The sequence below is a fragment of the Triticum urartu genome, chromosome 5A (assembly GCF_056163025.1).
Source record: "Triticum urartu cultivar PI428250 chromosome 5A, HENAU_Tu73, whole genome shotgun sequence".
Taxonomy (NCBI): Eukaryota; Viridiplantae; Streptophyta; class Magnoliopsida; order Poales; family Poaceae; genus Triticum; species Triticum urartu.
This window is the reverse complement of record NC_141877.1, coordinates 642,248,072-642,319,867: the sequence shown is the minus strand read 5'-3', so window position 1 is coordinate 642,319,867 and position 71,796 is coordinate 642,248,072. Positions and strand designations below refer to the sequence as shown.

At 45.7% G+C, this 71,796-nt stretch overlaps 4 protein-coding genes across 5 annotated transcripts; 3 read left to right on the top strand and 1 right to left on the bottom strand.

Annotated features, from left to right (window-relative positions):
• Positions 1-20,014: 20,014 nt before the first annotated feature.
• On the top strand, positions 20,015-27,325 carry LOC147973675 (ubiquitin domain-containing protein DSK2b-like). Of its 2 annotated transcripts, none has more exons than XM_087522199.1 (8): positions 20,015-20,395; positions 24,576-25,286; positions 25,380-25,582; positions 25,681-25,794; positions 25,871-25,929; positions 26,165-26,193; positions 26,690-26,776; positions 26,885-27,325. In XM_087522199.1, exons 1-8 carry the CDS (start codon positions 20,164-20,166, stop codon positions 27,031-27,033), a joined length of 1,584 nt encoding a protein of 527 aa, XP_087378325.1. In that variant the 5' UTR covers positions 20,015-20,163; the 3' UTR covers positions 27,034-27,325. The 2 variants fall into 2 exon arrangements, with proteins under 2 accessions (XP_087378325.1, XP_087378326.1); XM_087522200.1 differs by lacking the exon at positions 20,015-20,395 and adding an exon at positions 22,085-22,967.
• Positions 27,326-27,844: 519 nt separating this feature from the next.
• On the top strand, positions 27,845-31,984 carry LOC147973674 (catalase-1). Its single transcript, XM_087522201.1, has 6 exons — positions 27,845-28,075; positions 28,170-28,266; positions 29,962-31,106; positions 31,180-31,247; positions 31,403-31,496; positions 31,636-31,984. Exons 1-6 carry the CDS (start codon positions 28,061-28,063, stop codon positions 31,693-31,695), a joined length of 1,479 nt encoding a protein of 492 aa, XP_087378327.1. The 5' UTR covers positions 27,845-28,060; the 3' UTR covers positions 31,696-31,984.
• Positions 31,985-33,921: 1,937 nt separating this feature from the next.
• On the top strand, positions 33,922-39,278 carry LOC147973673 (uncharacterized). Its single transcript, XM_087524751.1, has 2 exons — positions 33,922-34,201; positions 38,935-39,278. The coding sequence occupies exons 1-2, from the start codon at positions 33,922-33,924 to the stop codon at positions 39,276-39,278; spliced, it is 624 nt and encodes a 207-aa protein (XP_087380877.1).
• Positions 39,279-61,277: 21,999 nt separating this feature from the next.
• LOC125542491 (AP2/ERF and B3 domain-containing protein Os01g0141000-like) lies at positions 61,278-62,720 on the bottom strand. Its single transcript, XM_087525070.1, has one exon. The coding sequence runs from the start codon at positions 62,638-62,640 to the stop codon at positions 61,534-61,536; it is 1,107 nt and encodes a 368-aa protein (XP_087381196.1). The 5' UTR covers positions 62,641-62,720; the 3' UTR covers positions 61,278-61,533.
• Between the last annotated feature and the right edge of the window lie 9,076 nt (positions 62,721-71,796).

Genomic DNA, 71,796 nt, shown 5'->3' with positions numbered 1-71,796 from the left:
GGCGGAAACCTAACCCTAAATTTTCAATTCACGACTAAACTACGGAGTGTTTTCGATGGATAGAATGATCTCGATCGTGGCAAGATACATGGCAAAGCAATGTGTTGGGGAATCGGAGTAAGAACAACACAAAGATCAAGTTCATACCCTAGTTCGGCGATGAACTTGCTACAGCGGCAACGACGGAGACAATCCCGTTGACGGCGGTGGAGACCAGCGACAGGAGGCGGCTGGCGACGAGGAGGATGATCCGGAGACCCAGAGAGGCAGAGCAGGCTAAGCGCGGGCGAGGAGGTTCGAAAAGTTTTCCAAAATTTGACCCGTGGATATATATAGCCTGACCCTGTCGGTGTGACCGAGTGGAACAACTCGGTGTGACCAAAAAGTTCAAATCGGTTGCACCGAGATTGAAAACCTAGATCGACTTAGTGATCTCGGTATGACCGAAATGGATGAATCGGTCAGACCGAAACACACAAAGAAGTTTTGGAAGTTTAAGTCTATGACGAATCGGGGACTCCGAGTGCTCCTCACACAGAGTGGTTCGAATCTGACTTGATCAAACTTTGTGATGCAACATGAATAGAGTTTGAGACGAGAAAAGCATAGATAGCTAGAGAAGGTTGATACGTCTCCAACGTATCTATAATTTTTGATTGCTCCATGCTATATTATCTACTGTTTTGGACATTATTGGGCTTTATTGTCCACTTTTATATTATTTTTGGGACTAACCTATTAACCGGAGGCCCAGCCCAGAATTGTTGTTTTTTGCCTGTTTTAGGGTTTCGAAGAAAAGGAATATCAAACGGAGTCCAAACGGAATGAAACCTTCGGGAACGTGATTTTCTCAATGAACAAGACCCGGGAGACTTGGACCCTACATCAAGAAATAAAATAGGAGGCCATAAGGTAAGGGGCGCGCCCACCCCCACCAGGCGTGCCCTCCACCCTCGTGGGCCCCCTATTGCTCCACCGACGTACTCCTTCCTCCTATATATATATCCATGTACCCCCAAACGATCAAAACAGGAGCCAAAACCCTAATTCCACCATTGTAACTTTCTGTATCCACGAGATCCCATCTTGGGGCCTGTTCCGGAGCTCCGCCGGAGGGGGCATCGATCATGGAGGGCTTCTACATCAACACCATAGCCTCTCCGATGAAGTGTGAGTAGTTTACCTCAGACCTACGGGTCCATAGTTAGTAGCTAGATGGCTTCTTCTCTCTTTTTGGATCTCAATACAATGTTCTCCCCCTCCCTTGTGGAGATCTATTCGATGTAATCTTCTTTTTGCGGTGTGTTTGTTGAGACCGATGAATTGTGGGTTTATGATCAAGTCTATCTATGAATAATATTTGAATCTTCTCTGAATTCTTTTATGTATGATTGGTTATCTTTGCAAGTCTCCTTGAATTATCAGTTTGGTTTGGCCTACTAGATTGATCTTTCTTGCAATAGGAGAAGTGCTTAGCTTTGGGTTCAATCTTGCGGTGTCCTTTCCCGGTGACAGTAAGGGCAGCAAGGCACGTATTGTATTGTTGCCATCAAGGATAACAAGATGGGGTTTTCTTCATATTGCATGAGTCTATCCCTCTACATCATGTCATCTTGCTTAAGTCGTTACTCTGTTTTTAACTTAATACTCTAGATGCATGTTGGATAGCGGTCGATGAGTGGAGTAATAGTAGTAGATGCAGGAAGGAGTCGGTCTACTTGTCTCGGACGTGATGCCTATATACATGATCATACCTAGATATTCTCATAACTATGCTCAATTCTGCCAATTGCTCAACAGTAATTTGTTCACCCACCGTAGAATACTTATGCTCTCGAGAGAAGCCACTAGTGAAACCTATGGCCCCGGGTCTATCTTTATCATATTGATCTCCTACTACTTAGTTATTTCCTTTGCTATTTACTTTGCCTTTATTTTACTTTGCATCTTTTATCATAAAAATACCAAAAATATTATCTTATCATATCTATCAGATCTCACTCTCGTAAGTGGCTCTATAGGGATTGACAACCCCTATTTGCGTTGGTTGCGAGGATTTATTTGTTTTGTGCAGGTGTGAGGGACTTGCACGTAGCCTCCTACTGGATTGATACCTTGGTTCTCAAAAATTGAGGGAAATACTTGCGCTACTTTGCTGCATCATCCCTTCCTCTTTGGGGAAAACCAACACAGTGCTCAAGAGGTAGCAAAGGTTCTTAGGCATTCTTGTCCATCCACTTGGCCAAAAGAAAAGGAAACCAATCAATCAAAACAACAAGTGGATGTCCTCGAATGAGTGAATTATGCAACCAACATGCTCAATAAAATGACAAATGAAATATGTGGCAAAGCATGCACAAACAATTCTAGCATCTATCAAGCAATTGGCGATGACTAGGTCATCTATATATGAGTATATTGACTTAGGAGTCAAATGAGAACATTTGATCATAGGTCATACTCATCGTTTGAGCACAAGTGGGGTTACCACTTTTACATAAAGCTTTGTTGTGTTCACACCATTAGAGTTGCTTAAACTCAATTGTTAGAGCAAAGCTCCCCCTAGATGTGAGATCCCCCCTAAGAGGGATGAACTAACCTTTGGGTTTTGTTGATGATGACTTCATGTAGGTGTTGAAGATGTGGATGCTCTAAGTTGATGTAGATCATTCGGAGCTGTCCTTTGGAGTGAGTTGCACTTTCAATACCTACACGGGTTAGTCCCACAAGGAACAAACAAGGATATCCATAGACATAGAGTGATGCACACACAATATGATGTCCATGAAAGCCTTAGGTTACCTTGTCCCTTGTCTTACCAACAAGAGGGTTTGTGACTCCTTGAACTAGTGCAAGATGTGGAAGTTGGTTGCACTTGTTCTTGCCAAAATGATAAGAGTGAAGTATGTTGGCGGAGTCACCCTCAAGAACTCTCTAGTTCTTCTTCTTCGGGATCCACACCATCTTGATGGGAATCCTCGGAGTTGTAGTTGTACTTGATTAAGTGGAACTTGAAGTAGTCTTGGGAACCCACTTGACCAAGGCCTTAGGAGCTTCTTCAAATGCATCAATTTCCTCTTGAAGCTTGTCCTTGCCTTTTTCCTTATGGTCTTGTGGTGGAAGATCATCTTGAGCTTGTGTCCCTTTGAAAGAAGTGGGATCGTACTTCCCTTGTTGAGGAACAAACTTCGTCTTGGGGTATTGATCTTCTTCCCACTCAACTCCATTGGCATTGAACTTTCGTTCAAAACCAATACCTTGGTTCTTCCGGTGCCTTCCTTGCTTGCGTACAATTTCCTCGAATTGCTTACTCCCGGCAAGGCTCTTGTAAACACCTTTCTCTATAATTCCCTTCAATAAGCTATTTTCTTTCTCAAGTGTAACTTGGCTAAGAGAATCATTAGTGGAATCAAGAGAACTACTAGAAGCAACAACATTGGATTTAGCATGATTATTGTTACTACTAGAGGAAGAATCCTTCTTGTTCTTGTTACTAGACTTGACTTGAGGCATGTAAGTGGATAAGAGTAAATGCTTGGCAATGTAAGAAGAACTTTTCTTGCGAAGATCATCATTGATTGCCTTTAAGAACTCATGCTCTTGCTCAAGATTGAGCTTCTCAAAACGTAATTTCTCATGAGTCCTTAAAATTTCTCGATGATCTCCTAAGATAGTTTCATGAGCTAACTTAAGAGTGTTTAGTTCTTTAGTTAGAGACTCAATCTTCTCCTTATCATTGTCATTCATTTCATCTTGATTAGCATGATTAATTGACGTTTCATCATAGTATTCATCACTAGAGTTGTCAACACGTAAATCATCATCACCTAACAAGTCATCTTCATCACTATTGAAATCAACATACTCGGGGTGTGATACCTTTGGGACTTTAGCCATGAAGCATCTTCCAATTCCTTCATTTGGTGAATCAAATATGTCGTAGGAGTTGGTTGACACAAGTGCTAGACCGGCAACACCTTCATCTTGAGTATATTCGGAGTCAGAGTGATAGCTTCTCTCGGAGTGACTTTCGGAGTCGGAGCCGAATACCCATTCACCAACATGAGCTTGATGTCTTCGTTTTGTGTAGCTCCTTGATGAATTGTCCTTCCTTTCCGAATCCTTCCTTCTCCAAGAGGGTCTTCGTTCATAACGATCATCCCTACTCCTTCTCTCCCTCGATGGTGATTCTTCTTTTCTACTTCTTCTTTTGGGAGAATCTTCTCTTCTCTTGTAGGGTGTCGTACACTCATTGGAATAGTGTTCGGGTCTTCCACTATTGTAGCAGTTTCACTCTCGACTAGAAGATCTTTTGTCATTGTAGGACCTTGACTTGGAACTTCTCTCTTTGCTTCTATTCTTGTAGAACTTGTTGAAGTTCTTCACCATTAGGCTCAATTCTTCATTGAAGGTTTGTTTCTCACTTGATGATGTGGGAGCTTCACATGAGGCTTTGTAAGCACCACTTGACTTGTTATGGAGCTCCTCCTTATCCTTGAGTGACATCTCATGAGCAACAATTCTTCCAATGACTTCCGTTGGCTTGAGATCTTTGTAATTTGGCATCATTTGGATCAACGTGGATACGGTATCATATTTTCCATCCAAGGCTCTTAGGATCTTCTTGATGATGAATTTGTCGGTCATCTCTTCACTTCCTAAGCCGATAAGAGCAAGCCTAGAGTACATTTCAGCGACAACTTCACCATCCTTCATTTTGAACTTGTCAAGTTGACTTTGAAGCACATCCAACTTGGATTGCTTGACGGAGTCGGTACCTTCGTGCATATCAATCAAAGTATCCCAAATTTCCTTTGCATTCTCAAGACGGCTGATTTTGTTGAATTCTTCGGGGCACAATCCGTTAAAGAGGATATCACAAGCTTGAGCATTGTATTGCAACATCTTCAACTCTTCCGCGCTAGCTTCACGGTTCGATTCTCTCCCATCAAAGAATTCACCTTGCAAGTCAACACACATAATAGCCCAAACGGCGGGGTTATGTCCAAGAATATGCATTTTCATCTTATGCTTCCAACTAGCAAAATTAGTACCATCAAAGTAAGGACCTCTACGATGGTAATTTCCCTCACTAGACGCCATACTCTCCTAGGTTGTGAAACCAAGGCTATGACTTCCAAAAGCTATGAAAATCAAGGCAAATGGAGACCAAAGCTCTGATACCACTTGTAGGATCGAAAGTATGTCTAGAGGGGGTGATTAGACTACTTGACCAAATAAAAATCTATCCTTTTCCCAATTTTAGTTCTTGGCAGATTTTAGCAACTTTGGACAAGTCAAGCAATCTTAACACAATTCAAGCAAGCATGCATAGAGTATATGAGCAGCGGAAAGTAAAGCATGTAACTTGCAAGAATGTAAAGGGAAGGGTTTGGAGGATTCAAACACAATTGGAGACACAGATGTTTTGTCATGGTTCCGATAGGTGGTGCTATCGTACATCCACGTTGATGGAGACTTCAACCCACGAAGGGTAACGGTTGCGCGAGTCCACGGAGGGCTCCACCCACGAAGGGTCCACGAAGAAGCAACCTTGTCTATCCCACCATGGCCATCGCCCACGAAGGACTTGCCTCACTAACGGTAGATCTTCACGAAGTAGGCGATCTCCTTGCCCTTACAAACTCCTTGGTTCAACTCCACAATCTTGTTGGAGGCTCCCAAGTGACACCTAGCCAATCTAGGAGACACCACTCTCCAAGAAGTAACAAATGGCGTGTTGATGATGAACTCCTTGCTCTTGTGCTTCAAATGATAGTCTCCCCAACACTCAACTCTCTCTCACAGGATATGGATTTGGTGGAAAGAAGATTTGAGTGGAAAGCAACTTGGGGAAGGCTAGAGATCAAGATTCATATGGTAGGAATGGAATATCTTGGTCTCAACACAAGTGTAGGTGGTTCTCTTTTAGAAAATATAGGTTGGAAGTGTAGGTTTGTTATGATGGCTCTCTCTACGAATGAAGAGGAGGTGGAGGGGTATTTATAGCATCCACACAAAATCTAACCGTTACACATAACTTCCCAAACTCGGTGAGACCGAATGATTAAACTCGGTCGGACCGATTCAGCAAAGCTAGTGACCGTTAGGGTTTTCAGTGGGACCGACATGCAACTCGGTAGGACCGATATGATTAGGGTTAGGGCATAATGTAATCTCGGTGAGACCGATTACACAAACTCGGTGAGACCGATTTTGGTAATAAGCTAGCCAGAGAGTTGGTCAAGTAAACTCGATGGGACCGATCGCTCATTTCGGTGAGACCGAAACGTTACGAAGGGAAAACAGAGAGTTTATATTGCAATCTCGGTGGGACCGATCTCTCATCTCGGTGAGACCGAAATGTTATGAAGGGAAATAGAGAGATTACAACCCCATCTCGGTGAGACCGAGATCCCTATCGGTGAGACCGATTTGCCTAGGGTTTGTGGCAGTGGCTAAGACATTTGAAACTCGGTGGCGCCGGATAAGAAGAATCGGTGGGGCCGAATTTGACTTTTGGTTTAGGTCATATGTGGATGTGAGAAAGTAGTTGAGGGTTTTGGAGCATATCACTAAGCATTTTGAGCAAGAACCTCATTAAGCAACACATCATCCCTCCTTGATAGTATTGGTTTTTCCTATAGACTCAATGTGATCTTGGATCACTAAAATAGAAAATGTAGAGTCTTGAGCTTTGAGCTTGAGCCAATCCTTTGTCCTTAGCAATTTGAGGGGTCCACTTTTCTCATCCATGCCATGCCAATCATTGAGCTTTCCTGAGATATTAATCTTGAAATAGCATTATCTCAATGAGCTATATGTTGTTAGGAATTACCAAAACCACCTAGGGATAGTTGCACTTTCAGAAACCTATGGCCCCGGGTCTACTTTACATCATATTAATTTCCCGTCAACTAGCTATTTCTGTCGCTGTTTATTTTGCAATCTTTATTTTCCAATCTATACAATAAAAATACCAAAAATATTTATCTTATTATCTTTATCAGATCTCACTTTTGCAAGTGGCTGTGAAGGGAGTGAAAACCCCTTTATCGCGTTGGTTGCAAGGTTCTTATTTGTTTGTGCAGGTACTAGGCGACTTGCGTGTAGTCTCATACTGGATTGATACCTTGGTTCTCAAAAACTGAGTGAAATACTTACGCTACTTTGTTGCATCACCCTTTCCTCTTCAAGGGAAAACCAACACATGCTCAAGAGGTAGCAACGTATCACGCCGCTACAAGATCCAGCAGCAGATCCGGGCGAGGGAAGCCACGCACGCCGCCCGCATCACTGTCAGGCTGCCTCTGAACTCGCCGGAGCCGGAGGAGGAGGAGCCGGGGGAAGAGGAGGAGGAGGAGATGGCTTCGATGGAGGTGGAGGAGGCAGACCAGCAGGTGCCGGCTTCAACATGGAGCAAGCGGAGGCGGAATTTGTCGTCGCCCAGTCTGACGAGATGGCCGAGCAGTAGGCCATCCTGGAGTCCATCCAGGATGAGGCCTATGTGGAGGCCAATCGGGCGTTCCTACGACGGGAGCAAACAGAGTCTGACGCGCTCTTCACCAAGCTCGACGCGAAGATAGAGGCGGAGGAGGCCGGAGCGGAGCAGCCGGAGGAGTCGGAGCTGCAGCTGCCGCCCATGCTGCCGGAGCCGGGCACGGAGATCGTCGTGATCTCCGATGAGGAGTAGCTAAGATCGACGTAGTATGTAGGTTTCTTTCCTTTTGCATGTCTTTGTATGGATATAAGAATCGAGTATGAGATGTGCAGATGCAACAAATGAAATTTGAGGTGTGCCCGGTTGATGTCGCTTGAAGCTACGTCGGTATTTCCCCAAAGAGGAAGGGATGATGCAGCACAACGGCGGTAGGTATTTCCCTCAGATATGAAACCAAGGTTATCGAACCAGTAGGAGAACCAAGCAACACAACATAAGCAGTCCCTGCACACAGATAACAAATCCTCGCAACCCAACGTGTTAAAGGGGTTGTCAATCCCTTTCGGGTAACGGTGCCAAAAATTGGTGCGTGGCGCGAGAAAGTTGTAATAGATTAAATAAATATATCGCAAAAAAAAGTGCAGCAAAGTATTTTTGGGTTTTTTGATTAATAGATCTGAAAATAAATGCAAGAGAAAAGTAGATCGCAAAGGCAAATAAACGAGAAAGAAGACTCGGGGGCCGTAGGTTTCACTAGTGGCTTCTCTCGAGAAAAATAGCAAACAGTGGGTAAACAAATTACTGTTGGGCAATTGATAAACCTCAAATAATTGTGACGATATCCAGGCAATGATCATTACATAGGCATCACGTCCAAGATTAGTAGACCGACTCCTGCCTGCATCTACTACTATTACTCCACACATCGACCGCTATCCAGCATGCATCTAGTGTATTAGGTTCATGGAGAAACGGAGTAATGCAATAAGAACGATGACATGATGTAGACAAGATCTATCTATGTAGAGATAGATCCCATCGTTTTATCCTTAGTAGCAACGATACACACATGTTTTTTTCCCTTTCTGTCACTGGGATCAAGCACCGTAAGATCGAACCCACTACAAAGCACATCTTCCCATTGCAAGATAAATAGATCAAGTTGGGCAAATAAAACCCAAATATCGGAGAAGAAATACGAGGCTATAAGTAATCATGCATGTAAGAGATCAAAGAAACTCAAATAACTTTCGTGGATATATAAAGATAGATCTGATCATAAACTCAAAGTTCATCGATCCCAACAAACACACCGCAAAAGAGTTGCATCATATGGATCTCCAAGAGACCATTGTATTGAGAATCAAGAGACAGAGAGAGAGAGAGAGAGAGAGAGAGAGATGAAGCCATCTAGCTACTAACTACGGAGCCGAAGGTCTACAAAGAACTACTCACGCATCATCAGAGAGGCACCAATGGAGGTGGTGAACCCCATCCGAGATGGTGTCTAGATTGGATTTGGTGGTTCTGGACTCTGCGGCAGTTAGATGAATATTTCGTCGACTCGCCTAGGTTTCTGGGATTTTTGGGGTATTTATAGAGCAAAGAGGCGGTTCGGGGGGCACCCGAGGTGGACACAACCCACCAGGGTGCGCCTAGGCCTCCTGGCGTGCCCTGGTGGGCTGTCCCCTCCTCAGGACTCCCCACAGGTGCAACCAGGGCCCAACATGTGAAGGAAATATGCCCTAGAGGCAATAATAAAGTATTTATTTCCTTATTTCATGATAAATGTTTATTATTCATACTAGAATTGTATTAACTGGAAACATAATACATGTGTGAATACATAGACAAACAGAGTGTCACTAGTATGCCTCTACTTGACTAGCTCGTTGATCAAAGATGGTTATGTTTCCTAACCATAGACAAAGAGTTGTTATTTGATTAACGGGATCACATTATTAAGAGAATGATGTGATTGACATGACCCATTCCATTAGCTTAGCACCCGATCGTTTAGTATGTTGCTATTGCTTTCTTCATGACTTATACATGTTCCTATGACTATGAGTTATGCAACTCCCGTTTGCCGGAGGAACACTTTGTGTGCTACCAAACATCACAACGTAACTAGGTGATTATAAAGGAGCTCTACAGGTGTCTCCAAAGGTAAATGTTGGGTTGGCATATTTCGAGATTAGGATTTGTCACTCCGATTGTCGGAGAGGTATCTCTGGGCCCTCTCGGTAATGCACATCACATAAGCTTTGCAAGCATTGCAACTAATAAGTTAGTTGCGAGATGATGTATTACGAAACGAGTAAAGAGACTTGCCGGTAACGAGAATGAACTAGGTATTGAGATACCGACGATCGAATCTCGGGCAAGTAACATACCGATGACAAAGGGAACAACATATGTTGTTATGCGGTCTGACCGATAAAGATCTTCATAGAATATGTGGTAGCCAATATGAGCATCCAGGTTCCGCTATTGGTTATTGACCGGAGACGTGTCTCGGTCATGTCTACATTGTTCTCGAACTCGTAGGGTCCGCACACTGTAGGTTTCGATGACAGTTATATTATGAGTTTATGAGTTTTGATGTTAGTTCGGAGTCCCGGATGTGATCACGGACATGACGAGGAGTCTCGAAATGGTCGAGACATAAAGATTGATATATTGGACGGCTATATTCGGACACCGGAAGTGTTCCGGGTGATTTTAGAGAAAATCGGAGTGCCGGAGGGTTACCGGAAACCCCCGGGAGAAGTAATGGGCCTTACGGGCCCTAGTGGAGAGAGAGAGGGGCGGCCAGGGTGGGCCGCGCGCCCCCTCCCCCTCTGGTCCGAATTGGACTAGGAGAGGGGGGGCGGCGCCCCCCTTTCCTTCTCCCTCTCCCCCTTCCTTTTCCCCTCCTAGTAGGAGTAGGAAAGAGGGGAGTCCTACTCCTACTAGGAGGAGGACTCCTCCTCCTTAGCGCGCCCTAGGGCCGGCCAGCCTCCTCCCCTTGCTCCTTTATATACGGGGGCAGGGGGCACCCCTAGACACACAAGTTGATCCACGTGATCGTTTTCTTAGCCGTGTGCGGTGCCCCCTTCCACCATACTCCTTGATAATATTGTAGCGGTGCTTAGGCGAAGCCCTGCGACGGTAGAACATCAAGATCATCACCACGCCGTCATGCTGACGGAACTCTTCCCTGACACTTTGCTGGATCGGAGTCCGGTGATCATCATCGAGTTGAACGTGTGCTAAAAATCGGAGGTGCCGTAGTTTCGGTGCTTGATCGGGCGGGCCATGAAGACGTACGACTACATCAACCGCGTTGTCATAATGCTTCCGCTGTCGGTGTACGAGGGTACGTAGATCACACTCTCCCCTCTCGTTGCTATGCATCACCATGATTTTGCGTGTGCGTAGGAATTTTTTTGAAATTACTGCGTTCCCCAACAGTGGTATCAGAGCTAGGTTTTATGCGTTGATGTTGTGCACGAGTAGAACACAAGTGAGTTGTGGGCGATATAAGTCATACTGCTTACCAGCATGTCATACTTTGGTTCATCGGTATTGTTGGATGAAGCGACCCGGACCGACATTACGCGTACACTTACGCGAGACTGGTTCTACCGACGTGCTTTGCACACAGGTGGCTGGCGGGTGTCAGTTTCTCCAACTTTAATTGAATCGAGTGTGGCTACGCCCGGTCCTTGCGAAGGTTAAAACAGCACCAACTTGACAAACTATCGTTGTGGTTTTGATGCGTAGGTAAGAACAGTTCTTGCTAAGCCCGTAGCAGCCACGTAAAACTTGCAACAACAAAGTAAAGGACGTCTAACTTGTTTTTGCAGGGCATGTTGTGATGTGATATGGTCAAGACGTGATGAGATATAAGTTGTTGTATGAGATAATCATGTTTTGTTGAAGTTATCGGCAACTGGCAAAAGCCTTATGGTTGTCTCTCTATTGCATAAGATGCAAGCGCCAAATAATTGCTTTACTTTATCGCTATGCAATAGCAATAGTTGCAAGAGCAGTAGTTGGCGAGACGACCATGTGACGACACATTGATATAGATCAAGATGATGGAGATCATGGTGTCATGCCGGTGACGATGGAAATCATGACGATACTTTGGAGATAGAGATCAAAGGCACAAGATGATGATGGCCATATCATGTCACATATTTTGATTGCATGTGATGTTTATCTTTTATACATCTTATTTTGCTTAGTTCGACGGTAGCATTTTAAGATGATCTCTCGCTAATTATCAAGAAGTGTTCTCCCTGAGTATGCACCGTTGCGAAAGTTCTTCTGCTGAGACACCACGTGATGATCGTGTGTGATAGGCTCTACGTTCAAATATAATGGGTGCAAAACAGTTGCACACACGGAATACTCAGGTTAAACTTAACGAGCCTAGCATATAACAGATATGGCCTCGGGACACGGAGACCGAAAGGTCGAGCGTGAATCATATAGTAGATATGATCAACATAGTGATGTTCACCAATGAAGCTACTCCATCTCACGTGATGATCGGACATGGTTTAGTTGATTTGGATCACGTGATCACTTAGAGGATTAGAGGGATGTCTATCTAAGTGGGAGTTCTTAAGTAATATGATTAATTGAACTTTAATTTATCATGAACTTAGTCCTGGTAGTATTAGCATATCTATGTTGTAGATCAATAGCTCGCGTTGTTGCTTTCATATGTTTATTTTGATATGTTCCTAGAGAAAATTGTGTTGAAAGATGTTAGTAGCAATGATGTGGATTGGATCCGTGATCTGAGGTTTATCCTCATTGCTGCACAGAAGAGTTATGTCCTTGATGCACCACTAGGTGACAGACCTATTGCAGGATCAGATGTAGACGTTATGAATGTTTGGCTAGCTCAATATGATGACTACTTGATAGTTTAGTGCACCATGCTTAACGGCTTAGAATCGGGACTTCAAAGACATTTTGAACGTCATGGACCATATGAGATGTTCCAGGAGTTGAAGTTAATATTTCAAGCAAATACCCGAGTTGAGATATATGAAGTCTCCAACAAGTTCTATAGCTAAAAGATGGAGGAGAATAGCTCAAGCAATGAGCATGTGCTCAGATTGTCTGGGTACTACAATCGCTTAAATCAAGTGGGAGTTAATCTTCCAGATAAAATAGTGATTGACAGAATTCTCTAGTCACCATCACCAAGTTAGTAGAACTTCGTGATGAACTATGATATGCAAGGGATAAACGGAAACGATCCCCAAGCTCTTCGTAATGCTGAAATCGACGAAGGTAGAAATCAAGAAAAATATCAAGTGTTGATAGTAGACAAGACCACTAGTTTCAAGAAAAGGGCAAAGGGAAGAAGGGGAACTTCAAGAAGAACGGCAAGCAAGTTGCTGCTCAAGTGAAGAAGCCCAAGTCTGGTCCTAAGCCTGAGACTAAGTGCTTCTACTGCAAAGGGACTGGTCACTGGAAGCGGAACTACCCCAAGTGATTGGCGGATAAGAAGGATGGCAAAGTGAACATAAGTATATTTGATATACATGTTATTGATGTGTACTTTACTAGTGTTTATAGCAACCCCTCAGTATTTGATACTAGTTCAGTTGCTAAGATTAGTAACTCGAAACGGGAGTTGCAGAATAAACAGAGACTAGTTAAGGGTGAAGTGACGATGTGTGTTGGAAGTGGTTCCAAGATTGATATGATCATCATCGCACACTACCTATACTTTCGGGGTTAGTGTTGAACCTAAATACGTGTTATTTGGTGTTTGTGTTGAGCATGAATATGATTTGATCATGTTTATTGTAATACAGTTATTCATTTAAGTAAGAGAATAAATTGTTATTCTGTTTACATGAATAAAACCTTATATGGTTACACACCCAATGAAAATAGTTCATTGGATCTCGATCGTAGTGATACGCATATTTATAATATTGAAGCCAAAAGATGCAATGTTAATAATGATAGTGCAACTTATTTGTGGCACTGCCGTTTAAGTCATATTGGTGTAAAGCGCATGAAGAAACTCCATGCTGATGGGATTTTGGAATCACTTGATTATGAATCACTTGATGCTTGCGAACTATGTCTCTTGGGCAAGATGACTAAGACTCCATTCTCCGGAACAATGGAGCGAGCAACAAACTTATTGGAAATAATACATACTGATGTATGCGGTCCGATGAGTATTAAGGCTCGCGGCAAGTATCGTTATTTTCTAATCTTCACAGATGATTTGAGCAGATATGAGTATATCTACTTGATGAAACACAAGTCTGAAATATTTGAAAAGTTCAAAGAATTTCAGAGTGAAGTGGAGAATCATCGTAACAAAAATAAAAGTTTCTACGATATGATCGCAGAAGTAAAATATTTGAGTTACGAGTTTGGTCTTCAATTAAAACTATGTGGAATAGTTTCACAAATTCATGCCATCTGGAACACCACAGCATAATGGTGTGTTCGAACGTCATAACCATACTTTATTGGATATAGTGCAATCTATGATGTTTCTTACTGATTTACCACTATAGTTTTGGGGTTATGCATTAGAGACAGCTGCATTCACGTTAAATAGGGCACCATCTAAATCTGTTGAGACGACACAATCTGAACTGTGGTTTGGCAAGAAACCAAAGTTGTCGTTTCTTAAAGTTTGGGGTTGTGATGCTTATATGAAAAAGTTTCATCCTGATAAGCTCAAATCCAAATCGGAGAAATATGTCTTCATAGGATACCCAAAGGAGACTGTTGGGTACACCTTCTATTAGGGGTGGGCATAAAAACCGATGAACCGAAGACCGAAACGAAGTCGATACCGAAAAAACCGAATTTTTGGTTTTTCTTGCTGCTACAGGAAATTTCGGTTTCTAGTTGTATTAACCGAATTAAATTCGGCAGGTTCGGTTTTATACCGAATCACCGAAACATAAACCGAAGTAACCTCAAAGAACAGAACGAAGCCTGCCTTCTTGGTGCCCACGTAGCTAACAACAAAAAGAAACGACGTAGCCAGGCTATGGCCGCTCGCGAGTCCCGCAATCACGTGTGGCCGCACTCGCTTGGGCTGACCACACGTACGTGGTACTATGAAGGCCCAATTTTCTTGTGCATAGCATCTCCCAGCCCATGTAACTTCGCTAAAAAAAGCAGTGTGTGGTGTGTGTGCGAGCGTCCGGCCAGCAAGACTTTAGTCCCACATCGCCTGGCTGCTGAGAAAACGTGGAGACTTGCGGCTATATTAGAGGGTACTCTGACCACAGTCTATAAAGGCAAGGTACGGTCGGTATTAACCGAATACAGTACCGAATCAGTCGGTTAACCGAATTTTCGGTTTTCTGATTTATGTTGGCATTTTTGGTTTCTAGTTTTGCAAACCGAATTTGAATAAAAACTGAATGGTAGAAACCGAAAATTCGGTTTATACCGAATGCCCACCCCTACCTTCTATCACAGATCCAAAAGGCAAGTTATTCGTTGCTGAGAATGGATCCTTTCTAGAGAAGGAGTTTCTCTCGAAAGAAGTGAGTGGGAGGAAAGTAGAACTTGATGAGGTAACTGTACCTGCTCCCTTATTGGAAAGTAGTTCATCACAGAAATCTGTTCCTGTGACTACTAGACCGATTAGTGAGGAAGCTAATAATGATGATAATGTAACTTCAGATCAAGTTACTACCGAACCTCGTAGGTAAACCGGAGTGAGATCCGCACCAGAGTGGTACGGTAATCCAGTTCTGGAGGTCATGTTACTTGACCATGACGAGCCTACGAACTATGAGGAAGCGATGATGAGCCCAGATTCCGTGAAATGGCTTGAGGCCATGAAATCTGAGATGAGATCCATGTATGAGAACAAAGTATGGACTTTGATTGACTTGCCCAATGATCAGCGAGCCATTGAGATTAAATGGATCTTCAAGAGGAAGACGGACGCTGATAGTAGTGTTACTATCTACAAAGCTAGAATTGTCGCAAAAAGGTTTTCGAAAAGTTCAAGGTGTTGACTACGATGAGAGTTTCTCACTCGTATCTATGCTTAAGTCTGTCCGAATCATGTTAGCAATTGCCGCATTTTATGAAATCCAGCAAATGAATAAACAAAACTGCATTCCTTAATGGATTTATTAAAGAAGAGTTGTATATGATACAACCAGAAGGTTTTGTCAATCCTAAAGGTGCTAACAAAATGTGCAAGCTCTAGCGATCCATCTATGGACTGGTGCAAGCATCTCGGAGTTGGAATATGTGCTTTGATGAGATGATCAAAGCATATAGTTTTATACAGACTTGCGGTGAAGCCTGTATTTACAAGAAAGTGAGTGGGAGCTCTGTAGCATTTCTGATATTATATGTGGATGACATATTGCTAATCAGAAATGATATAGAATTTCTGGATGGCATAAAAGGATACTTGAATAAGAGTTTTTCAATGAAAGACCTCGCTGAAGCTGCTTACATATTGGGCATTAAGATCTATAGAGATAGATCAAGACGCTTAATTGGACTTTCACAAAGCACATACCTTGACAAAGTTTTGAAGAAGTTCAAAATGGATCAAGCAAAGAAAGGATTCTTGCCTGTGTTACAAGGTGTGAAGTTGAGCAAGACTCAAAGCCCGACCACGGCAAAAGATAGAAAGAGAATGAAAGTCATTCCCTATGCCTCAGCCATAGGTTCTATAAAGTATGACATGCTGTGTACCAGATCTATTGTATACCCTACACTATTTTTGGCAAGGGAGTACAATAGTGATCTAGGAGTAGATCACTGGACATCGGTCAAAATTATCCTTAGTGGAATAAGGATATGTTTCTCGATTATGGAGGTGACAAAAGGTTCATTGTAAAGGGTTACGTCGATGCAAGTTTTGACACTGATCTAGATGACTCTAAGTCTCAATCTGGATACATATTGAAAGTGGGAGCAATTAGCTAGAGTAGCTCCATGCAGAGCATTGTTGACATAGAAATTTGCAAAATACTTAGGGATCTGAATGTGACAGACCCGTTGACTAAAATTATCTCACAAGCAAAACATGATCACACCTTAGTACTCTTTGGGTGTTAATCACATAGCGATGTGAACTAGATTACTGACTCTAGTAAACCCTTTGGGTGTTGGTCACATGTCGATGTCAACTATGGGTGTTAATCACATGATGATGTGAACTATCGATGTTAATCACATGGTGATGTGATCTAGATTATTGACTCTAGTGCAAGTGGGAGACTGAAGGAAATATGCCCTAGAGGCAATAATAAAGTTATTATTTATTTCCTTATTTCATGATAAATGTTTATTATTCATGCTAGAATTGTATTAACCGAAAACATAATACATGTGTGAATATATAGACAAACAGAGTGTCACTAGTATGCCTCTACTTGACTAGCTCGTTGATCAAAGATGGTTATGTTTCCTAACCATAGACAAAGAGTTGTTATTTGATTAACGGGATCACATTATTAAGAGAATGATGTGATTGACATGACCCATTCCATTAGCTTAGCACCCGATCGTTTAGTATGTTTCTATTGCTTTCTTCATGACTTATACATGTTCCTATGACTATGAGATTATGCAACTCCCGTTTGCCGGAGGAACACTTTGTGTGCTACCAAACGTCACAATGTAACTGGGTGATTATAAAGGAGCTCTACAGGTGTCTCCAAAGGTAAATGTTGGGTTGGCATATTTCAAGATTAGGACTTGTCACTCCGATTGTCGGAGAGGTATCTCTGGGCCCTCTCGGTAATGCACATCACATAAGCCTTGCAAGCATTGCAACTAATAAGTTAGTTGCGAGATGATGTATTACGAAACGAGTAAAGAGACTTGCCGGTAACGAGATTGAACTAGGTATTGAGATACCGACGATCGAATCTCGGGTAAGTAACATACCGATGACAAAGGGAACAACGTATGTTGTTATGCGGTCTGACCGATAAAGATCTTCGTAGAATATGTGGGAGACAATATGAGCATCCAGGTTCCGCTATTGGTTATTGACCGGAGACGTGTCTCGGTCATTTCTACATTGTTCTCGAACCCGTAGGGTCCGCACACTCTAGGTTTCGATGATAGTTATATTATGAGTTTATGAGTTTTGATGTACCGAAGTTAGTTCGGAGTCCCGGATGTGATCACGGACATGACGAGGAGTCTCGAAATGGTCGAGACATAAAGATTGATATATTGGACGGCTATATTCGGACACCGGAAGTGTTCCGGGTGATTTCGGAGAAAACCGGAGTGCCGGAGGGTTACCGGAAACCCCCCGGGAGAAGTAATGGGCCTTATGGGCCCTAGTGGAGAGAGAGAGGGGCGGCCAGGGTGGGCCGCGTGCCCCTCCCCCTCTGGTCCGAATTGGACTAGGAGAGGGGGGGCGGTGCCCCCCTTTCCTTCTCCCTTTCCCCCTTCCTAGTAGGAGTAGGAAAGAGGGGAGTCCTACTCCTACTAGGAGGAGGACTCCTCCTCCTTGGCGCGCCCTAGGGCCGGCCGGCCTCCTCCCCTTGCTCCTTTATATACGGGGGCAGGGGGCACCCCTAGACACACAAGTTGATCCACGTGATCGTTTTCTTAGCCGTGTGCGGTGCCCCCTTCCACCATACTCCTCGATAATATTGTAGCGGTGCTTAGGCGAAGCCCTGCGACGGTAGAACATCAAGATCGTCACCACGCCGTCGTGCTGACGGAACTCTTCCCCGACACTTTGCTGGATCGGAGTCCAGGGATCGTCATCGAGCTGAACGTGTGCTAAAACTCGGAGGTGCCGTAGTTTCGGTGCTTGATCGGTCGGGCCGTGAAGACGTACGACTACATCAACCGCGTTGTCATAACGCTTCTGCTGTCGGTCTACGAGGGTACGTAGATCACACTCTCCCCTCTCGTTGCTATGCATCACCATGATCTTGCGTGTGCGTAGGATTTTTTTTGAAATTACTACGTTCCCCAACAACATGTTCCTTCTGGTCCATAAAAAATCTCCGTAAAGTTTCGTGGCATTTGGACTCCGTCTGATATTGATTTTCTGCGATGTAAAAACACGGAAAAAACAGGAAGTGACACTTGGCACTATGTCAATAGGTTAGTACCAAAAATGATATAAAATGATTATAAAACATCCAAGATTGATAATATAACAGCATGGAACAATCAAAAATTATAGATATGTTGGAGACGTATCACCGATCACTGCTGCGGGCGCGTCCGCGGGCGTTTGAGGGGCCGGATTTGCCATATGTGGCTTTAGATGCTCTTATCTTTGATGGCCTTTGAGTGATGTAGGTGCGGAGGACCTCAACCCCCTCGCCCGCTGGCGGGAGGGATCTTGTTCTCATTCTTGTTAGGTTCAACATCCTGGTTAGGGCTGTGTGGTGGCGGTGATTGATGGAGCTAAATTCAGCAGATCTCAAGTTAGGGGTCCCAAATTGGTGATCTCGGCTGGATGGTAACAAAACGAACAAGAGACACAATGTTTATCTAAGTTCGGACCCTCTCAAAGAGGTAAAACCCTATGTTCTGCTTCTGTTTTTATTGATTGTGATGGGTTACAAAGTACATGGTGATCTATGTAGATATTGTATGAATGTATCTAACTTTGCCCTATGGACTAAACCTATCGGCTTATACAAGGACTGGAGTATCTAGGGTTACATGTAGGTTGGTTACATCTACTGATAAGCTTGCTGATGATTTGAACATGCCTTGAAATGTGCGCCAGGTCTTCAGAGGATTCCAACTTGAGCATGCCGGGACCATGGTAAACATGGCCCATTCTTTGGTTGTGTTGGGTCCTCGGCCCGGCCCATGACTTGGCAGGCCGACGTGGTTTGCACCCCCTAGTGCAGAACACCGTCAGCGATGTCGAATAATGTCTCCCACGTTATATCCCCATCCCGATGGTGCATCTAGTTTCGTCGGTGGGTGTGTGGAGGTGTGTCTTCGTCGGATTTCGCGAGATTTGGTCGGCGCTGGTTTCGACGGATCGGTCTGGATCCGATTTTTGTTCATTTTCGTTTGGGTGTTTATATTTTTGATCCTTCCAATATATGACTTTCTTCATCAACGATGGCTGCTGCTCTGGTGCGCTGGTACTTTGGGGCCTTAGCACGACAATTTTTCCGACTGTCATTACGATAAGGTTTGCGTGGCTCCGATAAGAGAGGGGTGATGACGGCGACACACCTTCTGCTCGCAGTCATCTAGGAGGTCCACGGACCTGCTTGTTCTTTTTATTACCTTCCGCTCGCTGTGGGAGCAGAAGCACCGTGTCATCAAACGAGAAAAACGAGGGGGCAGCACGTATCGGACACACAATGCGTACTACCGGACAGGAACGGACTACGTCTTCCGGCGACGGGGGCCTTGACACTAGAACCTTCTCCCCTCTCCTATCCGCACCGACCCTGACAGCCCGCTCCACGCGGCCGGGCCCACCTACCCCGCATCACGCAAGGCGATCCCAGCCGTCCGTCCCCGCCTCAAGGCCCCTCTCCGCCGCCCGATCCTCAGCCCACAGCCGTTCTTCCTCCTCCGGCGAAGCGAACGCTCGTACAAAAGCGAGAGAAAAGAGGGGAACGGGCGGACGGACGGACGAACTCGCGCACACAGCACGGCACAAGCCACAAACCCCTCCCCCTCTCTCACACTCCACACACCGGATCGGGGCGGAGGCCGGCCGGATCGACCCTCGGGCCAGCGGCATGGGCGGGGCGGGCGGCGAGCCCGCGGGAGCGGCCGCGGCCGCGGCCGCGCAGGCGACGCTGCACATCCGCGGCACCAGCGGGAACAAGTTCGCGGTCCGGGCCGACCTGGGCGCCACCGTCGGGGAGTTCAAGGCGGTCGTCGCCGAGAGCTGCGACGTGCCCGCGCCGCAGCAGCGGCTGATCTACAAGGGCCGGATCTTGAAGGACGACCAAACCCTAGCCAGCTACGGTGCGTGCGTGCGCTCCCTCCCCCCCTCCCTGAGAAGCTTGGGCTTCGGCGCGACTTCCTGTAGTCTATTCCGCGTGGTGATGATGTGGTTAGTCAGGTCTGATGCTTGCGCTGCGTTGGTCTGCTTATGGTGGTGCCTCTATGTTGGATGCAATGCCCGCCTCACTTGCTTTGCTAGGAGGTGGGCGAGATGCAGCTTAGCACTTTCGAGAATGTATGCGATGGGTGTCTTATAATTTTCTGTGGTCCTTGCCTCCTTGGTTGATGGATTGGTGCAGAGGCATAGCCCAATAAGTAGCCTTAGGCGTTGAATGATAGCACACCTTAGTGAACATTATGCTATATAAGTGAAATGAACGCTGCTCTGATGCCTCCACATGAATGTAGTTCCAGACACCATGGCGCCATGCAAGTGCCAGTGTCACGTCTGCACTTTGCGTTGGTAAGCAAAAAAATCCTAGGCGCTGGCATACAGACAGTAAGCATGCACGAATCAACTCATCTTGCTGGATTGCAGCATGACAGCACCTTAGCAGCCACTGATTTAGCCACTAGGAAGGCTATTGTTAATGCTTTCGGGTTCCCGCCCATAACTGTATTTAGATTGGTTTCAAGTGCTTGTTATTAGGGTTACGTGTTATCAACCATTGTCATCCACGTGTAACGTGTTTTCATTCAGCCGGCACGATGCTATTATTCCTATTATGGCATTAAAGTCTTGTCGTGTTTCGACAACAATAGAAACCATCTTTTATTGCATTATCCACGTGGTACTCTTCATCAAACAGGAAATTCTGTTTGAAACTACTGCAAAGTTTTAGTGCATCCTCGCCTATTTTAATATGTACCTACAAATTACCATATCAGATCTACTGTTCTGTAGATATCGTTTTGTACATGTATTTAAGTAGTTTTGATCTTCATGAAAAAGGTTTTTTCTCTAACCATTGCTTCATTGCTTCATGTTCATGTTTGGTGCTTGGCAAAGTTGAATAAGCTAGCACTTTTGCTGCAAGTCACAACATCAACATGACATGTTTAGCTTGTTCCTTTGGACAAGTATGAGTAAACTTGCCATACATTGCTATCCTAACATACTTGAACTGGCCATACAAAGAATATGTATAATTTGGAAAATTCCTTGCAATTGTCATTAACTCCATTCAATAAAAAGGAACTAAACGTGGACAAATTTCTCATGCCAGACTGGTACCTCCAGTAAAAAAAATCCAACTATCTTTATTTGACAATTTATTGGAAAGAATTTTTTTGTTTTCATGCCTTTGAGCTATGTGTCACAAGTCATGACAGAACAATATGGAGCCACATCATATCTGCGTGTTTTAGTGTGTGAAATATAAGTACAGAAGATCCTGTCCAGTTAAGTCAGCACTTCCAGAACACGCTAACTTTGGATATAGAAATGCCCTTTGTGATTGTGTAGGACCGACTGCTTTATATAGAGTTGCTGTCAGTAGTCTGTTGCTTGATTCTAGGAACTTCAGTAGGTACACACAGATTTGAAGCACAAACGAAGTGATCATTCTAATAACTTACCTGTCCATGTGCTTCAGGATTATGGATGGTGATGCATGGAAGTACACCTTGTTAATTTTACAAATTCACTCTCATTCTGGTGCATTTTCCCCCTTCCCTTTTGAAGGTGCGGAGACCGATCACACCATCCATATGGTGCGGGGTGCTGCACCACCAGCAACATCGGCTCAAGTGTGTCGACCGAGACTCAGCTAAATCTCAGTTGACTGATATTTAGCAAGCCCGAGCGATAAAAGCAATTCCAACTCTCCACACTTATTTTTGAAGTTCTTTTTTCTGGAGCGGTTGATGGAATTTCATCTTCTTCCATGAGTCGATGCAAAAGCTTAGCACCCTAACAACTAGGGAGCAGAGCAGTACTGTGTCAAATGACAAAAACGAGGGAGCAGCACGTATCGGACACACAATGCATACTACCGGACAGGACGGACTACGTGTTCCGGCGACGGGGCCTTGACACTAGAACCTTCTCCACTCCCATTCACACCAACCCTGACAGCCTGTTCCACGCGGCGGGGTCTACCTACCCCACATCACGCAAAGCGTTCCCAACCGTCCATCCCATGCCACACGCCCTCGCTGCAGTTAGATCTCCCCCACAACCACTCTTGCTCATCTGGCGAAGCGAACGCTCGTACAAAAGCGAGAGAAAAGAGGAGAATGGACGAACTCGCGCACACAACAGACAACACGACACAAACCCCTCCCCTCTCCCACTCCACAGGCTGGATCTGGGTGGAAGCCGGCCAGATCGACCCTTGGGCTAGGGGCATGGGCGGCGGCGAGGGCGAGGTGGGCAGCGAGCCTGCGGGAGCGGCCTCAGATGTGGCCGCGCTGGTACCGCTGTACATCCGGGACACCAGGGGGAACGATTTCTCGGTGTGGGCTGACCTGGGCGACACCGTCGGGGAGTTCAAGGTGGACTTCGCCAGGACCTGCAACGTGCCGGCGCCGCGGCAGCGGCTGATTTACAAGGGCCGGATCTTGAAGGACGACCGAACCCTAGCCAGCTACGGTGCGTGCGTTTGCTCCCTTACCCCCATCCTGAGAAGCTTGTTCTTCGCTGTGATTTCCTAATCTGGCGTCACTGATGGTGTGATTGGTTAGTTCCTATGCGTGCGCTATGCTGGTCTGCCTTGGGTGGCGCCTGTGTCTTAGATGCTGCCTGCCATATTTGTTTTGCTAGCAGGAGGGTGAGATGCAGCTTAGCCCCTTTGACGATGTGTACAAGTAGTGCCCTACTTTTTTTTTTGGTTGACGGAATGATGGTGAAGAGGCATAGCCGCATGAACAGATGCTATAGAAGTGAAATGAACACAGTTATGATGCCTCTACGCAAATGTAGTTTCGGACAATACGATGTCATGCAAGTGCCAGCGGCACGTATGCACCTTGCGTTTGTAAGCAAAATTCTAGGTGGTGATACATCGGTAGGGTGGTATACAGCCAGTAAGCATGCACGAATCGACACATCTTGCTGGATTGCAGCATGACAGCATCTTAGCAATCACTGATTAGCCACTAGGAATGCTATTATTAATGCTTTCAGGTTGCCACCCATAACTGTATTTAGATTGATTTTCAAGTGCTTGTTATTAGGGTTACATGTTATCAACCATTGTCATCCACATGTAACGTGTTTTCATTCAGCTGGTACAATGCTATTATTCCTATTATGGCATTAAGTCTTATCGTGTTTCGACAACAATAGGAACCATCTTTGATTGCATTATCCATCTGGCACTCTTCATCAAACAGAGAAATTCTATGGGAAACTACTTCAAAGTTTTAGTGCATCCTCGCCTTTTAATCTGTACCTGCAAATTACCATGTCAGATCTACAGTTCTGTAGATTTCTTTTTGTACATGTAGTTAAGTAGTTTTGATCTTCATGAAAAAGGTACTCCGTATTTTTTAACCATTCCTTCATTGATTCATGTTCATGTTTGGTACTTGGCAAAGTTGAATAAGCTAGCATTTTTTATGTAAGTCACAACATCAACATGATATGTTTAGCTTGTTCCTTTAGATAAGTATGAGTAAACTTGACATACATTGCTATCCTAACATACTTCAACTGGCCATACAAATAAGATGTATAATTTGGAAAATTCCTTGCAATTGTCATTAACTCCATGTAATAAAAAGGAACGAGACATGGACAAATTTCCCATGCTAGACTGGTACCTCCAGTAAAAAATTCAACTATCTGTATGCGACAATTTATGGAAAAGAATTTTGTGTTCCGTTCATGCCTTGAGCTATGTGAGACACATTATATCTGCTTGTTTTAGTGTGTGAATGTAAGTACTGGAGATCCTGTCCAGTTAAGTCTAACACTTTCAGAGCATGCTAACTTTGGATATAGAAATGCCCTTTGTGGTTGTGTAGGACTGATTGCTTATATAGAGTTCAGTCAGTAGTCTGTTGGTTGATTCTAGGAACTTCAGTAGGTACACACAGTTTTTGAAGCGCAAATGAACTGTTAATTCTTATAACTTACCTGTCCATGTGCTTCAGGATTAGTGGACCTACCCTTGATTGGTTAATGCATGGAAGTACAACTTACTAATTTTATGAATCACTCTCATTCTGGTGCCTTTTTTCTCCTTCGCTTTTGAAGGTGTGGAGGCCGATCACACCATCCATATGGTGCGTGGTGCTGCACCACCACCAACATCGGCTGCCCCGTCTGCAGCCAACCTTGGGACTTCAACTACGACTCCTGCAAATACCCCGCCAGCTGGTCTTGGAGGCTTGTTTCAAGGTCTTGGTAGTACAGGAACTGCTGGCAGTGGAGCTTTTGGTTTATCTGGCTCTGGCCTTCCAGGATTAGAGCAGATGCAACAACAGTTAACTGAGAATCCCAACTTAATGAGAGAAGTATTGAATACACCAGCCATGCAAAACATAATGAATAGCCCTGATCTGATACGCGATTTAATTATGAACAATCCTCAAATGCGTGAGCTCGTCGACCGTAATCCGGATCTGGCACATGTCCTGAATGATCCAAGCATTCTCCGCCAAACTGTTGAAGCAGCTAGGAATCCTGAACTTATGAGAGAGATGATGCGGAACACAGATAGAGCCATGAGCAACATTGAATCTTCTCCAGAAGGGTTTAATATGCTGCGCCGCATGTATGAAACTGTTCAAGAGCCATTTATGAATGCAACCACAATGGCTGGGGAGGGCGACACAAATGCAAACCCATTTGCAGCTCTTCTAGGAAACCAGGGGTCTAACCAAGCCAGAGATCCAACTGGAGATGCACCAACTACTGCTCCTGCTCCAAATACTAATCCACTCCCAAATCCCTGGGGTGCAAATGGTAGGTTTGGCCGTTTGGGTACTCCCATATTTTTGGTGTTCATATGTGCATTTGTTCTTGTCCTGTTTTGCTATCTAAGACTTAAATCTACAGCTGGGGCTGCACAAGGAGCAGCAAGGCCTTCTGCTGCTGCAAGGAGTGCCACAAGCGGTGGCCTAGGAGGGTTGGGTTCTGCAGATTTGGGAAGTATGCTGGGTGGTGGCTCTGATGCTTCCTTATTGAACCAGGTTTTACAAAACCCTGCCATGATGCAAATGATGCAAAACATTATGTCTAATCCTCAGACCATGAATCAGGTACACAGCTTCAACTATTTCTGTTTTTGAATAGTGCATAATGTTTTGGCCTGAGTGCTTAATGTTTTGGCCCACTCCTAATGTTTTCTTGCATGTAGTTGCTCAACATGAACCCGAATGTACGTAACATGATGGAATCAAATACCCAAATGAGAGAAATGTTTCAGAATCCAGAATTTCTTCGCCAGTTGACATCTCCTGAAACATTGCAGGTGAAATTTATACTGCTATATGTATGTGCACAGCATGTGATTATATGATAAACTAAATTGCTTTCCTTTTATGTAGCAATTAGCTTCATTCCAGCAGGCATTGACGTCACAGCTTGGCCAACAAGCTGCTGGCCAGTAAGTATCTTCAGCTCAACTTGACCTCCTTAGTTCATGATGTTTTTTATTCCCCTCTATCTAATGCGCTTCTTGTTGCGTCTTGTTGAACCTAAAATGAAGAGAGTAGGCATTTATAGTTGAATCTGTTTTCATGTTTATGACAAAAAAAAGGCTTTGTTGTTGTTGTTGATGCTAATATGGTAAGCCTTGCTCTATGCACTCTTTGTTGAATCTGTTTTCTTGCTTGATTCAGGGAGCGGACCCAAGCGGGCACTACTCCAGGTAATTTGCTCATTACCTAGTTACCATTTGAATGGCTTATCTTACCTAGCATTGATATATGCATAATTCATTAATGAGCATCCTGCCTGAATCTATATATCTGTATTTTTTATGGTTGTGTTCCTTTACATTCTTTTGATAAGTTAAACATCACTTTTTTATATTGCTCTCCATGAGTTCTGTTTTTGTCTAGCACACTGAGATTTCCCCCCTTTTGGGTCTGTACCGTGGTTGTATAATAAATTAACACCCTTTGGGCGATCAACAAACTCTACTTGGAAACAGTTTTGCGTTCCTGATTTGTTACATATTCATTCCGTGCTTTCTTTTTTATATCCTTGATGAGATGCCTCATCCAACTCTTTCATGCAAAGTCAATGATTTTTTTAATCTTATACTCTACTTGCAAACTCGTGTTAAGTGAAAACATGCTTAAACTTTTAGCTGTAATTACACAAACATCTAGCTATTTTTCTAATAATGTATTGGATGCTAGGCAACGTTAACCTCAACAGCTTGATGAGCATGTTCAGTGGGCTTGGAGCTGGCGGTGGCCTGGGTGGTGTCCCAAATATCCCGACTGGTTAGTATGTGTTTCATTGTTTAATAATATTGAAAGAAACGCCGTCTGATAGTGCGATTGTGTATTGTCCATGAACCTTGCTCATCGGTTTAGTTTCTGAATTGACAGTGCCACCGGAAGAGCGCTACGCGACACAGCTAGCTCAGCTCCAAGAAATGGGTTTCTTCGACCCACAGGAGAACATCCGGGCGCTGTTGGCTACCAATGGGAATGTCCATGCGGCGGTGGAGCGCCTTCTTGGGAACTTTGGGCAATAGTAGTAGTTGGCATTGTGAGGTTTGATTGGTTGTATACCCTAGCCGGTCTCGGTGAGATTGAAAGGCAGCATCTCTAGATTCTATGTGGTTTTAAGATGGATGAATAAACCAGTGTATCTACTGGCTACCCTTTGCATGCATGCATGCATACATGAGTCCCGTGTCGTGTCGTGGTGGTTAAACTGTGGTATATTGCTGTTGGTAGTAGTACCTTGGGTCGTCGGTGTACATACATATTGAATCGTGGTGGTCTTAAAAGTACAATCATGTGTCCGCTGTCTTTCTGCCCTGATCTTACCGCCCATGTATTTTTGCTGTCTATATAATTCATAGAAGACGCGGCGCCAGATTTGCTTGATTCCTATGCAGGCACCTTTGGTGAATGCTTACAGAGCAGTTTTGAAAAAGGTTTTGTAAGATGGTGTGTGAAGCACCCAAGAGAGAAGCACACAGAAGCGAGCGGCACAAGCTCTGACGTCTCGAGTAATTTTCGCGCAATGCCCAACGTGTAACTTGGCGGTTCACTTGACGCATGAGGTGAAAAATCTTCATCAGTAGCAGTAGGAGAAAAGAGGTGAGGTGAAAAATCTCTTCTTTTTTTTTCTGGCTACTAGTTCCTTCCGGGCAAGGCAGGCGGCTCTTCCGGCGTGCGTGCGTGCCATGGCCATGTGAAGGGCATCTGCCAAATTCGCATCCCCCGCCCCGTTCACACCCAGTTCACGTTTATCCGACGGCCGCGCCGGAAACTGCCCGTTTTATTCTGGCCGGGGAGCGCCCGGCGGGGCGCGCGTGGATGAGGCGCGCGCGGCCCGTATCCGCCCACCCGACCCCCGGAGCAGGCACAAGCACACGTACGCCCACGATCAAAACAACCCAGAAGCGTCCGGCACGGGGACAAATCTTTCTCGCCCTCTCGTTCCCGCTATAAAGCATCCGCGCCGCGCGGCGGGGCTCGCCTAGTCGTCATTCCGAGCGCGCACCGCCGGCCGTCCGTCGAGTCGATCGATCGTTGCTTCCTCCGTTCGCCATGGACCCCTACAAGGTGCGTGCTCTGCTCTCCGCTGCCCAGGTAGCTCGTGCTGGTTCTTGGCTTGCGGTTTTGATGGGGAGTCGTGTGCGCTGCGTGTGTGGTGCAGTACCGGCCGTCGAGCTCCTTCAACGCCCCGATGTGGAGCACCAACTCCGGCGCGCCCGTCTGGAACAACGACAACTCCCTCACCGTCGGATCCCGAGGTACCCTACCCTATACCATCCGCTCTCCTTCCCTTCCCTTCGTGTCCCACTGCTTGCCGAACCACGGACGTGTGGTGTGGCCGCTCTCTCTCCATCGGAGTCATAGTAGCACTACAGCAGAGCAAAGTGGTGCGCCGTAGCTTTAATTTGTTACTAATAAAATCGTCCGGAGTTTCTTTTTTCATCAGAGGAGCCTCCAGGCCCCCGTTTTCAATTAAGGAAACAGAGTATTTTTCTAGCACAAAGATGTGGCAATAACAGCCATACACTCCCCAAGACATACATCCGGCCTACATCAGATCAGAGGTGCTAAACTAGAAGTAACACAAACTTAACTAGGGGTAGGGGAGATACAAACCCTGTCACACCCAGCAACTACTCCCTCCGTTTGGAATTACTTGTCTCGGGAATGGATGCATCTAGAACTAAAATACATCTAGATACATCCATTTCTGCGACAAGTAATTTCAAACCGAGGGAGTACACGCTAAGCATCAAGCACTGCCTAGATTAACTAGGTGACTCAACTCAGATAAGAGACTTGTTATATACTAGCAAGTATTACACACAACATGTAAAGAGAAAACACTGAAACCATTCAGCAAAGCCCAAAATCACTTCACTGGTACGCATGCATCCTTTTGACCGTAGGCCCCCAGCCATGCCCTCCCTTGAAGATTTCACTCGTCTTCTACACATTATGAGCAGCAATTCTCTGCAACCCTCTTTTCTATAGAACAATCCATGAACACGAATCCAGCAGACAACATAAAGAAAATATAACAATCGTGAGATCATTAGAAAATATAACTTTGAAAGCAAGATTTGTTCATTGTTTTCCAAATTGATCCATAAAAATCCAGCAACGCCTATAGAGATCATAGCCCTATCCTTGCCAGTATAGCTAGGTAACCAATTCTGGCATAAATCGAGAAAAGATTTTGGAATTTCCCAAAGCAGCCCCAGTAACATTCCATAAGAACCTAGTTAGTGAGCAAGAAAAGAATAAGTGATCAATGCTCTCTTCATTGTCACAAAATTCACATCAGTCTTGCTAAGTCTCAGTCGACTGAGACTTTGTCATGCCTCAGTCGATAGTATCTTCCTTTGATATGTCTCAGTTTTTTCTTCTTCTTACATACTACTATATCACTTGACTTAGACTTGGTTAAGTCGTCAACTGAGACCTAGCCACACCCAATTCACATTTCCTACTTTCTACCATAAGAATTCCATTAAGTCGTCGAGGATTAACACCAGCTTGTAGAAGTGAAACCTGGTACTAGCTTTAATTTCAGACAGCACAAAGAAAGTTGATTACCTTGCAATCCTAAGTGATTAGTGGCTCGCTGGGGATTCAAATTGTCAGGGCAAAGCTAGATACGAAGTCCGAGATTACAAAAAATGTTCAGACATACTATAGTGAAGTTCGCAGTAAGCAAATAAGTGTTTTGGGTTCTTACACCCCCCAAAAAAGAAGTGATTTAGGATTGGGAACAACTGAATCATTCATGGTGAAAGAAAGACACAAAGAACTTGATTATTCTTTAAGTGTTAATAATCATAGAGGAGATTAAGAACAATTCAGGACAAACATACCATGCATATCAAATTATCAATCGAGTGTTTGATGCTGACGACGCCTGCAAATTGATTTACTGACGATGCTTGTATGTACTGTGACTGTGAATTCAGGCCCAATCCTGCTGGAGGACTACCACCTGGTGGAGAAGATCGCCGACTTCGACCGCGAGCGCATCCCGGAGCGGGTGGTGCACGCCCGGGGCGCCAGCGCCAAGGGCTTCTTCGAGGTGACCCACGACGTGTCCCACCTCACCTGCGCCGACTTCCTCCGTGCCCCCGGCGTGCAGACCCCCGTCATCGTGCGCTTCTCCACCGTGATCCACGAGCGCGGCTCCCCCGAGACGCTCCGCGACCCGCGCGGCTTCGCCATCAAGTTCTACACCCGGGAGGGCAACTGGGACCTGGTCGGCAACAACTTCCCCGTCTTCTTCATCCGCGACGGCATGAAGTTCCCGGACATGGTGCACGCGCTCAAGCCCAACCCCAAGACCCACATCCAGGAGAACTGGCGCATCCTCGACTTCTTCTCCCACCACCCGGAGTCGCTCCACATGTTCACCTTCCTCTTCGACGACGTGGGCGTGCCCGCCGACTACCGCCACATGGACGGCTCCGGCGTCAACACCTACACGCTCGTCAACCGCGCCGGCAAGGCGCACTACGTCAAGTTCCACTGGAAGCCCACCTGCGGCGTCAAGTCCCTCCTCGAGGACGAGGCGGTCACCGTGGGCGGCACCAACCACAGCCACGCCACCAAGGACCTGACCGACTCCATCGCCGCCGGCAACTACCCGGAGTGGACCTTCTACATCCAGACCATCGACCCGGACCACGAGGAGCGGTTCGACTTCGACCCGCTGGACGTGACCAAGACGTGGCCCGAGGACGTGGTGCCGCTGCAGCCAGTGGGGCGGCTGGTGCTCAACCGCAACATCGACAACTTCTTCGCGGAGAACGAGCAGCTGGCCTTCTGCCCCGGGATCATCGTCCCCGGGGTGTACTACTCGGACGACAAGCTGCTGCAGACGAGGATCTTCTCCTACTCGGACACGCAGCGCCACCGGCTGGGGCCCAACTACCTGCTGCTGCCGGCCAACGCGCCCAAGTGCTCCCACCACAACAACCACTACGACGGGCTCATGAACTTCATGCACCGCGACGAGGAGGTCGACTACTTCCCCTCCAGGTTCGACCCCGCCAAGCACGCGCCCCGCTACCCCATCCCCTCCCGCACCCTCAACGGCCGCCGCGAGAAGGTACTCCTGCTACCTCCTCATCTCTTCTTCTCACAAGTCAGCAAGTTCAAAACTTAAAATGCATGAATTGTAGATGGTGATCGAGAAGGAGAACAACTTCAAGCAGCCCGGGGAGAGGTACCGCTCCATGGACCCGGCAAGGTGCGTAGTACCAAGCTATTGTATCAATTACTCTCTCCGTAAACTAATATAAGAGCGTTTAGATCACTATTAATTTATAGAGGGAGTAACATAGCCAGCAATTGTTCTAACTGAATGGTGTGTGTGTGTGTGTGTGTGTGTGTGTGTGTGTGCAGGCAAGAGCGATTCATCAACAGATGGATCGATGCGCTGTCCGACCCCCGCCTCACCCACGAGATCAAGGCCATCTGGCTCTCCTACTGGTCTCAGGTAATCAAACACGACAACATTCTTACAGATGTGCACCACACATGCAATGTCCTCTGAAGAAGTTTGTGTAATTTTTTCCATGTTCTGTGAAAAATACTACTATCAAGATGCTGAATTTGCTTCTTGTGTGGTCGTGCAGGCTGACAAGTCTCTCGGCCAGAAGCTCGCGAGCCGTCTCAGCTCGAAGCCGAGCATGTAAGATCAGTCCATGGAGTGCGCAAATCAGAAATCTGCTTCGGCCGTCGAGGTTCATCCCTCTTATCGGCGAGGAATTACATACCAAATGCTGCATCTAGTTACTTCATTTTACTGAGCCTATTTTGAAAAGAGGACATACATATGATTCCAGCACACGTTATGCGCATTCTCGCCCGTCATTCATGTAATAATTTGTACAAGAGCCTGTTTCTCCTCATACTTCATGATTATTGTAAAGTGAATGCATCTTGATTAATGAACCGAATTAAGAATAAGTTGAAGAGTAAGTATATCAATAATCTCTTGAGTTTATCCATTGCAATGGCTTCTTTTCTTGGAACAACACCCAAACTTTTGCAAGTGGTTATCTCTGAGTTTGACTTAGAAATACTTATTTCTCGCTCAACAAACCCGATAGCTCTCCAATCAAAATCTTCTACTTCCTCTGTTTACTTGCATGAATCCCATGGTCTTCATCGACCGGTTCTCAGTGGCGAGTTAGAAGGTTATTTCTTAGTTGTTGAAGAATAGAAAAAACCCATTTATGATTAAGAAATGTATATAAGTCTGGTGCTGAAATAAATCGCACGTGACAAGGCACCCAGACTATACCACTTTAGCAGACTACCATTTCTTAGGTAAATTAAATTTTCCTTTCCATGCTAGCAACACACACTTTTTTGTTACAATGTTCTACAGAATTCTCAGAAAACAAACAATAAATATAAATAATAAAGTTGCATGTTGTCTAAGTTCATTCATCAAACCTCGTATTAGGCCGGGGGATAACCTCCTTTTCGGAAAAAAAAAATCAAACCTCGTGTTGGTTATATTGGAGTCAGAGTAAATTATGTTTTTCAGCTCGCCGTATGTTCCTGCAAGGACTAAGCATTGCTCTTCCTCAACTTCGAGGATGATAGGTATCACAACAAGTAATACATGATAGTAATACTCCAAAAGAAATATTAATGACAGCGATAATGGAACATGACAAAACCTGAAGGACGACACATCTACCTTCTCAATATGCAGGTCTAGCAGCACCTCACTAGTACACATTTATCTTTATTATTAATCAATCGCCAAGCAATCATTATTCACGAAGGCAGTGACTCCAATATTTGGATAAATGAGCTCTTAAGAGTAAAATGTATTTTTATGTTAATTTAGTTGGTTGCAGCTGTTCTTAGCAAAGGAATGTTCAGTCTGCATGCCCGCCTAGTGTCTACTTCATACTTCAGAGAGTACCCGACTCAGTTCCAGAGAGTACCCGATTCAGTTCCAGTTCCAAGCCTTGTACCCTTTTCTTTCCATCCAAAAATCTACTGCTTATACAGTTTACAAATATCTTAAATGTACTCTTAAGAGCTCATTTATGTGGCTACTCTTCTCGATGTGTCGCTACCAGGATTCGGCAACTCTCCTCAAATTAAGTGTAGCTACCAGGATCCGAGCAAGTCTGTTCATATCTCAATGGTAGTCTTTTGTATATATAAAAATCATCATGGCTCACTTAATTATGCCTTTTTCAGGTATATCCCCACAAAAAGAAACCTATGCAAATGAATGCTATGAAGAAGTTTTAGAACACACTATAAATGATTGTGTGTTCATTTTTTCTTACTACCGACTACAACCACCGGTTCTCAAGATTCGAACGCCTACAAGTGTGTTGTCAAATCATCTTATATGTACAGATTGTAAGGAACCCAAGTGCCTCTGTAGTCTCCACCTGCAAGTCATCTTGTGTTTGAACTTCCTAGATGATTTATGCATGCACCTACATATAAATTGAAAGTTGTTATCTAACTAGTTTATTATATGTGTGTTGCAGACCAATTATCTAAATTATTCGTACTACTGTGAGGTACACAAGCACCTGCATACGCATATGCGCCTGCCTATGGCCTTGTATTTTGAAGTGCAGAGGTGAAAACCACTGGCTAGCCCTAGTGCATAGGAAATGGCTCTCCACCATTTCCTACGATGTTCTGTATGAACTTTGGTGACCATGGGTATGCGTATTTTACACCAGGTCACCAGATGTCTGTTGGCAGGCAACCACCGTGCCCTCCTATCTGTGCAAACCGTAAACCCCGGTCCATTTGCATATATACTGAGTCAAAAATGTCAATGCTTTATAAGTTTGACCAAACATATATAAAAAAATATGAAGAATTTTGCTAAAGCATTCGACTCCGTCAATTGGGAGTGCCTTCGTCGGGTTATGAAGGTGCGCGGCTTCCCTGAGAGGTGGTGCGCGTGGATGGATGCTATCCTTCGCTCCTCCCGCTCCACCATGCTGCTTAACGGCGTGCCTGGGGCGTGGTTCCCGGTCAGGTGTGGCCTTCGCCAAGGGGACCCGATATCGCCCCACCTCTTCCTCCTGGCGGCGGACGTCCTGCAACGGATGGTGCGGCGAGACCCTCTGCTCAGGCATCCGGTGGTGGACGGCGACCCACCGATTGTGCTCCAATACGCCGACGACACCCTCATCATCATCGCACGTCGGTGAAAGCGGCAGCGTGTCTTCGGCACATCCTGGACGACTTTGCCGCGGCCACTGGGCTGGGCATCAACTACGGCAAAAGCACTCTGGTGCCGATCCATCACTACTAGGGAAAACCTTATACACAGAACTTTAACAGTAGCGCGTGTTAAAAAAGCACGCTGGTGCTAATTAGCAGTAGCACGCTGATGTAAACGGTGCCACAGATACAGTTGTAGCAGTAGCGCGCCTGATGATAAAAGCGCTACTACTAAAATTCTCACGGCTTAGCCGATAGGCTACACATAGTAGTAGCGATCTATGTCGAACCGCGCTACCGCTACTTACTTTGTAGTAGCGCGTTTACGCTGAAAGGCGCTACTGCTAAAGGAAATAAAATTAAATAAAAATCAAATAGAAAAGTAAATGAAACTGGAAGAAATAGAAAAAGGTGAAAGAAAAAAAATGTAAAGAAAAATAAATGAAAAGGGGAAAAAGAGAAAGGAATAGCAGTAGCGCGTATAGAGGAACACGCTGTAGCTAGCTTAGCAGCAGCGCTCTTCCCAAAACGCGCTACTGCTATTTCTGACTTAACTGCACGGTTCGTTCTTCCCAACGGCCACTTCCCCCAAATCCAACTCCTCCGCTGTCGCTGCCGCCGTCGCCCGTCGGCCACCGCACGCTCTCCCGTCACTCTCCGCACACCCTCGACGCCACCCCCGACCCCGGATTCAACGCCGCCCCCGACCCCGACCTCGACGCCGCCCCCTACCCCGACCTCGACGCCGCCCTCCGCCGCGCACCCGAGCCCCGACCCCGACCTCGACGCCGCCTGCCCCTCCCTCGTCGCAGGCACCCGAGGTGAGCACGCCTGCTCCTCCCCCTCCCCTACCTCTGCCTAGAGTTCTTCAAATTTTAGTTGCATCAAATTAGTTAGGGTTATGGGTGGAAACGAATCGGATGCGGATGTCATCGGATACGAATGTGGCTCGGATGTTTTCTTAGATGATGAATAAACACTATTGTAATGCATAATAAAACGAGTAAAATTTGACCACTTATTCACTTTAAATTGGATAATTGGAATATCCGCTACCACTTTCCACCCCTAGGTTCATCAAATTAGATGGTAATTAGGGCAGTAGTTCCTATGTACTAATTAGTTAGTAAGAACTAGGTACTAGTTTATTTTTATTTATATTTTTAGTAAGAACTAGAGAAAATTCCTTATTTGACACTGTCTTAAAATCTGGTTCCTTATTTGACACTGAAAAAGTTTTTCTTCCCTATTTGACACTAATCTTAAATTTTATTCCCTATACGACACTTCCGTCCATTTTGAGCCTAAATGACATCTGAAAAGACGATTTTGCCCTTCATGTGGTATGTGTGTGTGCGCGCGCGTGTGCTGTTGCGTGTGTGGGTGCACGCGCACATGTGTGCTGCTGCTGCATGTGTGTGTGCATGTGTGTTTGCTGCTGCGTGTGTGTTTGCTGCTGCGTGTGTACGTGTGTGCGTGTGTGTGTGTGCTGTTGCGTGCCTATGTGCTGCCTGCGTGTGTGCCGCTGCTGCATGTGTGCTGCTGCGTGTGTTTGCTACTGCGTGTGTACGTGCGCGCGCGGGTGTGTGTGTGCGGTTGTGTGCCTATGTGCTGCCTGCGTGTGTGTATGTGTGTGTGCTGCGTGAAGTGTGTGTTGCTGCGTGTGTGTGCGCGTGCATGTGTGTTGTTGTGTGTGTGTGTGTGTGCACGCGCGAGCGTGTTGTTGCGTGTGTGCGCATGCGTTGTGTGTTGGTGCATGTGTATGTGTTGCTGCGTGTGTGCTCCTGCCCTCGCACTGATGCTGCGTGTGCGCGCTATTGCCCCCCACACACATACCACATATGGGGCAAAAGAATCTTTTCAGGTGTCATTTAGGCTCAAAATGGACGAAAATGTCATATAGGAAATAAAATTTAGAACTTGTGTCAAATAGGGAAGAACAACTTTTTCAGTGTCAAATAAGGAAGCAGATTTTAAGATAATGTCAAATAAGGAATTTTCTCTAAGAACTAGTTGAATATGTCACATTTGTTGTTATTTTTTTAGTTAAAGCAATTTTTCCCGCATCGACGTCGACGATGCCTATCCCGCATCCTCATCGTCGACTCGGTGGAGGACGCCTGCTGGACCAGATGGGCCATGTCCGGGACTGGGCTCCGCCGGGCTGGTACTGGGAGGCGCTACCTACCAGGGGGCACAGCTTGGTGAGGAGTCAGCCCGTCGTTGACACGAACCTTCTTTGGTGGCGGTCGCGTGGGCCAGTGACGGTCGAGAGGCTTGAGGACCCCGTGGAGGTGGTACGTCACCGTGTGCGCGAGGAGGACGCGCACGTCCGTCGCTACTTGGTTGCGCTGGAGCACATGCTCTCCAATACCTGGCAGGTTCTCCAGGGATCTCACTGGAGCTATGATCCTGTGATGGTTCCTTCTCTTTGGGTGTCCACCGCCCGCGCCGATACCCGTCGTTCACTAGGGTTTTAGTTGTATTAGTGATGTTATATGTATGATACTATTCGGGATGTATTAGTGATAATATTCGACGATGTACGGAGCAAGAGATGATTTACTTTTGCTTATTGAATGCATGCTAATTTGAATACTTATTTATTTTACGATTTGGTTTTGCTTATTGAATGCTCATGTCAATATGAGTCCTATAAGATATTCTGAAATGTATATCTTGTGTTGCTCAAATAGGACATGTGCTTGCCCAAGTGGCCGGTCATGTTTGCAGGTTACACCTCCGAGTGGCCTATGTTTTGCCGGAGTGTTGATTCATTTCCGTTCCGGCAAATTTCAGGCGCTCGATATGTCCTATTTTAGCAAAGGTCATGCCAGATTTTTCCGTGAATTTTGGCATGACTTGTGCCAGAATATGTAGGAAATATCGAGTGCCCCGAACTTATGTGTTGAGTATCCTGGTAGTTGTCTTCGATCGATTTTCAATTAATGTTTCAACTATGAACATAGGAAATGTCTGACGACGAAAAGGATTTCGGTATTTGCAAATACCGCGAAGACGAGCGTGGCCTGTGCGACAGAATCTTCCTAGATGATGATAGGCGCTTCAGCATCAAGCTGGACGAGAACTTCGAAGTGGATACAGTAAATCACAACGACAAGTCTTTTTTTTGTAATTAAGCATGACATCTGCTTCATTTGCTTCAACTTATAATTTAATTTTTTACTATTCTACTAGCGTATCCCCTGCCATGCAAGAGTTTTTGTCTTGGATAAGATAGGTTTCAGTCATATAGAAACTACTATGGAGGTAAAGAGAGTTTACTTGAAGACCGAACATGGTTATATTTTCCATGTAAAATTATACAACATAGACACCTACACCTATTTTGGATGCAAAACTTGGCAAGCACTATGCAAGACTTATGCATTTGAGTCTGATATGATTATCACCTTTGATATTCGTTCGGAAGATTATATTGAAGGTAATATCGACATCTGGGTCGATGTGCAGACGCCTCCAGTTATACCATTATGTGAGTTTCTCAACCATATTTATATATTTGATATTGTTTATTCAAAAATAGTTGACAACTATTTTCTATTGATAGCTTATTTCCGTTCAAGCAAACATGTCCAGCGCTTGGTAGACATGACCTACTACTGTCCCGGGGCTGAACTAAACTACGAGGAGATAAGTCATTATGTTTCATGGCTTGAGGATCTTCATGATGTCAAGACAAATTATTTTTCTGGACTTATCTTAGTACTCAAAACATGCGACCAATAGTGATCGTACTGAACTACGGTCACATCTATTTAGGAAAGATGGTAAGATTTTTACTATTTGTCCTCAGTGCATCTTTTGCATACATTATTTTTAAGCTAAATTTCAATGCTAAGTATGTTACTATACGATGTTCTTCAACAGGGACTCCTGATGAATGTTGTGCCTCATTGGATTGAGACTAAAGGTCGCATGAGAATTGTTAGCTTACGACCAAGATTTCCTACAACGCACTTTAGTGCATTCAGGATTTCTAATAGCGAGGAATGCTTAATAGTGAAAGACTGGAGCAAACTTGTGAACGATCGCAGAGAAGTACTAGGGGGCAGCAATCAGACGCGCACCCCATGATTAGGAGACATGTTCATCTGCATGCTCCAACTTGATGAAGCAGGAGTGCTACACATGTTTTATATTATTTTACCTGAGAGAGAGCAGCAGGAGTGATTAGCTAGCTAGAAATGAGTTTGAAGATGATGTTGTGCTACACTATGACTATGATGATTAAATAACTACTATTGGTGCTAATCACTATGACGATGATTAAATAGCTTGTGCTAGCAGATTAGATTCAAGTGGAGGCCACATGTGGTGCACATCGAAAGTACTACTAGTCCAAACTAGATCAAGTTTGGATTAGTAGTATACTTTTGACATGCACCACATATTGCCTCCACTTGAACCTAATCCACCTTCATTTGACACCCTGTTATGGACATAATGATATAAACCTCATAATTGGTATTGTACCAAAATTTGTATAACAGCGTATAAATACACTCAAAATAAAAAAAGAATACTAGTAGCGGTGGATAGTAAACACGCTGCTACTAGTTAGATTAGCAGCAGTGCGGGAGAGAACAAACGTTGCAGCTATGTGATTTAGCAGTAGCGCGTGTCGCACGCGCTACTGCTAAGTAATAGCTGTACCGCCTTATTAGTAGCGCAGTGTCCTGCGCTACTAGTGGGCATTAAAGCCGCGCTACTACTAGGGTTTTCCCTAGTAGTGCATGTTGCTGACGACGTGGTTACCGAGGCTGTGGAGGCCCTCTCCTGCTCCGTCCAGGGGTTCCCGCAACCCTACCTGGGCCTGCCACTGTTCTGGGAAAAGCTGTCGGCGGCCGACTTCGCGCCGATGATCGCCAAGGTCGATGATTACTTGGCGGGGCGGCGGGCGCACCTTCTCTCCCCCGCGGGGCGCCTGGTCCTGATCAATGCAGTGCTGGACTCTCTCCCCACGTATGCCATGGCTGCGGTCGTCCTTCCGCCGGCTGTTGTCAAGACCATGGTGTTGGGGAACGTAGCATAAATTCAAAATTTTCCTACGTGTCACCAAGATCTATCTATGGAGAGACTAGCAACGAGGGGAAGGAGAGTGCATCTACATACCCTTGTAGATCGCCAAGCGGAAGCGTTCAAGTGAACGGGGTTGATGGAGTCGTACTCGTCGTGATTCAAATCACCGATGATCCTAGTGCCGAACGGACAGCACCTCCGCGTTCAACACACGTACGGAAGGGAGACGTCTCCCATGCCTTGATCCAGCAAGGAGGAGGGAGAGGTTGATGGAGATCCAGCAGCACGACGGCGTGATGGAAGTAGCGGGATTCCAACAGGGCTTCGCTAAGCGCTGCGGGAGGAGGTAGATGTGTCACGGGAGGGAGAGGGAGGCGCCAGGCCTTAGATTGGTTTGCTCCTCCTTTTTCCCCACTATATATAGGGCCAAGGGAGAGGGGGAGGCGCAGCCCTTGCCCCTTCCTCCAAGGAAGGGTGCGGCCAGGGGTGGGGAGGAGTCCATCCTCCCCAAGGCACCTCGGAGGTGCCTTCCCCCTTTAGGACTCTCCCCTTTTTCTCTTCTCTTGGCGCATGGGCCTCTTGGGGCTGGTGCCCTTGGCCCATGTAGGCCAAGGCACATCCCCTACAGCCCATGTGGCCCCCCGGGGCAGGTGGCCCCACCCGGTGGGCCCCCGGGACCCTTCCGGTGGTCCCGGTACAATACCGATGACCCCGAAACTTGTCCCGATGGCCGAAATAGCACTTCCTATATATAATTCTTTACCTCCGGACCATTCCGGAACTCCTCGTGACGTCCGGGATCTCATCCGGGACTCCGAACAACATTCGTGTTACCGCATACTAATATCTCTACAACCCTAGCGTCACCGAACCTTAAGTGTGTAGACCCTACGGGTTCGGGAGACATGCAGACATGACCGAGACGTTCTCCGGTCAATAACCAACAGCGGGATCTGGATACCCATGATGGCTCCCACATGTTCCACGATGATCTCATCGGATGAACCACGATGTCAAGGACTTAATCAATCCCGTATACAATTCCCTTTGTCTATCGGTATGTTACTTGCCCGAGATTCGATCGTCGGTATCCAATACCTTGTTCAATCTCGTTACCGGCAAGTCTCTTTACTCGTTCCATAACACATCATCCCGTGATCAACTCCTTGGTCACATTGCGCATATGATGATGTCCTACCGAGTGGGCCCAGAGATACCTCTCCGTTTACACGGAGTGACAAATCCCAGTCTCGATTCGTGCCAACCCAACAGACACTTTCGGAGATACCTGTAATGCACCTTTATAGTCACCCAGTTACGTTGTGACGTTTGATACACCCAAAGCATTCCTACGGTATCCGGGAGTTGCACAATCTCATGGTCTAAGGAAATGATACTTGACATTAGAAAAGCTATGGCATATGAACTACACGATCTAGTGCTATGCTTAGGATTGGGTCTTGTCCATCACATTATTCTCCTAATGATGTGATCCCGTTATCAACGACATCCAATGTCCATGGTCAGGAAACCGTAACCATCTATTGATCAACGAGCTAGTCAACTAGAGGCTTACTAGGGACATGGTGTTGTCTATGTATCCACACATGTATCTGAGTTTCCTATCAATACAATTATAGCATGGATAATAAACGATTATCATGAACAAGGAAATATAATAATAACCAATTTATTATTGCCTCTAGGGCATATTTCCAACAGTCTCCCACTTGCACTAGAGTCAATAATCTAGTTCACATCGCAATGTGATTAACATTCACAGGTCACATCGCCATGTGACTAACACCCAAGAGTTTACTAGAGTCAGTAGTCTAGTTCACATCACTATGTGATTAACACTCAATGAGTTTTAGGTTTGATCATGTTGCTTGTGAGAGAGGTTTTAGTCAACGGGTCTGAACCTTTCAGATCCGTGTGTGCTTTACAAATCTCTATGTCATCTCCTAGATGCAGCTATCACGCTCTATTTGGAGCTAATCCAAATAACTGTTCTACTTGGAGCTATTCTAAATTGTTGCTCCATTATACGTATCCGGTATCTCTACTCAGAGCTATCCGGATAGGTGTTAAGCTTGCATCGACGTAACTCTTTACGACGAACTCTTTTACCACCTCCATAATCGAGAAAATTCCTTAGTCCACTAGTTACTAAGGATAATTTGACCGCTGTCCTGTGATCCATTCATGGATCACTCTTGTACCCCTTGACTGACTCATGGCAAGGCACACTTCAGGTGCGGTACACAGCATAGCATACTGTAGAGCCTACGTCTTAAGCATAGGGGACGACCTTCGTCCTTTCTCTCTATTCTGCCGCGGTCGAGCTTTAAGTCTTAAATTCATACCTTACAACTCAGGTAAGAACTCCTTCTTTGACTGATCCATCTTGAACACCTTCAAGATCACGTCAAGGCATGTGCTCATTTGAAAGTACTATTAAGCGTTTTGATCTATCCTTATAGATCTTGATGCTCAATGCTCAAGTAGCTTAATCCAGGCTTTCCATTGAAAAACACTTTCCAAATAACCCTATATGCTTCCCAGAAATTCTACGTCATTTCCGATCAACAACATATATTCATCAGAAATTCTATAGTGCTCCCACTCACTTCTTTGGAAATACCAGTTTCTCATAAACTTTGTATACACCCAAAATCTTTGATCATCTCATCAAAGCATACATTCCAACTCCGAGATGCTTACTCCAGTCCTCAGAAGGATTGCTGGAGCTTTGCATACTTATTAGCATCTTTCAGGATTGACAAAACCTTCCGGTTGTATCACATACAACCTTTCCTCAAGAAAATCATCGAGGAAACAATGTTTTGACATCCTATCTGCAAGATTTCATAAATAATGCAGTAATCGCTAATATAATTCCAACAGACTCTTAGCATCGCTACGAGCGAGAAAGTCTCACCGTAGTCAACTCCTTGAACTTGTCGGAAAACATCTTAACGACAAGTCGAGCTTTCTTAATGGTGACATTTACCATCATTGTCCGTCTTCCTTTTAAAATCCATCTACACTCAACAGCCTTACGACCATCAAGTAGTTCTTCCAAAGTCTACACTTTGTTTTCATACATGGATCCTCTCTCGGATTATATGGCCTCAAGCCATTTATCGGAATCCGGGCCCACCATCGCTTCTCCATAGCTTGTAGGTTCATTGTTGTCTAGCAACATGACTTCCAAGACAGGATTGCGTACCACTCTGAAGTAGTACGCATCCTTATCATCCCACGAGGTAGTGACTTGATCTGAAGTTTCATGATCACTATCATAAGCTTCCACTTCAATTGGTGTAGGTGCCATAGGAACAACTTCCTGTGCCCTGCCACACACTAGTTGAAGAGACGGTTCAATAACCTCATCAAGTCTCCACCATCCTCCCACTCAATTCTTTCGAGAGAAACTTTTCCTCGAGAAAGGACCCGATTCTAGAAACAATCCCTTATTGCTTTCGGATCTGAGACAGGAGGTATACCCAACTGTTTTGGGTGTCCTATGAAGATGTATTTATCCGCTTTGGGTTTGAGCTTATCAGCCTGAAACTTTTCACATAAGCGTCGCAGCCCCAAACTTTTAAGAAATGACAGCCTAGGTTTCTCTAAACCATAGTTCATACGGTGTCATCTCATCGGAATTACGTGGTGCCCTATTTAAAGTGAATGTGGTTGTCTCTAATGCCTAACCCATAAACTATCGTGGTAATTCGATAAGAGACATCATGGTATGCATCATATCCAATAGGGTGCAGTTATGATGTTCGGACACACCATCACACTATGGTGTTCTAGGCTGTATTAATTGTGAAACAATTTCCACAATGTCTTAATTCTGTGCCAAACTCGTAATTCAGATATTCATCTCTATGATCATATCATAGATCTTTTATCCTCTTGTCACGACGATCTTTCAACTTCACCCTGAAATTACTTGAACCTTTCAATAATTCAGACTCGTGATTTATCAAGTAAATGCACTCAACATCTACTCAAATCATCTGTGAAGAAAGAACATAACGATATCCACTACATGCCTCAGCACTCATTGGACTGCACACATCAAAATGTATTACTTCCAGCAAGTAGCTTTCTGGTTCCATTTTACTGAAAACGAGGCTTTCAGTCATCTTGCCCATGTGGTATGATTTGCATGTCTCAAGTGATTCAAAATCAAGCGAGTACAAAACGGTCCATTTGCATGGAGTTTCTTCATGCATACACACCAATAGACATTGTTCACATGTCTCAAACTTTTCAAAAATGAGCGAGTCCAAAGATCCATCAACATGGAGCTTCTTCATGCATTTTATACCGATATGACTTACGTGGCTGTGCCACAAGTAGGTGGTACTATCATTACTATCTTTTGGCATGAACATGTGTATCACTACGATCGAGATTCAATAAACCATTCATTTTAGGTGTAAGACCATTGAAGGTATTATTCAAATAAACAGAGTAACCATTATTCTCCTTAAATGAATAACCGTATTGCGATAGACATAATCCAATCATGTCTATGCTCAACGCAAACACCAAATAACAATTATTTAGGTTTAACACCAATCTCGATGGTAGAGGGAGCGTGCGATGCTTTATCATATCAACATTGGAAATACTTCCAACACATATCGTCAGCTCACCTTTAGCTAGTCTCCGTTTATTCCGTAGCTTTTATTTCGAGTTACTAACACTTAGCAACCGAACCGGTATCTAATACCCTGGTGCTACTAGGAGTACTAGTAAAGTACACATCAACACAATGTATATCCAATATACTTCTATCGACCTTGCCAGCCTTCTTATCTACCAAGTATCTAGGGTAATTATGCTCCAGTGGCTGTTCCCCTTATTACAGAAGCACTTAGTCTCAGGTTTGGGTTCAACCTTGGGTTTCTTCACTAGAGCAGCAGCTGAATTGCCGTTTCATGAAGTATCCCTTCGTGCCCTTGCCCTCCTTGAAACTAGTGGTTTCACCAACCATCAACAATTGATGCTCCTTCTTGATTTCTACTTTTGCGGTGTCAAACATCGCGAATATCTCAAGGATCATCATATATGTCCTCGATATATTATAGTTCATCACGAAGCTCTAGCAGCTTGGTGGTAATGACTTCGGAGAACCATCACTATCTCATCTGGAAGATCAACTCCCACTTGATTCAAATGATTGTTGTACTCAGACAATCTGAGCACAAGCTCAACAATTGAGCTTTTCTCCTTAGTTTGCAGGTTAAGAAAATCGTCGGAGGTCTTATACCTCTTGACGTGGGCACGAGCCTGAAATTCCAATTTCAGCCCTCAAAACATCTCATATGTTTCGTGACGTTGCAAAACGTCTTTGGTGCCTCAACTCTAAACCGTTTAACTGAACTATCACGTAGTTATCAAAACGTGTATGTCAGATGTTCGCAACATCCACAGACAACGTTCGAGGTTCAGCACACTGAGCGGTGCATTAAGGACATCAGCCTTCTATGAAGCAATGAGGACAATCCTCAGTTTACGGACCTAGTCCGCATAATTGCTACTATCAACTTTCAACTAAATTTTCTCTAGGAACATAATTAAACAGTAGAACTAAAGCATGAGATATGACATAATTTGCAAAATCCTTTTGACTATGTTCAGGATAATTAAGTTCATCTTATGAACTCCCACTCAGATAGACATCCCTCTAGTCATCTAAGTGATTACATGATCCGAGTGAGCTAGGCCGTGTCCGATTAACACGTGAGACGGACTAGTCAACGTCGGTGAACATCTTCATGTTGATCGTATCTTCTATACGACTCATGCTCGACCTTTCGGTCTCTGTGTTCCGAGGCCATGTCTTCACATGCTAGGCTCGTCAAGTTAACCCTAAGTGTTTTTGCATGTGTAAATCTTGCTTACACCCGTTGTATGTGAACGAAAGGATCTATCACACCCGATTAACACGTGATGCTTCGAAGCGACGAACTGTAGCAATGGTGCACAGTTAGGGGAGAACACTTCTTGAAATTTTAATGAGGGATCATCTTATTTACTACCGTCGTACTAAGTAAACAAGATGCATAACATGATAAACATCATATGCAATCAAATAGTGACATGATATGGCCAATATCATGTAGCTCCTTTGATCTCCATCTTGGGGCTCCATGATCATCTATTACAAGAACATGATCAATCTCATACATTACATATATCATTCATCACATCCTTTTGGCCATATCACATCACATAGCATACCCTGCAAAAACAAGTTAGACGTCCTCTAATTGTTGTTTGCATGTTTTACGTGGCTGCTATGGGTTTCTAGCAAGAACGTTTCTTACCTACGCAAAACCACAATGTGATATGCCAATTGCTATTTACCCTTCATAAGGACCCTTTTCATCGAATCCGATCCGACTAAAGTAGGAGAGACAGACACCCGCTAGCCACCTTATGCAACTAGTGCATGTTTGTCGGTGGAACCGGTCTCACGTAAGAGTACGTGTAAGGTTGGTCCGGGCCGCTTCATCCCACGATGCCGCCGAATCAAGATAAGACTAGTAACGGTAATCATATTGAACAAAATCAACGCCCACAACTACTTTGTGTTCTACTCGTGCATAGAATCTACGCAATAGACCTAGCTCATGATGCCACTGTTGGGGAACGTAGCATAAATTCAAAATTTTCCTACGTGTCACCAAGATCTATCTATGGAGAGACTAGCAACGAGGGGAAGGAGAGTGCATCTACATACCCTTGTAGATCGCCAAGCGGAAGCGTTCAAGTGAACGGGGTTGATGGAGTCGTACTCGTCGTGATTCAAATCACCGATGATCCTAGTGCCGAACGGACAGCACCTCCGCGTTCAACACACGTACGGAAGGGAGACGTCTCCCATGCCTTGATCCAGCAAGGAGGAGGGAGAGGTTGATGGAGATCCAGCAGCACGGCGGCGTGATGGAAGTAGCGGGATTCCAACAGGGCTTCGCTAAGCGCTGCGGGAGGAGGTAGATGTGTCACGGGAGGGAGAGGGAGGCGCCAGGCCTTAGATTGGTTTGCTCCTCCTTTTTCCCCACTATATATAGGGCCAAGGGAGAGGGGGAGGCGCAGCCCTTGCCCCTTCCTCCAAGGAAGGGTGCGGCCAGGGGTGGGGAGGAGTCCATCCTCCCCAAGGCACCTCAGAGGTGCCTTCCCCCTTTAGGACTCTCCCCTTTTTCTCTTCTCTTGGCGCATGGGCCTCTTGGGGCTGGTGCCCTTGGCCCATGTAGGCCAAGGCACATCCCCTACAGCCCATGTGGCCCCCCGGGGCAGGTGGCCCCACCCGGTGGGCCCCCGGGACCCTTCCGGTGGTCCCGGTACAATACCGATGACCCCGAAACTTGTCCCGATGGCCGAAATAGCACTTCCTATATATAATTCTTTACCTCCGGACCATTCCAGAACTCCTCGTGACATCCGGGATCTCATCCGGGACTCCGAACAACATTCGTGTTACCGCATACTAATATCTCTACAACCCTAGCGTCACCGAACCTTAAGTGTGTAGACCCTACGGGTTCGGGAGACATGCAGACATGACCGAGACGTTCTCCGGTCAATAACCAACAGCGGGATCTGGATACCCATGATGGCTCTCACATGTTCCACGATGATCTCATCGGATGAACCATGATGTCAAGGACTTAATCAATCCCGTATACAATTCCCTTTGTCTATCGGTATGTTACTTGCCCGAGATTCGATCGTCGGTATCCAATACCTTGTTCAATCTCGTTACCGGCAAGTCTCTTTACTCGTTCCATAACACATCTCCCGTGATCAACTCCTTGGTCACATTGCGCATATGATGATGTCCTACCGAGTGGGCCCAGAGATACCTCTCCGTTTACACGGAGTGACAAATCCCAATCTTGATTCGTGCCAACCCAACAGACACTTTCGGAGATACCTGTAATGCACCTTTATAGTCACCCAGTTACGTTGTGACGTTTGATACACCCAAAGCATTCCTACGGTATCCGGGAGTTGCACAATCTCATGGTCTAAGGAAATGATACTTGACATTAGAAAAGCTATAGCATATGAACTACACGATCTAGTGCTATGCTTAGGATTGGGTCTTGTCCATCACATGATTCTCCTAATGATGTGATCCCGTTATCAACGACATCCAATGTCCATGGTCAGGAAACCGTAACCATCTATTGATCAACGAGCTAGTCAACTAGAGGCTTACTAGGGACATGGTGTTGTCTATGTATCCACACATGTATCTGAGTTTCCTATCAATACAATTATAGCATGGATAATAAACGATTATCATGAACAAGGAAATATAATAATAACCAATTTATTATTGCCTCTAGGGCATATTTCCAACACATGGATGCTCTCCGCCACGCCTTCCTTTGGAATGCGGCCGACCGCGCCACGGGAGCTCAGTGTTTGATTGCATGGAGCCAGGTCTGTAGGGCAAAGAGCGAAGGCAGTGTCGGGGTGCGGGATCTCGCTACCCAGAACACGTGCTTGCTGCTCAGGATGCTTCATCGTCTCCACTCGTTGGCGTCCCGGTGGGCGTCGTGGATATGGACGGAGCTGAATGGGCGATCCCTTCTCCACCCTGGGAGCTGCCGCCTTGCCGGGGCACATGGGCGATCTCTCCGTGGCATGCTGCCGCTTTACCGTGCCATTGTTGGAAATATGCCCTAGAGGCAATAATAAAATGGTTATTATTATATTTCTTTGTTCATGACAATTGTCTATCGTTCATGCTATAATTGTGTTATCCGGAAATCGTAATACATGTGTGAATACATAGAACACAACACGTCCCTAGTGAGCCTCTAGTTGACTAGCTCGTTGATCAAAGGATAGTCATGGTTTCCTGACTATGGACATTGGATGTCATTGATAACAGGATCACATCATTAGGAGAATGATGTGATGGACAAGACCCAATCCTAAGCATAGCTCAAAGATCATGTAGTTCGTTTGCTGTAGCTTTTCTGAATGTCAAGTATCATTTCCTTAGACCGTGAGATTGTGCAACTCCCGGATATCGTAGGAGTGCCTTGGGTGTGCCAAACGTCACAACGTAACTGGGTGACTATAAAGGTACATTACAGGTATCTCCGAAAGTGTCTGTTGGGTTGGCACGGATCGAGACTGGGATTTGTCACTCTGTGTAAACAGAGAGGTATCTCTGGGCCCACTCGGTAGGACATCATCATAATGTGCACAATGTGATCAAGGAGTTGATCACGGGATGATGTGTTACGAAATGAGTAAAGAGACTTGCCGGTAACGAGACTGAACAAGGTATTGGGATACCGACGATCGAGTCTCGGGCAAGTAACGTACCGATTGACAAAGGGAATTGTATACGGATTGATTGAATCCTCGACATCATGGTTCATCCGATGAGATCATCGTGGAGCATGTGGGAGCCAACATGGGTATCCAGATCCCGCTGTTGGTTATTGACCGGAGAGTCGTCTCGGTCATGTCTGCATGTCTCCCGAACTTGTAGGATCTACACACTTAAGGTTCGGTGACACTAGGGTTGTTAGGAAGACTTGTATGTGATTACCGAATGTTGTTCGGAGTCCCGGATGAGATCCCGGACGTCACGAGGAGTTCCGGAATGGTCCGGAGGTAAAGATTTATATATGGGAAGTTGTCATACGGTCGCCGGAAAGGTTCGGGGGCATATCGGTATTGTACCGGGAACACCAGAGGGGTTCCGGGGGTCCACCGGGAGGGGCCACCTCTTCCGGTGGGCCTTATGGGCTGTATGGAGAAGGGAACCAGCCCAAGTGGGCTGGGGCGCCACACCCCCTAGGGCCCATGCGCCTAGGGTTGGGGGGAAACCCTAAAGGGGGCGCCCACTTGCTTGGGGGGCAAGCCCCCCTCCCCTTGGCCGCCGCCCCCCCTCTAGATCTCATCTAGAGGGGGCCGGCCCCCTTCCCCCTTCCCCTATAAATAGAGGGGTGAGGGGAGGGCTGCACACAACATCCAAGGCGCAGCCCCTCCCCTCCCCAACACCTCTCCTCCTCCGTAAGAGCTTGGCGAAGCCCTGCCGGAGTACTGCAGCTTCACCACCACCACGTCGTCGTGCTGCTGTTGGAGCCCTCTTCCTCAACCTCTCCCTCCTCCTTGCTGGATCAAGGCGCAGGAGACGTCCTCGCTCCGTACGTGTGTTGAACGCGGAGGTGCCGTCCGTTCGGCGCTAGGATCTTCGGTGATTTGGATCACGACGAGTACGACTCCATCAACCCCGTTCTCTTGAACGCTTCCGCTCGTGATCTATAAGGGTATGTAGATGCACTCCTCTCTCCCTCGTTGCTACATGACTCCATATATTGATCTTGGTGATGCGTAGAAAATTTTAAAATTCTGCTACGTTCCCCAACAGTGGCATCATGAGCTAGGTCTATGCGTAGTTACTATGCACGAGTATAACAGAAAGCAGTTGTGGGAGTCGATATTGTCAATTATCTTGCCGTTACTAGTCTTATCTTGATTCGGCGGCATTGTGGGATGAAGCGGCCCGGACCAACCTTACACGTACGCTTACGTGAGACCGGTTCCACCGACTGACATGCACTAGTTGCATAAGGTGGCTGGCGGGTGTCTGTCTCTCCCACTTTAGTCGGATCGGATTCGATGAACAGGGTCCTTATGAAGGGTAAATAGAAATTGGCAATTCACGTTGTGGTTTTGGCGTAGGTAAGAAACGTTCTTGCTAGAAACCTATAGCAGCCACGTAAAAACTTGCAACAACAATTAGAGGACGTCTAACTTGTTTTTGCGGCAAGTGTTTTGTGATGTGATATGGCCAAAGGATGTGATGAATGATATATGTGATGTATGAGATGATCATGTTCTTGTAATAGGAATCACGACTAGCATGTCGATGAGTATGACAACCGGCAGGAGCCATAGGAGTTGTCTTTATTTATTTATGACCTGCGTGTCAACATAAATGTCATGTAATTACTTTACTTTATTGCTAAAGCGTTAGCCATAGTAGTAGAAGTAATAGATGACGAGACAACTTCAAGAAGACACGATGATGGAGTTCATGGTGTCATGCCGATGACAACAATGATCATGGAGCCCCAAAGATGGAGATCAAAAGGAGCAAATGATATTGGCCATATCATGTCACTATTTGATTGCATGTGATGTTTATCATGTTTTGCATCTTATTTGCTTAGAACGACTATAGCTTAAATAAGATGATCCCTCGAAATAATTTCAAGAAAGTGTTCCCCCTAACTGTGCACCGTTGCGAAGGTTCATTGTTTCGAAGCACCACGTGATGATCGGGTGTGATAGATTCTAACGTTCGAATACAACAGGTGTAAGCCAGATTTACACACGCAATACACTTAGGTTGACTTGACGAGCCTAGCATGTACAGACATGGCCTCGGAACACAGAAGACCGAAAGGTCGAGCATGAGTCGTATAGAAGATACGATCAACATGAAGATGTTCACCGATGTTGACTAGTCCGTCTCACGTGATGATCGGACACGGCCTAGTTAACTCGGATCATGTTATACTTAGATGACTGGAGGGATGTCTATTTGAGTGGGAGTTCATTGAATAATTTGATTAGATGAACTTAATTATCATGAACTTAGTCTAAAATCTTTACAACATGTCTTGTAGATCAAATGGCCCACATTGTCCTCAACTTCAACGCGTTCCTAGAGAAAACCAAGCTGAAAGACGATGGCAGCAACTATACGGACAGGGTCCGAAACCTGAGGATCATCCTCATAGCTGCCAAGAAAGATTATGTCCTAGAAGCACCGCTAGGTGACGCACCTGTCCCAGAGAACCAAGACGTTATGAACGCTTGGCAGTCACGTGCTGATGATTACTCCCTCATTCAGTGCGGCATGCTTTACAGCTTAGAACCGGGGCTCCAAAAGTGTTTTGAGGGACACGGAGCATATGAGATGTTCGAAGAGCTGAAAATGGTTTTTCAAGCTCATGCCCGGGTCGAGAGATATGAAGTCTCCGACAAGTTCTTCAGCTGTAAGATGGAGGAAAATAGTTTTGTCAGTGAGCACATACTCAAAATGTCTGGGTTGAATAACCGCTTGAGTCAGCTGGGAGTTAATCTCCCGGATGACGCGGTCATTGACAAAATCCTTCAGTCGCTTCCACCAAGCTACAAGAGCTTTGTGATGAACTTCAATATGCAGGGGATGGAAAAGACCATTCCTGAGGTATATTCAATGCTGAAATCAGCAGAGGTGGAAATCAAAAAGGAACATCAAGTGTTGATGGTGAAGAAAACCACTAAGTTCAAGAAAGGCAAGGGTAAAAAGAACTTCAAGAAGGACGGCAAGGGAGTTGCCGTGCCCGGTAAGCAATCTGTCGGGAAGAAGCCAAAGAATGGACCCAAGACCGAGACTGAGTGTTTTTATTGCAAGGGAAGTGGTCACTGGAAGTGGAACTGCCCAAAATACTTAGCGGACAAGAAGGCCGGCAACACGAAAGGTATATGTGATATACATGTAATTGATGTGTACCTTACCAGTACTCGTAGTAGCTCCTGGGTATTTGATACCGGTGCGGTTGCTCACATTTGTAACTCAAAACAGGAGCTGCGGAATAAGCGGAGACTGGCGAAGGACGAGGTGACGATGCGCGTCGGGAATGGTTCCAAGGTCGATGTGATCACCGTCGGAACGCTACCTCTACATGTACCTACGGGATTAGTTTTAAACCTCAATAATTGTTATTTAGTGCCAGCTTTGAGCATGAACATTGTATCAGGATCTCGTTTAATTCGAGATGGCTACTCATTTAAATCCGAGAATAATGGTTGTTCTATTTATATGAGAGAGATGTTTTATGGTCATGCTCCGATGGTGAATGGTTTATTCTTAATGAATCTCGAGTGTAATGCTACACATATTCATAGTGTGAATACCAAAAGATGTAAGGTTGATAATGATAGTCCCACATACTTGTGGCACTGCCGCCTTGGTCACATAGGTGTCAAATGCATGAAGAAGCTCCATGCACATGGACTTTTAGAGTCTCTTGAGTACGAATCATTTGACACGTGCGAACCATGCCTCATGGGTAAAATGACCAGGACTCTATTCTCAGGAATAATGGAGCGAGCAACCAACTTATTGGAAATCATACATACTGATGTGTGCGGTCCAATGAGTTTTGAGGCTCGTGGTGGCTATCGTTATGTTCTCACCCTCACTGATGACTTGAGTAGATATGGGTATGTCTACTTAATGAAACACAAGTCTGAGACCTTTGAAAAGTTCAAGGAATTTCAGAGTGAGGTTGAGAATCAACGTGACAAGAAAATCAAGTTCTTGCGATCAGATCGTGGGGGAGAATACTTGAGTCACGAATTTGGCACACACTTAAGAAAATGTGGAATAGTTTCAGAACTCACGCCGCCTGGAACACCTCAGCGTAATGGTGTGTCCGAACGTCGTAATCGCACTCTATTGGATATGGTGCGATCTATGATGTCTCTTATCGATTTACCGCTGTCATTTTGGGGCTATGCTTTAGAGACTGCCGCATTCACTGTAAATAGGGCTCCGTCAAAATCCGTTGAGACGACACCGTATGAATTATGGTTTGGGAAGAAACCTAAGTTGTCATTTCTAAAAGTTTGGGGATGCGATGCTTATGTCAAGAAACTTCAACCTGAAAAGCTTGAACCCAAGTCGGAAAAATGCGTCTTCATAGGATACCCTAAAGAAACTGTTGGGTATACCTTCTACCTTAGATCCGAAGGCAAGATCTTTGTTGCCAAGAATGGGTCCTTTCTAGAGAAAGAGTTTCTCTCGAAAGAAATAAGTGGGAGGAAGGTAGAACTTGATGAAGTATTACCTCTTGAACCGGTAAGTGGCGCAGCTCAAGAAAATGTTCCTGAGGTGCCTGCACCGACTAGAGAGGAAGTTGATGATGATGATCATGAAACTTCAGATCAAGTTGCTACTGAACTTCGTAGGTCCATAAGGACACGTTCCGCACCAGAGTGGTACGGCAACCCTGTCTTGGAAATCATGTTGTTAGACAACGGTGAACCTTCGAACTATGAAGAAGCGATGGCGGGCCCGGATTCCGACAAATGGCTGGAAGCCATGAAATCCGAGATAGGATCCATGTATGAAAATGAAGTATGGACTTTGACTGACTTGCCCGTTGATCGGCGAGCCATAGAAAATAAATGGATCTTTAAGAAGAAGACAGACGCGGATGGTAATGTGACCATCTATAAAGCTCGGCTTGTCGCTAAGGGTTATCGACAAGTTCAAGGGGTTGACTACGATGAGACTTTCTCACTCGTAGCGACGCTGAAGTCCGTCCGAATCATGTTAGCAATTGCCGCATTCTATGAGTATGAGATATGGCAAATGGACGTCAAAACGGCATTCCTTAATGGTTTCCTTAAGGAAGAATTGTATATGATGCAGCCGGAAGGTTTTGTCGATCCTAAGAATGCTGACAAGGTGTGCAAGCTCCAACGCTCGATTTATGGGCTGGTGCAAGCATCTCGGAGTTGGAACTTTCATTTTGATGAGATGATCAAAGCGTTTGGGTTTATGCAGACTTATGGAGAAGTCTGCATTTACAAGAAAGTGAGTGGGAGCTCTATAGCATTTCTCATATTATATGTGGATGACATACTGTTGATGGGAAATGATATAGAATTCTTGGAAAGCATAAAGGCCTACTTGAACAAGTGTTTTTAAATGAAGGACCTTGGAGAAGCTGCTTATATAGTAGGCATCAAGATCTATAGAGATAGATCGAGACGCCTCATTGGTCTTTCACAGAGTACGCACCTTGACAAGATATTGAAGAAGTTCAAAATGGATCAGTCAAAGAAGGGGTTCTTGCCTGTATTGCAAGGTACGAGATTGAGAACGGCTCAATGCCTGACCACGGCAGAAGATAGAGAAAAGATGAGTGTCGTCCCCTATGCCTCGGCCATAGGGTCTATCATGTATGCTATGTTGTGTACCAGACCTGATGTAAACCTTGCCGTAAGTTTGGTAGGAAGGTACCAAAGTAATCCCGGCATGGAACACTGGACAGCGGTCAAGAATATCCTAAAGTACCTAAAAAGGACTAAGGAAATTTTTCTCGTTTATGGAGGTGACGAAGAGCTTGTCGTAAAGGGTTACGTCGATGCTAGCTTCGACACAGATCTGGATGACTCTAAGTCACAAACCGGATACGTGTATATTTTGAATGGTGGGGCAGTAAGCTGGTGCAGTTGCAAGCAAAGCGTTGTGGCGGGATCTACATGTGAAGCGGAGTACATGGCAGCCTCGGAGGCAGCACAAGAAGCAGTCTGGGTGAAGGAGTTCATTACCGACCTAGGAGTCATACCCAATGCGTCGGGCCCGATGACTCTCTTCTGTGACAACACTGGAGCTATTGCCCTTGCCAAGGAGCCCAGGTTTCACAGGAAGACCAGGCATATCAAGCGTCGCTTCAACTCCATTCGTGAAAGTGTTCAAAATGGAGACATAGAGATTTGTAAAGTACATACGGACCTGAATGTGGCAGATCCGTTGACTAAACCTCTCCCTAGAGCAAAACATGATCAACACCAGAACTGCATGGGTGTTCGATTCATCACAATGTAACTAGAATATTGACTCTAGTGCAAGTGGGAGACTGTTAGAAATATGCCCTAGAGGCAATAATAAAATGGTTATTATTATATTTCTTTGTTCATGACAATTGTCTATTGTTCATGCTATAATTGTGTTATCCGGAAATCGTAATACATGTGTGAATACATAGAACACAACACGTCCCTAGTGAGCCTCTAGTTGACTAGCTCGTTGATCAAAGGATAGTCATGGTTTCCTGACTATGGACATTGGATGTCACTGATAACAGGATCACATCATTAGGAGAATGATGTGATGGACAAGACCCAATCCTAAGCATAGCTCAAAGATCGTGTAGTTTGTTTGCTGTAGCTTTTCTGAATGTCAAGTATCATTTCCTTAGACCATGAGATTGTGCAACTCCCGGATACCGTAGGAGTGCCTTGGGTGTGCCAAACGTCACAACGTAACTGCGTGACTATAAAGGCACATTACAAGTATCTCCGAAAGTGTCTGTTGGGTTGGCATGGATCGAGACTGGGATTTGTCACTCTGTGTAAACAGAGAGGTATCTCTGGGCCCACTCGGTAGGACATCATCATAATGTGCACAATGTGATCAAGGAGTTGATCACGGGATGATGTGTTACGAAATGAGTAAAGAGACTTGTCGGTAACGAGACTGAACAAGGTATTGGGATACCGACGATCGAGTCTCGGGCAAGTAACGTACCGATTGACAAAGGGAATTGTATACGGATTGATTGAATCCTCGACATCATGGTTCATCCGATGAGATCATCGTGGAGCATGTGGGAGCCAACATGGGTATCCAGATCCCGCTGTTGGTTATTGACCGGAGAGTCGTCTCGGTCATGTCTGCATGTCCCCCGAACCCGTAGGGTCTACACACTTAAGGTTCGGTGACGCTGGGGTTGTTAGAAAGACTTGTATGTGATTACCGAATGTTGTTCGGAGTCCCGGAGGAGATCCCGGACATCAAGAGGAGTTTCGGAATGGTCCGGAGGTAAAGATTTATATATGGGAAGTTGTCATACGGTCGCCGGAAAGGTTCGGGGGGCATATCGGTATTGTACCGGGGCCACCGGAGGGGTTCCTGGGGTCCACCGGGAGGGGCCACCTCTTCCGGAGGGCCTTATGGGCTGTATGGAGAAGGGAACCAGCCCAAGTGGGCTGGGGCGCCACACCCCCCTAGGGCCCATGCGCCTAGGGTTGGGGAGAAACCCTAAAGAGGGCGCCCCCTTGCTTGGGGGGCAAGCCCCCCTCCCCTTGGCCGCCGCCCCCCCTCTAGATCTCATCTAGAGGGGGCCGGCCCCCTTCCCCCTTCCCCTATAAATAGAGGGGTGAGGGGAGGGTTGCACACAACATCCAAGGTGCAGCCCCTCCCCTCCCCAACACCTCTCCTCCTCCGTAAGAGCTTGGCGAAGCCCTGCCGGAGTACTGCAGCTTCACCACCACCACGCCGTCGTGCTGCTGTTAGAGCCCTCTTCCTCAACCTCTCCCTCCTCCTTGCTGGATCAAGGCGCGGGAGACGTCCTCGCTCCGTACGTGTGTTGAACGTGGAGGTGCCGTCCGTTCGGCGCTAGGATCTTCGGTGATTTGGATCACGACGAGTACGACTCCATCAACCCCGTTCTCTTGAACGCTTCCACTCATGATCTACAAGGGTATGTAGATGCACTCCTCTCTCCCTCGTTGCTAGATGACTCCATAGATTGATCTTGGTGATGCGTAGAAAATTTTAAAATTCTGCTACGTTCCCCAACAGCCATGACTCGTGTGCGTGTGAAAGACGGGCGGAGGACCTCCTTCTGGCATGACTGGTGGCTGCCTTGCGGCCCCTGAGTGTCGCCTTTCCGGCTCTACACTCGCATACCACGTGCCCCGAGGCCACCGTGTCTCGAGTGTGGGAGTCCGGGCTCAACCACATCCTGGTCCCAAGGTTCACCGGGGCTGGCGCTAGGGAGCGCGCGGCCCTCCTCGCCCTCCTCCCGGCTGCCCAAGCGACGCCGGGCGTGGATGAGAGGGCGCTGCCGCTCTGTGGGCATCCACGGACGGGGCCCTTGTCACGAGCCGTGCTTACGCCCTGCTGCGTTTTGGCGGGTGTTTCTCGCCGCATGCGGCCTTCATTTGGGGGGCGCGCACGCCGTCACGGGTGAAATTCTTCTGCTGGTTGCTTGTCCACCACCGGGTTAACACCCGGGTTGTCCTCCTTCGGAAAACCATTGTTGATCGGGCGGGGGCCGGATGCCCCGTCTGCTCGGCCGAGCTGGAAACTGCGGACCACTTGATGTTTGGCTGCCCATTCGCGAGCGCGTTCTGGCGCACCGTGGGGGTTGCGGTGATCGCGACGAACACTTCGGTGGGTCGGCTCCACGCCTTCGATGTGAGGGCAGCTGTCGGAGAGGCCTCTCCTGACGCCTTTGTCCTCCTTTGCTGCTGGCACCTATGGAAGCATCGGAATGGTGTGGTCTTTCAAGCTATGGTGCCGTCTCTAGATCGGGCGTTAAGCTGCTATCGCGAGGATGATGTTCTCTGGCGGGAGCGGTTACGTCCCAGTGATCGCTCGCATGTTGATGCTTGGGTGAGTGCGTTGGTGCGGTGATCTAGTCTGTGTTGTTAGATCTCCCCCCCCCCCCCCCTAAGTGTGCGTTGCTGTTTGTAAAAATGAGGGCCTCCCCCCTTCCTTATGGTGATTTGGCAATAAAAAATACAGGTGGAGGGATTGTTATCCCTCCCCCGGTGACAGTTCAAAAAAAATATGAAGATAAATAATATCAAATCAATTTCAATATACCCACCATTAGATATATTTTCATAATGCGTTTATTCAATATTTTCGTAATGCACTGTGTGACTCATTTGTATGTAAACTACTCCCTCTATTTCTTTACTCTCATATAAGATTTGTCTTGACTCAAACTTTGTAAAGTTTGGCCAATTTTATACAAAAAAATATCAACATTCACTATACCAAATCAATATCATTAGATGCATCATGGAATAAAATTTCAAATTATATATCTTTAGTATTGTATAGATGTTGATATTTTTTAATATAAATTTGATGAAAATTTATAAAATTTGAGTTAAGACAGTTTTATATGCGGAGTAAAAAGAAACAGAGAGAGAGAGTACCTAAATGTTTGTGTGTTGCTGTGTAATTTCCTTTTATTTATGTATCTGTAGTTGTTTAAATGATTGGGTGCCATTAGAATAAGAAACTATTATGTCAACATAAAACAACTGCACATCCTGTAGTCTTAAAATGATGTGATGCCAAAGTATGCATGGGTGTTGAACTTCATCTAAACCGGTAAATTTACATGACTTAAAAGCCCCTCGACTTTGCCTTCGAAGAGAGGGAAATATGATATGTGGGTCATGTGGGCTGAACTAGGAAGGCATGTATGAGGGGCGGAGCTAGCCTAATGCATTCTGCAATAGATATTTAGTCTAGATGCTCATATATGCATATATATCATGCATGGTGTTCATTTCACACGTAGAACTCACTAAAAATGAGAAAGAACAACGCTCCAGTGTCCTCCTGCGACCAGGCTTCCTTGGGCTAAGATCCACTTTCGGCAAGCACGGGCCTTCAATTCTCGTTCTGGGCCCAGGAACACACGACTCGTCGGAAAGCCAGGAACTGGGGCGTCGTGCTGTCGCCTGATCGTGGATCGCCAATCGGGACACTGCAATATCTCGAGGCAGGTGCTTTCGCCTTTGTTTAATTGAATTTTTTTCGACTCGTTAAGCTCATGGCTCGCTTTTTAATGAATGAAGCCAATCATTATTTTAGCGTGTTAAGCTTTACGAGCTTAACGAATGAGCTAACGAGTTTCACGAGTAGCTCGTTAAGCTCGTTAGTAACAAGACAACACATATTTTTATCGCACGTGACAAAAATTTTGTAGCACTTCAGCCCATCTATTCAATCTACTCTACATAGGAGACAACAAGCTAGTGCATTTTCTTTTGTACTCGCCATGTTCCTTCTTATAAAACACATATACACACTCATCATGCAGACCGTGACACATCAGAATCTGTTAACGAGTGCTCACGAGTTTAACGAGTTTCAAACGAATCGAGCCGAGCAGGGTTTCCTGCTCGTTAATTGTAACGAGCTTAACGAGCCGAGCAGCTCATTAATCCACCCCTAGATGACACTGCTCAAATCTGGCTTTACCTTTTCATTTTCTCAATGTGTATTCATTTGTTTGCAAATAAATGTGTATTCGAATTTGGATCTGGAACTTTTAAGGATGATAGATATATGTCTTGTGAACGTTCATAAATCCTTTTAGCTATTTTCAAAACACATAAATTCTCTTTTTTTTTCCTTCTGAAGTGGGAGCATGGAAACAAAGGAGAGTTGGTATCACCGGATTATTCTCCCGGGCCACGGTATCCCAACGGGAAGAAAATGTGACGCGTAAAGTTGCATGAAAATCTGCACCTAGTATACTACAGTGCATCGCTACGGGACACATGACATGAACTGATTGACAGACTTTTTTACGACAAATGATCGAAAGACTTGGGCACGAAGACACGGGAACCATTGGCCAATTGACTATTTGACCGCAAAGACGGTCGTCTGCATCTCTGACGCAGGTACAGGACTGGGTCCCACTGGGGCAGCTGACGAGCCCAGCGGCTGTGCTGTGGCAGCCATGAATACGGCCGTAGCAGCCACAGCCACGCCTTCCGAGTCGTGGCAAATTTCTGTTTTGACTCCTTTCTGAACCTTAGTTTGAATTTTTTTCATAATCTGACCTTTTTGCTACCGCTAGAGACCATGGCGGTAGGCTCTGGCGGTAGGAAACATCAGTACAGTTAACGGAGCTGGCAGTAGCCTGCACAACCCTACCGCCAAGATGCTTGACGATAGATACGAGCACGCACTGTGTTCAATACTTAGGAGTTTTTTGACAATAGGGCATGTAACCCTACCGCTAGGGACCTTGGCGGTAGGCTGTTATACCTTACCGCCATAGTCCCTGGCAGTAGTAAAAGGGTCAAATCTCGATTTTTTTAAATTAGGATTAAATTTTGAATAGGTTTCAGAAAAAGATTAAAACACGAGATTTAGCCCCGAGTCATGAAGGATTGAGATGGCCCGTGAGCATCTCCTGGCCGGAAACACAGAACAGTTCTTGTGCATTGTGTTTGTATCTTTTTATGCTCTATTTTAAGTCAATAAAATTTCCCGTATTTTTTATTAAAAAGGCAACCACCACATACCGCCTATGTAATTACTGTCTTTGTATCGAAGGTATATATACCTTAATGTTTAATCAGCGAAATCAACTGTTCATTCTCTCAAACGCAACACGTTTTTATCAGCACTCGAAAGGGCGGTTTCGTTAATGAAAGAACAGGTGGCAAAATCAACATTTTTTGCTCACCACCTTTAGTTTCTCAAAAGAAATTGAGCGGGGAGTTTCTCAATTTATAGTGTGTGTGAAAAAGGTAATTTAATCAGCATAATGCTGTAATGGTTGTTTGCATCAATCAAGAGGCCCTCCTTTTCAAATTGAAAAGGAAAACACCATGGTTTCTTGTAGCACAAAGAATACTACTAGTACTCCCTCCGGTCCTTTTTACTCTGCATATTAGGTTTGTTCGAAGTCAATCTCATTCAACTTTGATCAAGTTTATATAAAAAATTATAGACATTCACATAAGAACACCAATATCATTAGATTCATCTTGGAATATATTTTCATATTATATTTATTAGATATTATAGATGCTAATAATTTCTAATATAAATTTGGTCAAACTTAGCAAAGTTTGATTTTCGACAAATCCAATGTGCAAAGTAAAAAGGACCGGAGGGAGTACTACCTGCCCCCTCATGACTCGTTAGAACCCCTCAAAATTTTGAGCCTTTTTATGGCGTATAACTCAAAATTCGAGGGGGCTTATAAACTCGGACGGAGGAAATAATTTTGTAAGTTGAGTGCATGAAAAATACTTTTTTTGCACTACCACGAGTGAGGCTATTCTTTAATAAGTACATACAAGCAACATATATAGGTTACTAACTTTTGTTATAGTTTCCGGCAGAGCATATTATTCGTGAAAGTATATGCTAGCAAGATCTAAAACAGTAGGGCCATGAACATTAATAGAAAAAACAACCAGAAAATAGAGAAAAACGAAAATCTTTAATCTGTGTATTCATGCTTCATGATGACAACTCTTACAAATTAATGCACTCCACCCCTTTTTGTATAACTGATGTAAGAATGAATGAATGATGAAGTTGAAGCTACTTGGAGATTTAGTCATTTAGACAAGATGAATGCTCAAATTTATGATCCATTCAAGCAAGAAATAACCCTGCGCAATATTTCCCCAAAATGAATGCAAATGAGGATAGCAATTGGCACATTTAGCCATGTGAATGAACTACTCCTAGTAATCAAATTAATACGTAGTATCGTAATGCAATCCAAGACCAACAAGCCGTTCAAATTTTCTCTTCATGTAATTAAGCTCACAATGCCCACCATGTTTAGGATCATGAACATTAGTATAGTACTCCTACTGGTTTAGCAAAGATTTCTCAGCTGCAATACCAAACATACTCGCTAATGCCATTGCCTCTTGAACAACTCCAGCCCCGCCGGCGCCGCTAGCCCCCTCATCTCTCCGGCGAGGTCGACGCCGAACAGCCTCACGACATGGGCTTCTTCTCTTTTGCCTGTCTCCACCACCGGCGGCGGCGCCGCCGCTGCGCCGCCGCTCGCCGTCATGGTCTTCTTGTAGTCGATGAAGAAGTGCTTCTCCTGTCCGTACTCTGAGCAGGAGAACACGACGACGTCGCCGGCGACGAGGCCCTTCTCCCGGACGAACCGGCTCCAGCCCTTGGTGAGCACGTAGCTCTGGCTGCTGTTCCAGTACGAGTACCTGAACCGCCACACCTTCCCCTCGCCGTCCTCGAAGTTGAGCAGCACGCACTTGTCAGCGGCGGTCGTTGTCTCCGGCGCGCGCTTCAGGGGGATGTGCTTCTCGGCGTGCTGCTTCGGCAACACGATGCGGTTCAGCTTGCCGACGTCGCTCGGCGTCAGGACCTTCTCGAAGAGCGGCTCCCTCGCCCACGACGGCGTCGGCTCCGCGCGGCCCCCAATGCCGCGGCCGCGGCGCAGGCCCCGGCGGAGCTCGTCGGAGTAGGTGTGCTTGCGGAGCATGTCGACGATCTCGGCCTTGGAGTGCGCCGCCAGGAAGGCGAGCTCCGTCGACGCGGCCGTGCGCGGGAAGTTGGTGGCGGCGTCGAGGCCGCGGTAGCGGAGCGCGGCCACGTCGTAGGCGCGCGCCGCGGCGTCCTCGTCGGGGAACGTGCCGATCCAGACGCGCGCGTGGCGATCGTAGATCTGGGCGCCCCACCGCCCGTTGGGCTGCGGCACCACGCCCTTGAACCGCGACGACGCCGACTGCGCCGATGCCGACGCCGAGCGCGAGGTCACGGCCTCGTCGGGGATGGCGACAGGTAGGCCCAGCCGCGTCGGCAGCCGGCCGGCGGCACCCGACTCGGTCGTGGCCGTGGACGCGCCGGAAGAGTGCTGGGAGGAGTGCTCCGGCGTGGAGCTGAGGATCTGCAGTCCCATGGACTGCTGCTTTTCTGTTGCTTGGCATCTGCCCTTTGGGGAAGGGACGTCCTTTTGGAGGGTGTGTATGGGCCAATTCTTTTCCCCCATGATTCTTCAGAATGTGATTCTGGTAATCTGCCCACAAAATCAACTGCTCATAAAATCCACCGTCTAGTTCTTTTCTGAGATTTCAGCCTATGATTGTTGTATGAGTTGTGTGATGAAATGTCTCTAACAGCCCTAGATTGAAACTGAGTGTTGAATTGCTAACACTTATTTATTTCGGACAGTTTCACGTGTAATATGAACGAGCGGGGCGGTTACGATCGCGAGCTTCGATTACATGATTAGGGTCAGATGGTTGAGTATCGTCTTTGGCGACCAGCGAATGGAGGGCTAAAACCTATAGTTTTGGAGTATAGTTTTGGAGTAAGGAATGAGCTTGAAAGTTGTTGCGCTTCTGTACACGCACATATGTTTTCTTGCTAGGGCGGACACGGATTTCTCACTAAAGGTGAAGAAAAAGATAATACGAATTACCATATCTTCAGCTTTAAGCTCTTTCTTTCGTCGTACTAAATTATACTACAGAAACACAACCTTGAAGGGAATAGTTAATCACACAATCAATTTTCCGAACTTCCAATTTTCTCCAACTAAAATATTAGATGGCCAGTACTAGCAAGATATGATCAAGGGCACAGAAACAACTCCCCGAAAAAAGAAAGGACATATAAACAACAGGCTGCATTTAAGATTTGATGGGTAGTTGGGGGTGGTCGTTGGAGATGATGAGGTGCCACTGGTCAGGCATTTGACTTGTTCAAATGCATACGATAATATATAGAGGGATATATAGGATTGTTGAATCATGGAATACATCCTGACTAATATAGTGGAAGATAAAACTTTCAATGAGTAAGGGAGTACTTGATAGAGATTGCGAACACCATTTTCCTCATGTTTGAATAGTTGGTATCGTCAAACGTTCTTATTGACGGAGGTTAAAACTACAACATTTCTATGATTTAATAACATAAAGTTTAAATTCTTGGTAGTGTCGAAAAAGCGTTTACCAACCTGTTACACCATGGCTTCAACCGCAAAGGCAAAGCCTCACTCGGTGTAGATCTTAAAGAAGTAGACAGTCTCTAAGCCCTCACAAACTTCTTGGTTCCTTCGCACTTTGAGGACTCTCAAACATACCTAGACGATCTAGGAGGAGTACACCATTCAAAGTAATAAGATTGGTGTTGCTTGGTGATGAATTTTCTTCTTGTGCATCCAAAGATAACCACCCCACACTCAAACTCTCGTATAATGGATCATTGGATGTGGAGAAGTTTGGGCGTTGGAAGATTCACTTGAAACGAAGGAGAAGAGGAGAGAATCACATTTTTGGCATGGATGTTATAGTGGAAGGCCCTTTGTACTTAGCACGTGACTGAGGAGTTCTCCCTTATTAATGTTTTTGAAATGAAGCTCTCTTGACCAAATTAGTGAGTTTGGTTGGGGTATATATAGGTTGGACCTCGAAATCTGACTATCACACACTTTTGAGCGCAAGTGAGAGACACCAAACGATTAGCTTGGAGGTTTCGATTGAACTTTCGAGGATCAACTGGCATATAGCTTGGAAGGTCTGACCCGAGTCATATGAAGGCTCTAAGCGGCACATGATACTAGGCTCGTTCATGTGCTCTGGTACAGAGGCTTGCACAAGTGCTCCAGTTGCTCAAAGTGGAGTTGTGTTGTAGGCTCTGAATGGATTTGCAATGACCGTCTCTCTGAATGGGTCAGAGGGTCCAATTGGATTTGGCTTGGTGGCTCTGAACAGTGGAAAGAGGATAGAAGATAGCACAGAAATGGTTGAGGTGTTCCGTGTTTGGTTATTTTTTTAGGTTAATCTTGAATAACGTAGGAAGCAGCTCATCGCCTCAGTTACCTGATCCACTTTGATAGTTTCGGTGTAGTTATACACTTAGTGTGATCTTTTTTTTGAAGGTCACCGGGGGAGGGCAAGAGCCCTCCACCTGAATTTTCTTTTTCTATTGATTCACACCCCCGGGGGGAGACAGGAAGTTTTACATGGGAGGGAAAGAGAGAGAGAGGGGGGGGATCACACCATCAACAATGCAGCACAGGCTACCTCCCAGGATACGAGAACACCTGCAACCATCTGTCGACGCACGACCTTTCAGCTACTTTCAGGCGTCCTCGCCATAGGGCTGAGTCTTCTCTGCAGCAAGCGAGGAGACGGGCGAGGGAGGGCGCTGCCCCCCGGAAGACCACGGCATTCCTGTGCTTCCATATCTGCCAGCAGTACAGAAGAACGAAGGTAGCGCAGGCAGTATCTCCGACCTGTTGGGGAACGTAGTAATTTCAAAAAATTTCCTACGCACACGCAAGATCATGGTGATGCATAGCAACGAGAGGGGAGAGTGTGATCTACGTACCCTTGTAGATTGACAACGGAAGCGTTTGGTTGATGTAGTCGTACGTCTCCACGGCCCGACCGATCAAGCACCGAAACTACGACACCTCCGAGTTCTAGCACACATTCAGCTCGATGACGATCCCCGGACTCCGATCCAGCAAAGTGTCGGGGAAGAGTTCCGTCAGCACGAGGGCGTGGTGACGATCTTGATGCACTACCGTCGCAGGGCTTCGCCTAAGCACCGCTACAATATTATCGAGGACTATGGTGGAGGGGGGCACCGCACACGGCTAAGAATATGATCACACGGATCAACTTGTGTGTCTAGGGGTGCCCCCCTGCCCCCGTATATAAAGGAGCAAGGGGAGGAGGCCGGCCGGCCCCTATAGGCGCGCCAGGAGGAGTCCTCCTCCTAGTAGGAGTAGGACTCCTACTAGGAGGGGGAAAGAAGTGGGGAGGGAGAGGGAATGGGGGGGCGCCGCCCCCCTCTCCTAGTCCAATTCGGACCAGGGAGGAGGAGGCGCGCAGCCCACCTCTGGCTACCCCTCTCTCTCCACTAAGGCCCATATGGCCCATTACTTCTCCCGGGGGGGTTCCGGTAACCCTCCGGCTCTCCGGTTTTCTCCGAAATCACCCGGAACACTTCCGGTGTCCGAATATAGCCGTCCAATATATCAATCTTTATGTATCGACCATTTCGAGACTCCTCGTCATGTCCGTGATCTCATCCGGGACTCCGAACTAACTTCGGTACATAAAAACTCATAAACTCATAATATAACTGTCATCGAAACCTTAAGTGTGCGGACCCTACGGGTTCGAGAACAATGTAGACATGACCGAGACACGTCTCCGGTCAATAACCAATAGCGGAACCTGGATGCTCATATTGGCTCCTACATATTCTACGAAGATCTTTATCGGTCAGACCGCATAACAACATACGTTGTTCCCTTTGTCATCGGTATGTTACTTGCCCGAGATTTGATCGTCGGTATCTCAATACCTAGTTCAATCTCGTTACCGGCAAGTCTCTTTACTCGTTCCGTAATACATCATCTCGCAACTAACTCATTAGTTGCAATGCTTGCAAGGCTTATGTGATGTGTATTACCGAGAGGGCCCAGAGATACCTCTCCGACAATCGGAGTGACAAATCCTAATCTCGAAATACGCCAACCCAACATGTACCTTTGGAGACACCTGTAGAGCACCTTTATAATCACCCATTTACGTTGTGATGTTTGGTAGCACACAAAGTGTTCCTCCGGCAAACGGGAGTTGCATAATCTCGTAGTCATAGGAACATGTATAAGTCATGAAGAAAGCAATAGCAACATACTAAACGATCGGGTGCTAAGTTAATGGAATGGGTCATGTCAATCAGATCATTCACCTAATGATGTGATCCCGTTAATCAAATAACAACTCTTTGTTCATGGTTAGGAAACATAACCATCTTTGATTAACGAGCTAGTCAAGTAGAGGCATACTAGTGACACTCTGTTTGTCTATGTATTCACACATGTATTATGTTTCCGGTTAATACAATTCTAGCATGAATAATAAACATTTATCATGATATAAGGAAATAAATAATAACTTTATTATTGCCTCTAGGGCATATTTCCTTCAGTCTCCCACTTGCACTAGAGTCAATAATCTAGATTACACAGTAATGATTCTAACACCCATGGAGCCTTGGTGCTGATCATGTTTTGCTCGTGGAAGAGGCTTAGTCAACGGGTCTGCAACATTCAGATCCGTATGTATCTTGCAAATCTCTATGTCTCCCACCTGGACTAGATCCCGGATGGAATTGAAGCGTCTCTTGATGTGCTTGGTTCTCTTGTGAAATCTGGATTCCTTTGCCAAGGCAATTGCACCAGTATTGTCACAAAAGATTTTCATTGGACCCGATGCACTAGGTATGACACCTAGATCTGATATGAACTCCTTCATCCAGACTCCTTCATTTGCTGCTTCCGAAGCAGCTATGTACTCCGCTTCAGATGTAGATCCCGCTACAACGCTTTGTTTAGAACTGCACCAACTTATAGCTCCACCGTTTAATGTAAACATGTATCCGGTTTGCGATTTAGAATTGTCCGGATCAGTGTCAAAGCTTGCATCAACGTAACCTTTTACGATGAGCTCTTTGTCACCTCCATATGTAAGTCATGAAGAAAGCAATAGCAGCATACTAAACGATCGGGTGCTAAGCTAATGGAATGGGTCATGTCAATCAGATCATTCACCTAATGATGTGATCCCGTTAATCAAATAACAACTCTTTGTTCATGGTTAGGAAACATAACCATCTTTGATTAACGAGCTAGTCAAGTAGAGGCATACTAGTGACACTCTGTTTGTCTATGTATTCACACATATATTATGTTTCCAGTTAATACAATTCTAGCATGAATAATAAACATTTATCATGATATAAGGAAATAAATAATAACTTTATTATTGCCTCTAGGGCATATTTCCTTCACGACCACCCCCCGGACATCAAGAGCCTGGAGCGCGCCCACCTGGTAGCCTTTGCCGACCACGTCGACTCCCACAGCCCGCCAGAACGAATGGGTGAAAGGACACTCAAACAACACATGATCCGCCATCTCTAGCTCGCACAACAGACAGGGCAGACAACCCCCTCCGTCGTGACGATGGTTTTGCGCAGCAAGACGTCTCTTGTGTTGATCCGTTGTTGGACCAGGTGAAAGTGCGTTATATCGACTAGAGGGGGGGTGAATAGGCGATTTTTATGAAAGTCTTCAAAACGTGGGAGTTATGAAGACAAACAGCGAAGATTATGCCTATCACTATGTAGTGGAAGTTAGATTACACTAGGCCAGCCATGGTCAAGTATTCAATAGAGTGAAAGCACAATGACAAACAGCTGCAGTGTAATAAGGATCAGGTAGGAAGAAGTTATGAAGCCAAACAAATCATACATTCACGTTGTGAAGACAAAAGATTGAGCAAGCATGCAATGGCTTCACAATGAGTAACAGTAAGAAAAAGGAAGTGAAGGTGAAACCGGTGACTCGTTGAAGACAATGATGTGTTGGACCAGTTCCAGTTGCTGTGACAACTGTACGTCTGGTTGGAGCGGCTAGGTATTTAAACCTTAGGACACACAGTCCCGGACACCCAGTCCTGAACACGCAGCTCAGGACACCAAGTCCTCACCGTATTCTCCTTGAGCTAAGGTCACATAGTCCTCGCCCAATCACTCTGGAAAGTCTTCAAGTTAGAATCCCAAACCTTCACAGACTTCGTTCACTGGCAATCCACAATGTCTCTTGGATGCTCTGAACGCGACGCCTAACCGTCTGGAGGATTCACAGTCCTCAAGTGTAATAAGTCTTCAGATCACACAGACAAGAAGACTTAAGTGATGCCCAATTTACTCTGGCTCTGGGTGGTTAGGGCTTTTCTCCTCGCTAGGAATTTTCTCTCAAAGGCTTCGAGGTGGGTTGCTCTCAAACGACAAAAGCCGTGCACTGAAATCTGAGCAGCCAACCGGTTATGGTTGTAGGGGGTGGGCTATTTATAGCCACTTGGCAACCCGACCTGATTTGTCCGAAATGATCCTGGGTCACTAAGGAACTGACACGTGTCTCAACGGTCAGATTTCAAACTCTCATGGCAACTTTACTTGGGCTACAAGCAAAGCTGACTTGTCCGGCTCTGGACAAGATTCGCTCTCATTGTCTTCACTCGAAGACATAGGTTTTTGGTTTAGGCATCACTTCAGTCATTCTGACTGGTTCTCCTGGACCCCACTTAACAGTACGGTGGTTCCTATGACTCAACACAAAAGAAAGAGAACTACGAAAGATCTAAGTCTTCGAGCTCCATAGGCTTCATAACGTGTCTTCTTTTGTCATAGTCTTCAAAGTGAATATCTTCATATACCACCTTTGACTTCAATGTCTTCATACATTTTTGGGGGTCATCTCTGGTAGTAAAACCGAATCAATGAGGGACTTCTACCTGTGTTATCCTGCAATTCTCACAAACACATTAGTCCCTCAACTAGGTTTGTCGTCAATACTCCAAAACCAACTAGGGGTGGCACTAGATGCACTTACAATCTCCCCCTTTTTGGTGATTGATGACAAACTAGTTGAAGTTTTCAACGGGGAATATAGTCTGTGAAATTTTAAAGGGTGAGGAATTGTCTTCATAAGTTGCAAGGGCTCCCCCTGAAGATGTGCATATAAGTTAATTTGCTTTTGGAATGCAAATGCACATGGCAGGTTGTACTTTAGGAGATCCACTTCATCTTATGATGACAATCCACTATGCATGTGAAAGTATATGAAGATAATGACATGCATAATGGAAAATGGACGTCTGCAGAATGAGATAAGTGCGGAATTTATCGTCACACATGCGGAATTTAGCTTCGCAAAACAAGGTGGCAAACAAGTAGCAGACGACCATCTGGTTTAAGTGTTACAACTCATAAGAACCAAATGAAGCAAAAACGAGAGTTGTAAGCATGAAGCAAAAATATAGCAAAACTTAAAGCATCCGCCCATATGGACCCGCTTGAAGACTATCAACCCATATGCTTCTCCCCCTTTTGTCAGCAAGGATCAAAAAGGTTTGAAGACATAGAGTGTCTACTCGTTCCCAGGAGCAGCAGGGTCGTTGGAGGTGTTTGGCGGTGCAGAAGAGCTTGGAGGTGCTGAAGCAGGTGGCGGTGATGTAGCATCATCTTCTTCATCAATGATTCTGGCAGTGACTGTGGCAGCAGATGAAGAAAACTCAGAGTCTTCAAGTGATGGTGTGTTGCGCATCACAGCCCTTCTAGGAGGTGTGGTGTCAAACTTGAATCGCTTTGTGAAGCCATCCTCTTCAAGTTCAGCTTCAGTACAGATCATTGAGAGCCCTTTCTAGGTGCGACGACAGGTTTCATGAGTGACGAAAGCATTCTTGGTGGCAAGATTTCGGAGACGATTAACATCCACCAAGAGGCTTTTCATCTGACGCTTTAGCCAGTCGTGATGCCTATCTTGTTTTTGATGAAGAGCCACAAGAAGCTCTCGGTCAGTTAGAACACGAGTGCGCTTCTTGGGTCTTGAAGCAGTTGCACTATCAGTGGCTTCAGTTGAAGCAGGGTGTGGCGCACGTGTAGTGCCAGCCAAAGGATACACCCTGGAGATGGCTTCAACACCTTCATCATTCTGAGTGAAGCTCTGGTGTTCTGCATTCTGAAGACTCAACGGTTGCTTGGCAGGCTCTGGATATATAGCTTCAGCAGAGGTATCCACATCTGGCAAGAAGATTTGATGGTTTTGGGCTGAGGACTGATACGAGATCGCAGAGTGCAGTTTGATCAGCCTCATCACCCAAGGAGCATAGAACTTCAAACCAAATAAGTCTGAGCTTGACGCTGCAAGTTGGCGTATGAAGAAATCCTGTGCGTTGAAGCACTTGCCATGAAGGATGCAGAATATCATAGTCTTCATTGCACCTTCAATCTTTGCATTTGGAGAGTTCCCCTTAATGGGCCAGAGAGTCCGCCGGATGATGTGATATATGGTCCTGGGCAGGTACTCAAGGTCTTCAACGAAGAACTCAGTTGGATAGGGTGCATCATGGGGCAATGGCTTCATCATTGAGAGCATCTGACTCATATTGGGTTCAGGCCGCTGGAATATGCTCTCAATAGCTTCAGCATGTAGTTGACAGCCTTCCTCGAAGAATTCGCCAGGAGTGGGAAGGCCGGTGAGCTCAATGATATCGAATGCATTGGCTTCATTATGGACATTGCCGGTCATCCACTCCAGGACCCAAGTCTTCGGATCTCTGTTGTATCCTTTAATATGGAGGGTGGCATAGAACTGAAGCAGAAGCTCTTCATTCCAGTGCTCTTCATCATTGACAAACTGCAGCAGACCCACTTGCTTAAAGCAATCCAAAGCTTCCTCTAGACAGGGCAGACCAACAATGGCTTCAACATCAAGGCGCTTGTGCGGGAAGATGCGACCTTGGTTGTATAGGATGCATGAATAGTAGCTTCGTTGAGGATAGCTCCAGAACCTATCTGATACAATCCTTTCCCTGGAATAGGGGTTCATGGAGCTATTGAAAAATGTATTGTCTGCCTTGAAGCTATTGATGTCAAAGGAGCCAGGTGCTGATGCAGGACCTGGGAACCTTGGCAGCCTTGGGACTGGCTTCTGAACATGAGGTCTGTGCTCAACATGGTAATCAAATTGAGGACCTGCAGCAGACTCAGGAACAGAAGTGTCTGGTTCAGTAGCTTCGCTGTCTGCTGAAGCTTTTGGCGGGGAGGGCTCCACATTGGCTTCAGTGTTGGTTGTGGCAGCCTCAACATTTTCAGCCTCCACGCGACTAGCTGGAGGGTCAAACTTAGGCACGTTCGCCTGGAGAACTGCTTCTTGATGGAGCATTGGAGTGGGATCTTGTGATGCTTCTTCTTCGGCTGATGCAGCCGGAATGTCTTCAGTATAGACTTGAGGCCTTGGACCTCTGCGAAGCCTGCGGAATGCAGAAGACGCCTGTGGGGTTGGAGTGGGCTGGGCCTCATTGTCTTCTTCCTCTTGGGGGCGATCCGCCCATGACGCATCTTGTGCAATTGGCGTCAAAGGACGACCAATGCTGATGAGTTCGCTTTGTTCATTCTGAGGAAGGGCTGCATCATCTTGTACATTGTCCTGATGACCAATGTCTTCAGCAGCAATGGGGTCGGCTGCTGGTATGTCTTCAGCTTCAGGAGCCTCTGTGGAAGCAGGCTCATGAACCGTCAGTTGACGTTCTGCGTTCGGGTGCACCATAGCAAT

What these genes read in the sequence shown, in the direction of transcription:
- LOC147973675 (XM_087522200.1), top strand. Translation starts at nt 22,613, where the DNA reads ATGGACGAACTCGCGCACACAACAGACAACACGACACAAACCCCTCCC. An exon ending in CATCTCCTGAAACATTGCAG is followed by an intron (nt 25,795 to 25,870) that starts GTGAAATTTATA and finishes CCTTTTATGTAG; the next exon opens with CAATTAGCTTCATTCCAGCA. An exon ending in TGTCCCAAATATCCCGACTG is followed by an intron (nt 26,777 to 26,884) that starts GTTAGTATGTGT and finishes CTGAATTGACAG; the next exon opens with TGCCACCGGAAGAGCGCTAC.
- LOC147973674 (XM_087522201.1), top strand. An exon ending in CGCTCCATGGACCCGGCAAG is followed by an intron (nt 31,248 to 31,402) that starts GTGCGTAGTACC and finishes GTGTGTGTGCAG; the next exon opens with GCAAGAGCGATTCATCAACA. An exon ending in GGCTCTCCTACTGGTCTCAG is followed by an intron (nt 31,497 to 31,635) that starts GTAATCAAACAC and finishes GTGGTCGTGCAG; the next exon opens with GCTGACAAGTCTCTCGGCCA.
- LOC147973673 (XM_087524751.1), top strand. Translation starts at nt 33,922, where the DNA reads ATGAAGGTGCGCGGCTTCCCTGAGAGGTGGTGCGCGTGGATGGATGCT. An exon ending in CACCCTCATCATCATCGCAC is followed by an intron (nt 34,202 to 38,934) that starts GTCGGTGAAAGC and finishes CTGCGCTACTAG; the next exon opens with TGGGCATTAAAGCCGCGCTA.
- LOC125542491 (XM_087525070.1), bottom strand. Translation starts at nt 62,640, where the DNA reads ATGGGGGAAAAGAATTGGCCCATACACACCCTCCAAAAGGACGTCCCT.